This window comes from Poecilia formosa, unplaced genomic scaffold (assembly GCF_000485575.1).
Source record: "Poecilia formosa unplaced genomic scaffold, Poecilia_formosa-5.1.2 Scaffold40, whole genome shotgun sequence".
NCBI classification, from domain to species: domain Eukaryota; kingdom Metazoa; phylum Chordata; class Actinopteri; order Cyprinodontiformes; family Poeciliidae; genus Poecilia; species Poecilia formosa.
In genome coordinates, this window is record NW_006799979.1 from 1,287,124 (window position 1) to 1,338,885 (window position 51,762).

At 38.6% G+C, this 51,762-nt stretch overlaps 4 protein-coding genes across 7 annotated transcripts in view; 2 read left to right on the top strand and 2 right to left on the bottom strand.

Annotated features, from left to right (window-relative positions):
* Positions 1–8,512, bottom strand: part of LOC103137397 (myelin and lymphocyte protein-like) — a 16,841-nt gene extending 8,329 nt beyond the window's left edge. Inside the window, exons 1-4 of one of the 2 annotated variants that reach the window (XM_007551116.2) lie at positions 8,282–8,501; positions 2,099–2,263; positions 1,838–1,978; positions 225–651 (exon numbers count right to left, since the gene is read on the bottom strand). In XM_007551116.2, coding sequence (XP_007551178.1) covers positions 577–651; positions 1,838–1,978; positions 2,099–2,263; positions 8,282–8,368 — 468 coding nt within the window. In that variant the 5' untranslated portion in view covers positions 8,369–8,501 and the 3' untranslated portion in view covers positions 225–576. Of the gene's footprint in view, positions 1–224; positions 652–1,837; positions 1,979–2,098; positions 2,264–8,281 lie in introns of those variants that run through there. The other variant, XM_007551117.2, reaches the window with a different exon arrangement.
* A 6,895-nt stretch (positions 8,513–15,407) lies between these two features.
* Positions 15,408–24,257, bottom strand: nphp1 (nephronophthisis 1). Of its 2 annotated transcripts, XM_016671026.1 has the most exons (21): positions 23,916–24,257; positions 23,634–23,695; positions 23,427–23,487; positions 22,959–23,092; positions 22,457–22,649; positions 21,816–21,917; positions 21,460–21,629; positions 21,251–21,293; positions 21,032–21,119; positions 20,507–20,601; positions 20,230–20,358; positions 20,069–20,143; positions 19,851–19,961; positions 19,270–19,352; positions 19,025–19,101; positions 18,827–18,926; positions 16,888–17,000; positions 16,687–16,760; positions 16,534–16,578; positions 16,362–16,414; positions 16,162–16,275 (listed from the first exon to the last, which is right to left on the bottom strand). In XM_016671026.1, exons 1-21 carry the CDS (start codon positions 23,979–23,981, stop codon positions 16,257–16,259), a joined length of 1,893 nt encoding a protein of 630 aa, XP_016526512.1. In that variant the 5' UTR covers positions 23,982–24,257; the 3' UTR covers positions 16,162–16,256. The 2 variants fall into 2 exon arrangements, with proteins under 2 accessions (XP_007551182.1, XP_016526512.1); XM_007551120.2 differs by lacking the exon at positions 16,362–16,414 and having other exon boundaries at positions 15,408–16,275; positions 23,916–24,255.
* Positions 24,258–24,662: 405 nt separating this feature from the next.
* LOC103137398 (C-factor) lies at positions 24,663–28,076 on the top strand. Its single transcript, XM_007551119.2, has 4 exons — positions 24,663–25,066; positions 26,514–26,691; positions 26,833–26,927; positions 27,156–28,076. The coding sequence occupies exons 1-4, from the start codon at positions 24,740–24,742 to the stop codon at positions 27,345–27,347; spliced, it is 792 nt and encodes a 263-aa protein (XP_007551181.1). The 5' UTR covers positions 24,663–24,739; the 3' UTR covers positions 27,348–28,076.
* A 3,284-nt stretch (positions 28,077–31,360) lies between these two features.
* On the top strand, positions 31,361–50,740 carry pank1a (pantothenate kinase 1a). Of its 2 annotated transcripts, none has more exons than XM_007551121.2 (8): positions 31,361–32,215; positions 41,387–41,533; positions 41,717–41,922; positions 42,966–43,219; positions 46,226–46,402; positions 46,866–46,989; positions 48,386–48,511; positions 49,614–50,740. In XM_007551121.2, the coding sequence occupies exons 1-8, from the start codon at positions 31,939–31,941 to the stop codon at positions 49,671–49,673; spliced, it is 1,371 nt and encodes a 456-aa protein (XP_007551183.1). In that variant the 5' UTR covers positions 31,361–31,938; the 3' UTR covers positions 49,674–50,740. The 2 variants fall into 2 exon arrangements, with proteins under 2 accessions (XP_007551183.1, XP_007551184.1); XM_007551122.2 differs by lacking the exon at positions 31,361–32,215 and adding an exon at positions 32,648–32,893.
* Positions 50,741–51,762: the final 1,022 nt, after the last annotated feature.

The following is a 51,762-nucleotide window of genomic DNA, read 5'->3' on the forward strand; positions in this document are numbered from 1 at the left end:
GTAATTCATTAGAATTTTACTTGATTTTCATGTGGTTCTGTTTACCTCTGTGTCGTATATTTTGTGTGTTACCTGTGCAGTTATTGAAATAATAAAGGAAATACCTGAAAAGTAACTTTCGTGAATTCATAAGGAAAAAAAAACAAACAAAAAACAAGCAATGTCGAAACATCTGGAGTGAATTATAAAATTGTACCTGGCTTTGTTTTAAAGGTTTCTGTTGGTTGAGTGGACTCTAAAGCAGCTGCTTTGTGAAGGTCAAATGACTACCATGAAATGAAAACACTGAAATCTTTTTTTCCTATTTGTTAAACAACTCAGACTGTCTGAATGAATGTATTTTTCTAAAAAGACATTTTTTTAAGCACTTCTATCAGCAGTATCACTCAGACCTAATAGTTGCTTATCGTGTCAAAACAGCGACTTATATTGTGCATAATGGGTTTCATCACTTTAGTTTTTTTTTTTTTCGCCATTTGTTCTAACGAAACAGGAAAAACAAAAATGTGTCACATATGCCATTATTTTTCTGCGTCTCTCCTTGTGTTTGACGTCTGGAGGGGTTCAGGTTGCGCTTCAGGCTCTCTTCCATCGGATGGCAGAGAAAATGGCGTGGAGGAAGTAGAGGAGAGTAGCCACATGGGACATCACCTAAAAATGATCCAAACAGAAGCGTTAAAGTGCCTGGATGCCAAAAGGAAGCAGAGAGGCGTACATTAGGGGTAGCTTTATTTATGAAACAAAAGTCCAAATTCAAAATGTAAAAATAACTCAGAGGATTTTACATTTTGGACTGAAATGTGCAATCTTGTAATTCTGATCTGGAGAATAATCCCCCTGATGCCTGCAGTAGTTGTATGATCAACAGTGGATTTGAAGAATGTAAACAAAATAAACCACTGAACAACAATAAATCATTTCAAAATGTTCCTGGGTTGTTGGGTTTTTTTTGTCTTTTGGATTTTTATCAAATGTTCTGTACATTTCACCTGGAAAACAAACAAATCTGTCGGTAAGAAATTGAAAAATACAAAACATGGAACAATCAAGGTTGCTGAAGTATGCACACTTTCCAACTAATATTTTGTCCAAACAATTTTTGATTCAGTATCTGCATTCCACAGTCTTCTGTGATCGCGATCTATCGCTCTCCCACATCTTGCTTTGGCGGTACTTGTCCACTTTACCCTGCAAATCTCCTCCAAATCAATCAAATTGTGACGACAAAACGTGTTTCCGTACTGATGTACCAACGCTTGCTGGAACATTCCCTTGTTTTTCACCTGCTGAAGCCATTTTTTTGTACGTCAGAGTTTTAGAGCCACACTAAAAAAATAAATAAATTAAAAAAAATAGTGAAAATATAGTCATACAATTAAAATAATAAAGTCATAATACTACGAGAATAAACTCATATGAGAATAAAATCATAATATTCTCAGAATAAAGTCATAACATTACAAGCATAGAGCCATACGGGAATTAACAGAACAAAGTCATGATATTGTGACTTTATTCTTGTAATTTTATTATTTTTCTAGCATGGCCCTAATCCTCCATAATAATTTTGGACACTTGGATCGATGAGTGAAAATAAAATCACTCCTCATCTTCAGCAGACAGCAAAACTAGCTGGTACTGATAAACGTCCCAGTCCCTCCTGAAGAAAAACTGGACAAAACTATTTTTACAGCATGTGAAGACATTGCACTCACAAAAGTCCAGGTTAATAATCCAACATTCAACGCAACAAGTAAAGTTCCTTGGTACAAAATTTTTAAGATGTAGGTCCTCCTGTTAAAAGTAGATTATCTTTAGTTAGGTGTGTTTTGCGTACCACTGCAGAAATGTCAAGTCGGTAGATCTTCAGTAGGGTTATGTCAATGACTGAAGCAGTCTTATACACAATGGTGATGTAGGCTAACACCACCGACGCACTGAGGTAGAAAACCGCCGCCACAAAATGAAAACCAGCATCCTGCAAGACAAAAGAAGGAAGACTGTCAACACTGAATGACTGTCAGGAAATGAGTAGTTTTCTATTTATGTGTGTGTGTGTGTGTGTGTGTGTGCGTGCGTGTGTGTGTGTGTGTCTAACCAGGCCGGGCCAAAAGCTGCTCTGATTGCCTCCACAGGCGAAGATGAGAAGCCACAGAGTCGTCCCGACGAAGCAGAAGATGGACACGAACATGACCCAGCCCAGAGGATTGTCTGGGAAGACTCGGGTCGAGGCCACCAGGATCCACACCAAACCCCCAATGACCTGCGAGGAGAGAGGAGGGCAGGTTTAAAACTACAAATTTGATTTCTATTTAACATCCTCAAAAAAAAATTAAAAAAAAATAAAAAAAAACTATTTCACTCAACAAAATAATTAATTGATTAAATAATTAGGAACTAAATCACTTTTTAAATCACTTTTTTATTTTTTAAATCACTTTTTATTTTTTACTTTGCATTTGTACAAAACGTCTGCCGCCAACCTGTGACCCTTACAGACTGTCATTTACTCTCATTTCTGACAGTAAAATGCTGTAAATTATCTGATTTGTTTAGATGAGTTAAATCAGCTTCATAAGCTAAAACTGCCTGGTGGCATAATTAAATTTACCATTGGGTGTAGCTCAGAGTTCAGATTTTGAGAATTATTGGTATACATCTTAAAATATATTTCTTGAAGCCTTAGTATAGATATTTAAACTGATGTACATGATAAAGTGGGAAAAAAAACTGTAATTTCATAGTACATTGATGTACGAGGCTCATTTTTAGTCCCTAACTGAATCTAAATTTTTAAAAAAGTGGCTAAATCATAAAATCTCACAAAAAGCATTTGTACTTTTTTTTTTTAATCAACATATTTCCTATATTATTCATGACTGAAAGGCAATATTCTGGGCTATGAAAAACACACGCCAGCTTTTACATTCAGTTTTTTTTCTCTCCTCCTTTGACAAACATTGGGCTTAAAAGAACCTTTACACAGAAACATGAGGCTGAAGCAAATGTACGTCCATCAAAGCTTTTCCTATCCTTCTGTAAACATTTAGTTTTCTCTCCCTCTCTGCATTATCAAAAGGTATTTTTGTTATAAAGTTTAGCATATTAAGAGATATTAAAAACCACTCTGTGTCTCTTGGAAGGGGATTGGTGACTCTTTTGTTTAAAATTTTCCGCAGCGTTTCAGTGTAGATGGATTGTTAATAATATTGTTGAGTAGTGAAACTGTATGTGAGCCTCTGTGGAACTGATTTGTTAAAAAAAAAAAAAGTATGAATATTGATAATGCTTAATTTATCAGCATTATTTATATTTCCTTCAGTCAGAGCCGTAGCTGAGAGGTTAGACAGATTAAAGGGATGACATTGTTCTAAGGCACATGTGTCAAACTCAAGGCCCGGGGGCCAAATTTGGCCCGCTGCAGCTTTTTATGTGGCCCTCTGGAGTCAAAATTACACAGATTAGTCCTTCCAGTTCGTCACAAATCCGCAACATTCACACAAAATCAACAGATCTCCAAATTATTTCTGATTTTACTGCAAATCATTCTCAAAATTGGTCAAAAACATTGAGTTTAAGTGATTGCTGCCTCAGCCTTTCTTGATGTCAAATTACTGTCTGTTATTGATTTTTAAAAAGTCACACTCAGCATCTTACATTAACATAAATATTGTAAAAATTATTTACAAATATTTCTAAATTGACTGTGATTGCAAAATACCACAAGATCAATTCTGGATGGACTGATCAGAGTAAAAAGATGGTTATTACTATTTCACTTTAAGAAACACTGACTGAATGCTGAATCAAACAGCGGTTTATAGATATTTTAATAGTTTAGTGGGTTTTATTAATAGATTCTGGCACAACCGGCCCTTTAAAAACATTCCGATTTTTCCATTTGGCCCAAAATGAAAATGAGTTTGACGCCCCTGTTGGAAGGTATCAGTCAGGAGAAGGTTGCCAGTAAGAAGAAAATCTGTTGAAATATGAAAAACACATAAACACAAATAAAGCTGGCTACGAGAGAGTAAACATGGAAAAACTGGACATTTCTCCAAAGTTGACAAAAAGAAGAGATATAAAGTTGAAGCTGCCATGGAATAAATCAACAACATATAATACGTCTCCAGCAGCTACTTGTGTTTTCCAGTACACAAGAAACTCAACTTCTCCATATGGGTGGGATAAAAAGTGGGAATTTCAAGACAGAATTCCCCTTTTTGTCCCCAAAGAAAACAACCCTTACTTGGTTAAAATCCCCCAAACCTTTTGGAAAAAATATTTTACAGTCTGGTAAAACTTAACTTCAATTCTTGGGCCATAAGTCCAAATGGAATTATTGGGACTAAATCAAGACAACGTCACTACAAAGTGTAACTTTTCTTCTTGTTTAGGTGGATAAAGTTAAGAGACGTCCTCACAATCTCAAAGATGTGAGGAATATTTGCAAGGTAGCATGGACAAATGATAATAATTCACAAAAACCAGTCAGTTAACAGGGATGTGTTGACTTGTGAGAGCCAGTATCTCAGAACACTGACTTTAAAGAAATGTCCAACAGGAAACGTTTCTCCATCCATCCTCCGTCCTTGTCGTAATTAAGAAACTCCACTATAAAGAAAAAGCCACACATTGTTTGCTGCAAAGCCCCTCTAGAAACTCAATAAAACCGTTGTGCAAACATTGTTGTTTCAGAGGCTGGAGAAGCTAATCACACGTTTCTTTCAAACCAAGCAGCCAACCTGCAGTTTGCCCGACAGGAATGCGCCATTCCCTAAATCAAACAATCAATCTGTAAACATTTCTCAAGCATCGTACGTTCCTTCAGTTCCATGAAAGCAGATTTTCCTCTTTGAAGTTACCGTTCCCTGTTGGGTGGTGGATACGTCTCAATGTCTTTGTGTGAGTGACAAAAGATATTTCTGCTGTGAAGCGCTGTAAACGACATAGTTTGGCTCTTAAGACCAATTTATTCAAAGAACATGAACATATTTGCAGAAACTTTACATTTTTTGCTAATGACATGTCTAATAGCGACAGACAGATATAAAAAAAAAAAAACAAATTTTAAAAAAATATCTGACACCAAGAAAAGCAAAACAGTCTTTTAAACAATTCAGTACAGAAACGAGAGACAGAACAAATTTGTTCTGGACAAACACGACAGCCGTTCCATATAGAGGCATCGGCACAAAACTTTTGTTTCTTCTCTCTGTCGGCTGTATCCATTGCCAAAAGGAACGTTTGCACAGCTTGGTAAATTTCTGAGGAAAAAGACAACTATCCTTCTGAGAAGCCTTGAAATGTTTGCAGTTTGATTCCACTGAAACCAAGCAGGACGTCATACTTCGCTGATTGATCCTGTCAGGATATGGAGGGTTTTTATTTTCCTAATAATACTATCTAGTTTCAGGATTGCAGCTTCTTTTTGGAGGAAGTGTCTGATACGGGGAAACAATCTTGCATAAATCTGTTTATATCTCCAAACGACTGAATGAAAAGGTTTCCACTTCATCTGTGTAAAGAGGCTAACCCTTTTTGAAACGCTGTAGAGTAAACTGTGCCTCTTAACATTTCTTAAAAAGTGAGACGACCAGCCCGGTGAATCACTCCACAGATGTTTCAGTCAGAAATGTATTTTTGTCTCAAAATACTTCACCTAAATCCTTACCATCAGGGGAACTGTTTAACTTAGTTATATCAGTCGTTTTCCTCAGACTGACTCGTCAGAGAATACCTGGTGACTAAACTGATTCTGTCTTGTGAAAAGTTTGACAGAAATTCCTTGAGGGAAATCGAAAGTCCTTCTCCTCAGACTCTTTATGGTGACTTTCTTGTTTGAAACTTTTTGTTTAATTATTTTGTGCACATCTTTTGTTAAAATACACCTCTTTATGACCTCATCTTTTCTGGGGAAAAAAAAGGTATAAAAAGCAACATTGTTTTTGCATCTTCTTGCTAAATTACCTTCAGGTATCATCCGGATCAGAACAGTAAATTTTGCTTACTGATATGAATCAAAAATGCAACAGGATTTGCAAACCAAATGTGAAAAAGACAATTTTCTCTTTCGAGTGTATGAATGTTTTGACTGTTGACAGATGACCCAATTTTCGCCTGGCAGTTCTCCCTGTTAAAGGGAAGTTTTCCTTCCCACTGTCACCACAAGTATGAAGGTCTGCTTCAAAACTAACAACCAGATGCAAACAACTGTCCACTGATCCCACATGATCACTCAGGAGGAAGCAGATGATGTAAAATTTATTGTGAATCATATAAATAGAGCGAATCAAATAAAATCAGTGTTTTAAATTACGACATATTCAGCTCTGGGGGAAAAAAAGTGAAGAGACCACCTCACTGAAAACCTCCTAGTTATTCCACCAAGTATTGATTTCTGAACTCTTTCTGAATTAAAACATTAGCATTGTTGTTTCTAAATGAACATTGAACTTGTTTTCTTTGCATTATTTGAGGCCGGGGAGCGCTGCATCTTTTTCCTTATTTTGACCCATGCCTCATTATCTGCAAATAAATACTAAATCTTTGTTTGGAGGCATGTTGTCAGCAGTTCATAGAGCAGAAGAACAATGTTTATTTTATTCAAACATATACCTACGAAGAGTAAAATCAGAGAAACTAATAATGTTAAGTGTTCTCTTATTGTTTTCCAGAGCTGTATGAATATATATATGCACATATGTAGAATGTTGCCTGGTGATATATCTATCAAATATTGCTATCATAAAATGTGAAAATGTTTAAACAAAGACATTTTTTGTACAAATAGAACTGCATTGATCAAAACAAACTGACTTTCACATCACTGTGCTTTAATAAACTTTATTTATTAATGACCACTTCAGCTCTCTGTTTTAGGGCAAAGGGGCTCGGTTCCCCTCGGTCCGCCCGGCCCGCTTTAAAAGTGTCACTGTTTAACCCTTGTGCGTGCGAAGACTGAGGCAAACGTAGAGGACTATGGCAAATGATGCAAGTTTTATGTGTGTGGGGTCGGTTGGACCCCGTTTCTACATACAAGGGTTAAATAAACAGCATCAGTACATTTCCATTGCTGAGCAGCAGATCATGTAAACGGTCGGGTCACAAAACCAACCAAGTGACCCGATGGCTGGTTTAGATTTACACCTTGTTCTGCAACTATATCTGCGTAGTGCAGGTGTTTTTCCACCTGTGTTGTAAAGATTTAATCTTCCATGTTTCCTTGTACAAAACAAAAAAAAACAGGGAAAGAGAGAAAGAGAGAGAGAGAGAGAAGTCAACAATCCAGGTGTCATCCACACCCTCAGTAAGAGAAATGGGAAAGCTGCAGCAGCCGATAAAGAATTTGACTTTGCAATCCTCATTAAAAGTGATAAAAACGTTACAAACCTTTTATGTTATTATTTTATTTAACATTTACATATGCAGTTTAGCACAATAGTGTTGTAAAAACTTTGTCCAAATTTCTTACGACCCGCTTACAACTTCTATCTTTTGCTCTTTTTGTTATTTGCAAACCTGAAGTCTTGCCTATTGAATATCGAAGCTAAAAGTCGCTTAAAATAGCAAATATACATATTACTGTTTAATTCATTTCAGCATCACCACTCACAACGACCTCAAATTTAAACATCAAAGTCAAATCTGCAAGGTTATACTTTTACGGTAGTTAGTGCAGGACCTGAGTTTGATTTTCCTATAATTTGCACAGGCGTACACCCAAAAAACATGGCCGCCTCCTTCATGTTCTGATCTACATGTTATTGTTTAGCTGTGGAAAATAATAATGGTTGCTGTTTTTTGTTTTTGTTTTTTCTTTCTGTTGCCAAGGTTGTCAGAAACAATAGGTCATTCAGGCCAAGCTGCTAGCATAAACTCAGACCATAGCCATGTTATCCAAGTAACATATGCTACCACTTACCAACAATTATTAACAAAAAAACAACTCCAGTTTAAGTTGATTTGAGATGCTTATTTAGTTTTGGGTTTAGCTTAACAAAAGAAAGTTCTCATTTTCTCACTACTGGATGCAGATGTTAAAGAACCAGCCCAACATCACATTGATTGTTGTCTAAATGGAGATGATTCTGTTGAGAAAAGCTTAAGGGAAAAAAAACAGGATCAAAGTGATCAAAGTTGAATCAGCACTAATAAAAGACAATGTCCTGGCAGATAAAGGAGTGGTCTGAGTCAGGAGTGTTAAACGCTGAACGCAATATAATAAAGTTAAAAACCCGACTCTGTTAAGAATCAGCCGCTGACCCAAAATGACACTTACCCACTCAGGGATGAAGAAGAGGTCAGGAACGCTGATGAAGATTCTGGCACCGGTGGGCAGAACATCACCAGAGGTGGTGGAAGCCATAGTCCAAATTTGAACGCGTGCGTGTGTGTGTGTGTGTGTGTCTGGGGTTTTCCTCCAGAATGTGATGCACAAACTGTTAGTTTTCTGCTCTTTGAAGGGCGTTTTTCTCTCCTGCTCTGTCTTCCTGCTGCACCTCCCTCCGCCTCTCCTCCCCTCCACCTACGCATCCATTCCCCAACGACCTGTTTGACAGGTGCTTTTCTGGCTTTGTTTGTGCAGCATTAGGACACTCTCAGAGTGCACTGTGTGAGTGTGTGTGTGTGTGTGTGTGTGTGTGTGTGTGTGTGTGTGTAAGTGCTTTGGTGTGCAGTTTTCATGTGTTTGCCCTCATCTTTCTTCCAGTGCCTGTTGACATGCCGCTATAAAAGGCAACGACCACGTTTAACATGAATACAAAAATAGAGGAGTGTAGAGCAAGTGAAGCTGTTTTCATTCATTAGTTTGGATACTTGGAATTAGTGATATGGCAAAAAAAAACAAAAACAAAAAACAACTTTTGCTTACATTATTTCTATTTAAGAGTGTCATTTCCCCGTCACCAATTTGTTTCTTCTTGTTTCATTTTTACCAGTCTTTTTGGCAGGTATGTTCAGGGTCGTTATCTATTTAAAACACAAATTTGTGTTCAAGTTTTAACGTGCAGGATGTTACCAATAGATGTTACTTTAACATTTCCTCATCCTGTTGTTTTAATCAGAAAGCCGTCTGTGTTCTGAAGTGCACCAGTCCCTCCTGCAGCGAGAAACATGATGCCTCCACCCAGGGGCGCAGTAAAGGGGTGAAAAGTGATGACAATTCTTGGGGCCCAGACCAGCAGGGGGCCCTCCACAATTTAATTATTTGTATTTTGTTCATAGAAATAAAATTTAAAAAAAAAAATCAGGGTCCTGTCAAATACAAAATGAATCATATTGTATTTTCAAAGATTGTTTTTAGCAGTAAAAATTTAATGTTCCCCCTCCCAGACCAAAAAACACATATCCGATTTTGCCCTGAACCCCCCCTGGATCTGCATGAAATGGTTAGTTCCTGCTTGGAGCGCTTGACTGTGACGCTGTTCAGCTGCAGTCAGTAGAAGCTGCGGCTGAATACATGGAGATTTTTTTTATTAAAGTTATATACTGCAGCTTGAATAAAATGCAACTACATAACATTTTTGAGAAGTCTGGATTGCTTCATGTATATTTTGCACGTTGCTTTTGATTGTTGCTCATGGGGAGAGACATTTCAGTAATCTAAAACCAATAGAAAAAAATTTAAGCAACTGGATGTGGACTGTTGGATGTAAAATTCATGAGCAGTAAATATTGTGCTAATTATCAGTATTGGACCACAGAAAGCAAGGCGGTTGCAAGCCTTTAAAATTGTGATGCTTTTTATGGGTCAAATAGACTCAAAAAATTGTAACAGCAGCTGCGCAGGGGGGCCCAATCTAATTTTTTGTCAGGGGCCCAATATTTCTGGTGGCGCCCCTGCCCCCTAACCTGGGCTTGCATCACAATTCTCTAATCTTAAATGATTCTGGGTCGGGAGAAAATCAAAATTCTGCTGAAAAATGGCATAATCTGGACGTGTCACACTATAGGATAGATGTAGATCGCTTTTTCTGTGTTTCGTCTATGAAGGCTTTTTATTCTGGTCAGTTTGAGAAAACATGAAGCAATTTTTAGAGAGATTTACAAATCACAAAACTTTTCATCTTGAAAAGTAAATCTTTGGCATCCTGGGTTTCTGTGCAGTATGAGAGGCACAGAAAGCAGAAATGCTAATTCCTAAAGCCAAATATTTTAATCTGCCATTGAAACTCAGTGATGCAACAACATTGTATCGGTAACGAAGCTGTGACTTTCTTGTTAATTAACGTAGAAATCCAACAAAGTATCAAGTTACTTTAACCACAGAGCAAACGTCTCTGAATACTTTCCATCGTAAAGTTTGAGTCTCAATATTTTCTCTTCTGTTTTGTGTGAAAACTCACAGCAGACTTGTTGCGAGACAAGAAAGCGACTGCCACTCAAACTTTTCCCCCTTTCATCATTTCATATTCATATTTTCTCAAAGCTTTGAATGGATGCACCTGATCACAGCCGCTCCCTATCGTGATAAACACAGTAAGAAATAAAATCTCTTCCAGTGTTATGGCATGCTGATTGGAAAAACACTGAATCACCAATGATTCAACCAATGAACCAATGAAACCGAGAAGCCACTTGTGGGTTTGGCACAGTGGCCTTTTCCAAGAAACTCCTCACAATTTTTTCTAAATACTCTACTTCAGCTTTGTTTATAATAGGTTTCTTTTTTCCTACGTTATTTGACTGACCTTTGAACTCAATGACAGCTTGTTTGCAGAGGGCCTTACTAAGTTGCGCTGCAGTTAAACTTGTATTTTTATTAGCTTTGCAATGAAAAAAGAAAGACATTAGTCACTGAGAACCTCAGTGAGTGACCAAGATGTGGTTGATCGGTTTGGCTTTGGTAGGACAAAGTGTGAATACAACTGTTGGGACTGCCTGGGCCTGCAACATAATGCATATTCTGCACAGTGTGTCAGAATGTATGAGTCCAGGCTGTCAGCATATTCATTTATATTCATGTGAAAATAATTATGACACCCCAGGACAGCTGAGAGTCTGCTTATTTGGACATATGAACAGTCAATGTCGATTTTAATGCACAAGAGAGAAATTCAGAAAATACAAAGAAAAAAAAATAGATACCATATTTGTGCATTCTGTCTAAGTCTTTCATTTAGAGAAACCTGCTCTGCTCTGCGGTGCTGACACTTCCTGCACCCACCTGTTCATCTGTTGTCCTGCTAAAGTCACTCAGGTTTGTTTAGAGACCCTCCTGTGTTGCCGTACAGGTTAAAGTCAGGACAGAAATGGAGTAACAGTTCCTGCTAACAACGTTCAGTCACACTGACGCGACCACAGAAACCAGGCAGTCATTGAGCAGCAACTGCAGACATACATATAAAAAAAAAAAAAATTCAGTAAATTATGGTTAATCATAACATTCTGTTTCCACATTCAGGATGGTTTAAAAGAAGTCTTTTTTGCTTCAAACATAATTTAGAAACTATAAACTGATTGTGCTTCAATGGAAGGATAATTCATCAGCAGCTTTGTTGTATCCAAACGTCCATCGTTGTGTCTTTTTAAAAGCAAAATTTCCTGCTGAGCTCACCAGTCTGACTCTCATGTTTCCACTCAGGTTTGAGCCGTTCCACTGATGACCGCGGTACAAGAACCGTGTAGCGCGCTTCTTTCAACTTTCAACCCTGCACTGGAGGGACGCGTTTGGGCCAAAGTAGGTAATTATGTAACACAGATGGCTTAACGTTGCCAGCCCTGGTAAATCACTTAATACAATTCAAAAGAAGTGCATCAAAACATGAATCCATAGAGAAAAATGAAGTTCTTGGCAACCTCAAAATGTAAAACCCGTCTCACATATTACAACAAATGACACACAATACACATTTCTAGGTTCTTCCTCCATTTTCTGGTGGTTTAAACGCTGCATACTGTCGTCGTGTGTCCTAATAAACTCAGTATGATTATATTTTTCACCATCTGTGAAAGAAATCTCCACATGGATCTCTACGCTATTCTGGATTACTGTTGATTTAATCCACTATGTGTTTCAAATGATATGATTCAACACATTGTATTTACACATTGAAAGAGGCTGTGTTAAAAGGCACACCTTGCACCGGCTCTTTGCATTTAGCTCTGGTTATAACCCTCCCGCCCACAACCCCCCCCACACACACACACACACACACACACACACACACTCACACACCTCCATGGGAACTTTGCCAGCTCCGGGAAAATACAATGGATATTTGTCAGGGTCAGGTGTCGCTCAGCAGTGTAATACTCACCAACGGGGAACGACAAAGAATGCATTGTGTATCAAGGCCTCATTGAAAACGTTCCTCGTCAAAACGTCGCGCATTCCATCGGTTAAAAATGAAGGAAAGCATAATAACTTCAAGGTATTTCCACTGTGATCTCTGGCATAAAGATTCACGGATTAGAAAAGGCGGCACAAACCAAACATTAACATGATGGTTCAAAGCCTTTGTGTTTGTACAACTTTGCTCTGGTGAATTTCTGCAAACTGCAGGGGAACGATTCTGTAGCTAACCTTTGACCTCTGCGAAAGAAACACTATTGGCTATCTCAGATCAACAGTCTCGACTCCTGTTTGAGTGTTCCATCAACGTCTCATACAAATAACATTCCTATGGCGTTTGCTTGTCAAATTTAAGAGTACAATTTGAATATATTAAAAGTACTTTTCATCAATCATTTCTGTACTAAAAATACTTTTTTTTATTCTGATGTAGTAATCTTGAATCTTTAATACTATGTTTTCATCAGCTTTAAGTGGAAAATGATCATAATTAACTGTAATACAAACTCCAGCGTTTGCATATAACATTTCATATGCCTTTATGCAGCTTGGGAAAGCCCTAAAGATTTATAAAGTCTCGCTCGTCCTTGGGTGCAATTTGCAGACGCCTGAAGGTGATACGTTGGTTTATTCACACTATTCAGGATGGAGACGGGTTCTGTGTCCCGGAGTTGCATTTGTTTTGGAGTGAAATGTGCAAACTAACCCCGGAAAAAAGGGGAAAAATGTCCTTGTGAAAATTTTGACCGAAGCTTGTAAGACGGTGAAATGACTAACAGTAAAACTGGGCCTACGCCAATATGGGTTGAAAGACCACTCAGCGAAAAAGAAGCCATTACTCCCCCCCAAAAAAAGAGAGAGAAAAAGGGAAGAAAGGCCTTCATTTTTGGAGACGTGTCCTGTGGTCTGATGAAAATTAAAATGAGTGTTTTGGAAATAATGACCGTTGTTACATTTGGAGATGAAGAACACCATAGTGAAGCACAAAGGGAAAGGAGAAACCTGTCAAATTGATAGCATCATGGGAAAACAACATTATGAGAAACTTTGAAGTGCATCAGTCGGCACGTTGAAGCTTGGACACCAGCGGTTGTTTCAAGTAGACACTAGTCCAGAAGGACAAAAAGTCTATGTTTGGATGTTTTCATCACAAAGTCCTCTATCCAACAGAAACTTTGTGGGCAGAACTGAAAAGGTGTGCCAACAAGGCAACCCTACAAACCTGACTCTGTAACACCAGCTCTGACAGGAGGAACGGGTCAAAATGGCTCCTTCCATCTCTCTTAAACTGTGATTTATTCCAACAGCATACCTTAATTGAATAAATATGATTAAAAATGTATTTATTAGCTCTCCTGGTTTGGTTGAAAGTGTTCACCTCCCTGTTCCCCAGGTTCCCCCCCCACCCTCCAGACATTTTGCCTCCTCCTCAATGACAATGGTTGTCCTGAGGCACAAAGGCAGAACTGGGTGAGAGCGTCTCAATGTTTCCAGCTGACAATAGCAATCAGACTTCTTGTCCTCTCAAAGTACCACTCCTCTCACAAGAAGTAAACATTGAATAATATGCAGAGGGATAACTTTTCAAAATTTCACCCAGTTTTGTTTTCTGGTAGTCGTTTTAAAAGGTTTAGTGGGACTGCTGAATTAACCTGACCAGTGATTCCACAGGATGTTCTGAAGAATCTTTATTTTGTCCTTTTTTAAGCTCGATCCGGTCGCAAAGGGAGCCAAACTTTCGCCACAGCAACAACGGCGGAATGTGGAAATACGGGATGTGAAATGTGATTCATCTGCAAACACTGAAACTGATAAAGACTCTATTCTAAGTGCATCTGTGCATCAGAATAGCATCTGTACAGAAGAACCTCTCCAACAACAACTCAGAGGTGCGTTCATGGACACGCGGACGTCTGAGCTGCCCTTCAGATTAACTGGACCTTTCCTTTAAATTCAGTGTTAATTGTGCTCATTTTAAGATCAGAAACACGTAAATCGCTAACATAATACACAGAATCAATGGTTGTGATGCTAACTTTTTGTATTTTTCAGCTCATTTTTTTGAGAAATGTGCTGTCAAATAAATGCAAATATTGCATCATTTTTATTTTGGTGTACCGTTTCAATAAATAACATATCGCCAATGTCCGAGCAAGAATGAAACATTTATAAGACGTTCAATAATCTTTACTGTATATGATTTATATTTATTCCAACATTAAACAACATATTTTCTGCAGCATTTAAATGTCGCTTCGTATGTGTGAGCATCTGAGCTCACACTGAACCAGCCTCCCACTGCTCCTCTGCTTTTATACCCGGCTAAAAAAAAACCACGCAAGCTAATTGTTAACTCTAAACAGTGTTCTGCTGTCCTGTAACTCTACACCACACACACACACACACACACACACACACACACGCACACACATGACTGATGTTGAACTAATGGGTGGAGAAGACTGGAGCTTCTCAGTGACCCGTCAGAGGACACAGCTAAAAGAGCAGCTCAGGTAAATGTTGGAACAAAACCAACAACTGATACCAACTAATGTTTTATTATTAAAAAGTTATTCAAAAATAAACAATACAATATGTACTTTTTACTGTAAAGTGCTTTTGTTAACTTCTAGGCAACACAATTACATTGTAATGTGTGTAAGGATGGATACTGGCATAAAAACCACTAAACTGGCTGAAAAATCTTTGAAGAACATCTGTTAATTTATATTATTACCTGGGTTTGGAAAAAAAAAATGCTTATCGTGAAAATTTATAAACGTTAAAGCAAAAGCATTGCAAACATGAACTGTTTTCTGTTCTTTTTTTATAATATTGAATATTATTAGATATATCACCATTATTATCATTTTACAACATCTAGTATTGGCATATTTACATTTTTTTGGGAACAAATTGAAGTACGTTTTACAATAGCCTGGCAGTAGAAATCCCAGAAAAATTTCACAGGATTGGCCAGACAACAGCAGCAAAAATATTAGAGGGGCACAGCTAAAAAAAACAAAAACATGACATAACTTTATTTACTTATTTATTTAGAGGAGTTTATATATGTTTCCATTGAAGAATATGAAATGGACAAAAATTTTTCAAAAGGGGCCCCTTACCTGTCTTTCCTTGGGGACATCACTGTAGCTGGGGGCGCTGAAGTTTTGTGGGTTCAAAAAAAAAAAAAAACTTTTTCTCTATCTAATACATGTTTTGTGAACACTGTACATTCTTTTCCCTTGAATAAACCTTTAAACCCATATTGGGTGAGGCGTTTTTTATCTTTATTGAATTTTCTTGTATTGTAAACAATAGGTAACTATTTACAACTATGATGTCATAACCCTGCCTCCGCCCTGGTAAGATTTAACCAGATGCTTCACAAGTATTTTTTATGCATTACCTCACCATACGGGTTGTCATGGCATTTTGGATAAAAAATTTTTGGAGTAAGATATTTCTAGCAATTTCCACTAGTTTATAAAGAATATTTGGGACAACTACACAGATTGTTTTAGAACAAATTATTTTTATTTGGACAGTGCCTAAAAAAAACCCATCAAAGTGTTCATAACCATCAGTCCACTTGTGTTAACATGGGTAAAAGCTGGCTTCCGCCCAGAAAAGCTGCATCCTCCTAAATCCAGCCCAGCCAATCACAGGAGGTTTCAGTCCTGGAGGCGATGTCATCGCTACCGAGTCGCGGAAAGGAGATCAAAGGTCAACTCCTCGACATCGAAAGCAAGATGTGAATGAGAGGAGTCAAAAAAGATTCCCGCAGCTGCTGATTGGCCGGTGGTTTGCTGGGAGTTTTTCAGAGTCTCCAGGGTGTTGTAGATGACCCTGGCCCGCTGTTCCTCTGAGGGCGGGTCGGCCCAGCGATAGCAGGGCAGAGAGGGCGAGTGCAGCAGGAAGTACACAGACGACATGTAGACTTTACTAAACTCCTGCTTCAGGTACGACAGGTCTCTCTGCAAACAGAGAATCACACTTTGCTTTATTGCAAAATGCAATATGGTGCAGATTAATTTTCTACATCATTCTTCTGCTTCCTCACTTAAATCTACTGCACCCCCTGCAGGCTGTTCCTGCGATTGCACACACAGAGTCCTTACATAAAAAAAAACAACCAACCAACCAAACAAGAATTTATGATGCAGCAACCTAACCAAGCTTTTCACCCGCATCAAATATTCTGACAACATAAGTTAACAGGAATGTATGCGAACCTTCTGCGTTCTGCTCATACTGGTCTCAGCTTCCAGCCAGGCACTCTGAGAAAAATAAATATAAATCAAACCAGTGTCTGATGTTTGTGCTTTGACAAAAAAACTGAACCTAATTTGGTGACAGTAAACAAGCGTGACCACAGTTTCCCTCACCCTGAGGGCATCTAGCAGGTCTGTCTGGTCCAGCAGCTCTGGGAAAGTTGAAAGTATTGGACTGCATATAAGATCTACGTCAGAGACAAAAAGGTAAAAGACGGTGTCACTTTGAGCTGTGGCCACATTGAAGGCATTCTATTTCATTTTGTGTGTGTGTTTTTTTTTATTTATGTCGGATTAAAGTTGTCAGAATCTTGCCTGCGTTCTGCATGGTGGGTCTGTCCATGAGCAGCGTGTCGGCCAGCAGCTGGCGGTGCAGGACCAGCAGGTGGACGCAGCTCAGACAGTGCAGCAGAGTGTCTGGGAGGAGACTGAATGGGAACATGAACGTGTCACTCATCTACACCAGCAACTGGAAATATATCAATATAGGGAGAAGAAAACCAAACATTTGGATGTTTTGTTGATAAAATGAAATGTGACACATTCTCCACTGTGTTCACAATTGCTAGAAAAACTGTATTGAGGATCCAACTGTGTAATTGAAAAAAAACACTACAGCGCTCTTAGCCCGTCTGACATGTTAATAAACCGCAAACTAAACTAAATGTTTTGCTTTCTGTTAAGACTGGACAATAAATCAATAACATTATACATCGCGACAGACACGTGATCAATATCAACAGATAATACATCTGATCGATGTTCAGAATATTCACTGAACTCCAATCCAGAACCGCACAGCATTCTGGGAGATGTAGGCAGAGGAAAGGCTTTAGATGGCTGTTATGGCCCTGGGCCTTATAAGCTGGGCTGCAGGTGTTTTTGTTGTCTGCCTTTGTGCTCCTCCTCTTTACAGGGATCTCCGCTGACCTGTTGGTTTGGAGCACGGAGTATTTAAACCCGGCCGTCTCCACCTTCTGGGTCCACTCGGCCGCTTGTGGTGTTCTGATGTCAGGACTCAACTCCCTTCCTCTTGCACATTTAAGTTTGTCTTTGTTTTTGCTCCTCAACACCTCCATATGCACTCATTACACTCACAACAAGCATTTGAATTACGCCACTGATACTGACTTTCACACTCCGTTGTAGTTTTTGTTAATACCTATTCCTTGTTCTGCACCTTAACCACTGCATGGTCTCCCGTTTTTGTTACGACCTTGAGCCAGTCGTAACAATGGCCAATTTAAGCAAGGTCGGTGGCATCGGCTGACTCGCTCACTTTTTGGTTACCTAGCAACAGACTGTTGCGTAACTTGTAAAAACAACGATTCGAGCGGAAACTGTGGATGAGACAGGAAAGGTCATGCTTCTGGTTTGGCAGCATTTCAGATATTTAAAACAGAAAACTTATGAATAATTATTGATGTTGACAATTATTGATATTGGCTGATAGGAAACGCTTATACGATGTTAGGTTTTTCAACCATATCATCCAGCTCTACTTTCTATTGACAACGTCTATGTGTGCGCGTCTATGTGTTTTTGGGTAACTATTAGTGTGCACAACTAAAAACCATTACATCAACTGGATTTTCCATCATTGTTTAAAGAGATAGCAATGAGTCCATATAAAAACTGATCCTAAGATGTTAATAAATAAATCTGACAATTATTTTTGCTAATTCTAAATGGTAACTGTGGCGGTGAAGGTGGTAGGGCTACTGATGGATATTCATTTTTTTACACTGCCGTTATACCTTCTCGCTAAACATTTTTATAGCCCGAAATCTGTTCCACGCATGGAAAAATACATTCCCTACAGCTTCTTTTCCTGACTAGTTGAGCTTGAGTGTTTCTGCCAAGACAGAAAAAAAAAAGAGAAAAATGTTGCATAGCAAAGTGTGCCAAGCTTTTAGGGGCATTGCATGGTAGACCTGGTGACTGTTGCCAAAAAAGTCTTAAAATAAATTATAAGTGAAGTGTCTGAGTCCAGTTTTGTGAATATTATACCACAGAACATGTTTCAGGAGAAAGTAATCTATTTTAAAGTTAGTCTGAAATAATATTAAGTGTGAAACATTTTGGTATGTAAAATGGATCTGCTGTCACTTTAATCGCCCACACGTGTAAATCCAAGCAGAGCCAGGAATGTGTCTGACTGAAACTTGGAGTGATTTATTGATCACATAATCCTCTGCATGTGTTCAAACTTGGCACCTGGCTCTTCTCGCTGTTTTCCCCCATTCCCCCCTACCTGAGTTGCGTTCTGGTCCGACTGCTTGCCGATTTCAACTTAACAATCAGTTTGGGCTGCCGTCGGGCCTGGAGCATCTGCTGAAAAACGCCACCCGGAGCTAGGAAGCCGAGAAAAGATACAAAATAGACTCTTTTCTGTTTGTTTGTTTGGACATCATCTGTTACCATTTTAAAAAGTTTGGCTTCTTTTCCTTACATCTTCTCGAAACGGGTGCTTCCAACATGACATTCTTCTCGTAGGGCGTTCCGCCATTTATTGGCAGTTCATAGGTTCTATGCAGGAGATTGGACAACATATTGAATTCAATTAAGGTTGGATTTCCTCAGTAGGAAATCATGGAAAAAATGTGCTTATTTTTCCGGCTTTTAACTACTTTTACATTGAGGTACAAACAAGTTCTGTATATTTTCTTTTATTCATCGACATCTCTTCTCATTTACCTGTTTTGGAGTGGATTTCCGCTGTCATCAGTTAGTTTGAGGAAAGTCCAACCACAGCTCAGGTCTCCTCTCTCACCTGTCGACTTAAAATCACACATCACATCTTACAGGTGACCTATTATGCTTCCTTGAACAGGCTAAGATAGGTCTATGAGATATACAAAACAGAATATTTTTTTTTCATAAAATCCTTCTTAGATAATAAGAATGATTTTTAGTCTCTTGTCAGAATGAGCTGTTTTAGAGTCTTGTGTCATTTTAAATCCAAATAAGCTGATACTGGCCACTGGCGTTGAGTGTAAGCCCCTAAACTCAACGCTTACACTCATACATGAAAATGGCTCCACACAGCTGTGTAATATACAACCGGACGGCTTTGAAAAGCAGAACTGGAGCCTCCTTCGGAACCAACAAGAATGTAGAGGCAGTGCTTGCTGATTTGTGACGTTACATTCAGAAGGTTTTTGAAACGGCTCATTTTCCAGACACCAAAAAACACTTAGTTTGTTTTAAGAAGCAGTACAGACAAAAACTGAAGTAAATTTTACATGACATAATACATGTCTCACATGAACACTTACGTTTCGCAAAAAAGTGACTCCAAGTTCAAAAAGAACTCCAATGTTCGGAGACAAAGAGTTGCAGCGAAGGAAGCAGTCTCCGTCCAGGATAGTTGGCAAGATGCTGGTCATCTGACAAACGTAAAATGCAGAAATGAGTAAACATCTTTACCTCTACAGAGGTAAACATGATCTCAGTGTTCAATGTTTATGATGTGGCAGCCTGAGTCCTCCCAAACCCTCGGAGAGAAGTTCCATGTCTTTGGGTTCTTTGAGGTGTACGACGCCCTCACCGTGTGGATGTTACTCAACACCTGGAAAATACGTTACGGTCTAGTTTAAGTAAATTACATACAGAGAGGATAACTATGTTGTATGTAACAGAGAAAAGGCCTGATACCTGCGTTCCATCAAAGGCACACATACGGATGTGTCTGCTGAGGACCTGAACTCCGACCCCAGGAGTGGGAATCATCTTGCAGCTCCACAAATTAAAACAAACACAGTTCCTGACCTGGCGAGCGCGGACCTGCACAAGTTAACAAAAGTAACCCTGTTCTTGTCAGAATGGGTCATAACTGGGTAAATACTGCAAACTCCAGAAAGAAACATAGTTAAATTAGACACTATGAAGGTTGCACAGTAATAAAAACATGCATGCACGGAGAAGCGCTCACCCTGCCGGTGTCTGGGTCTAAGAAGAGATCTTTAAAGGACAGCTGTGATTGGCTGAGCTCAGGTTGAATATAGTGACTTCCTCTGTATCGCTCCCCTTTAACAAGACAAGACAAAAACCTTGACTTTTTCACCTTTTAATCAAACAATATATAAAATAAGTGGTTTCCCCACGGAGAGTTATATTTACTAACAATGTTTACTAACAATTTTTAAGCACGTGTACAAAATGGTTTCTTTACAGGTTTGAAGGGATTATATGATCACATGTGGCTGCAAATGGGGGACAAATTGGCCGAATTGATCCAGAGCCACGTTTTTGACAAGCAGCTTCTTGCAGAATCATCCAAGTTTAATCAATCTGTTCATTGTTGTTTTAACAGAACAGTTCTGGGGTTTAACATTTTACAAAATCCAAATGAGTTCTCATGTAACCCAGAGTTTTGCAGCTCGATAAGGACAGCGGTCGTGCATACAGAGAGAGAGAGAGAGAGACAAAGAGAGAGTAACACTTGATGTATAATGACCTTCTTCTGCCAGGAGTTTACTGAGAGTTGATGGCCTGAATCCTGAAGGAATGGCTCCCATTGCTGACAGCACATCTGTTGTATCAATCTGTCACAAGCACATACAATTAATGTCGTGTAATTAACAAAAATATTTGAAGTTTTTATTTGGAGACAGCAATATTACCAATAGCATCAGAAGGTAGAGAATATATATTTATGGCAGATACACAGTTTTACCTCCGTCAGAGCCTTTCTGACAGTTGACCAGTTAGACGCTTTGCTGTGAAAGATAAATGAACGCAAAACAAATAAACAAACAGGACTGCTAAGATTACTTTTACATTATCTCATAGTAATTTGAAAAACATCCAGAATCAGGATGTTTTTCAAATCCTGATTTGAAAAATCACTGACAATTTAACCTGGGTAAATATATGATGTCATACCTTTTGTTGCCATCGTCGGCCTCATCTTCAACTTCATCTTCCTCTTCCTCCTGTTCCGACTGCTGGACTTCATCATCTTCGTCATCGTCTTCATCCTCATCCTCATCTTCATCAGAATCCTCATCTTCATCAGAATCCTCGTCATGCTCATCGTTAACACCAACGCCAACCTAATAAAAATCAAAATGCAAAAAAAAAGCAAAGACTTTTGCAAAAAAAAAAAAAAAAAAAGCATAAAAAACGTACAACACCGGCAGGTTATATTTTAATTTTATTGGTAAAATTTTGAATTAAGATTTTCAGTAAAGTGCAGGTGAAATTTAAACAGCTGTGGTTTTCCGTATTTCTGCAGTTACCTTCAGATAGGTTTTAGGAACAACTCCTTTGTTCCCTTTGTTGTCCTGAGCCAGCCACCATCCATCTGCTGTCTTTTTAATTATCTTCAACACTTCTCCTTTCTGAAAAGGTAAGAACGTTTCAAGAAACGAGCCTTAGCTTTAGCGATGAAATCACAGAAAAAGGCTTTCAAATACTCAACAACTTATGATCAAGACAACATTGGGGGGGAAAAAAGAGCCACAAAGCAGACAGAATCCACTTATTTCTATTATGTGTCATTTATCCCAGAAGCACTGCACATAGATTGTGTTAAGACACCAACACTGGACATTAGATTAAAATAATGTTCCCTTTTAAAAGTATTCACACCCCTTAAACTTGTTTATACTTTGTCAATGTACAGTCAAAACCGTCAATGTATTTTATAGGAATTTTATGTAATTGATCGGCACAAATCAGCTTGATGGAGATGAAAAGGCAACACAGAAGCCTTTAGTGCCCTCTTCTGTTTTATCTTTCTACTGCATGTTGTAATTGAATTCTTAGTTAAGGCTGGAAGAATTTGACAATAGGATATTGAAATAATTTTACCTCACTAGCTACCAAAACTTTATGCATTATCGCCTGCACAGCTATCGACAGACATACAGCCGTTTACCCGAACAGACAGATCTCCTTCCTGCTCTGCTTTGAAATCGCTGAGGACCTTGTAGATTTGAGGGGCTGACTGAGAGGGCGGCTTTTCAGGCGTACTCCCATCCCCTTCATCTTTACCATCACTGTCTTCCTCAGAATCATCGTCGCTGTCGTCGTCGTCACTATTGTTGTCAGTATCTTTTGTTGAAGCATTGCTACAAGTACAAAACAAAAACGGAAAAAAATAATGTCAGAATTGAGGATTATTTATGTAGCGCGTTTTATTGACATAATCACAGAGAGAATTCTGGTAAAACAAAGCATACTCATAAATGTGAATGAATAAAATTTAGAAAAAAAAATTCCAACACATCATACTGTACATGTCAAACAAATCAGACAAAACATAAGAAAAATATGTATACAAGATGTAAACTATGAATCTAATGTTGAGCGTTTTTATTTTGTCTATTAATACGTCTTGTATTTTATTATTTACTTGAAGCATACATAGTGGAGCTTACCCAGCTTGAGTGCTGGGGCCTGGTGGTGAAAGCTCCAGAGACAGGGTGACCAGACGCTCCAAGATGTTTCCCAGACGTCTCTCCTCTTCTAGTTTCCTCTGATCATAGTTTCCCACTGGAGCCAGCTCATCAGCCTGAAAAACAAAATCAATAAAGTCAAGTTAGTGACAACTTGAACAACAAAGTTAGTTTGGCAGATGCACCATAAAATTATAGAGGAATTTTCTGATAAAGTATCATAATATATAGCATTATGAAAGTCTATTATTTTCATTTATTTAGTGCTGTAGCACATTACGTTTCTTGCAAATGTATTACTGAAACTGTGTCAGAAACAATATTCGTCTTTCTGGAAGATGAATATCTTTAAGAAATAAGGTATATTAATATTTAAGTAGATATATAATATCGGCTATAATGGGGAGTTTCCCAAATATCATTTAATATGTCTAATAGCAAGACACATACCTTTGTCAAATTCTGTAGAGCCTTTAGAGTCTTTTCTGCAGAAACTTGCAACTCGTAGCATCTGTTCATGATATTCAGATTTAAACCAAATAAATAAATGTGCTAAAAACCAAACAGAGACTAGATGAAAAGAATTAAATAACATTTAAAATTAAATGAAGATAAAAGCAGAAATATGGCTGCCACCAGTCCTTTATAACTGCCCACCTATGCAGTGCCTCCTCTTTGGATCCATTTTGGCTCTTCACACTCTTTTCCAGACTGTCAAGCTGTTTCACAGCAAAACAATGAAACTCTATGCGTAATCAAGTCTCAATTGTACAAAAAAATACATGTTCCATATCTGTTTAAATCTGCGTTAACATTGTATTTGGCTATGGCTTCAGTAATAAAAACTCTACGCTTCAGTTGAGGTTCGTTAATAAAAATCATAATTCATCGTTTGAAGAGTAAACTGTAACAAAGTTAAGGCGTCTTTCTCTAACAAACCTGTCTTTTGACTTCGTCCACTTCTCTTTGTGCGAGTTGCAGCGGTCCTCGCCTTTTCGGAGGCATTTAAGAGCTCTTTGGTTCACAAACACTTTTTGTTAGCCGAACGCTTAGCTACTAACTGCTATTACGCTTCCACTGGTCGCTAGGCAACTGACTTCTTCTTTGGATGTTGTTGCGGTGGTTCGCTTATATCTGGGTTTCTTCCCTTTCTCTTTTATTCATTAGGCATTTGTCACATATATATTTTTTACATATGTTTCGGTCTTTGGTTCTTAGTGCATAATTACAAATTCTATCAGACTACCTTTTAGCTCAAAAATTATAACTGGCCGTTACCGCCATCTACTGGGCTAAACTTGTCATTGTCGTATGTGTATCCACCAAAGGTGAAAACTTATATTTCACAAATTTATTTATTTGCGACTTTTTATTTGTTTTCTTATTTATTTTTTACTCCATTAATTATCTCTTGTTGTATTATGTATACTTCATAATGGGCACGTGCAATAAATTGTATAAGTGGTTTTAAAAGTGGCTTGTAGAGGGCGTAACTTTCTTGTTGTGAAACATGTTGCCTTCAAGTACACCTTGTTTTTTTTCTTACCGTCTTTAAGAAATAACTTTCCACAAAGTTTAAACAAGTCAACGACGGAACCTCAAAAATATACCATAACTTAAAATATATTTGCTAAAAGTGACAGGTATTTAAACCTCCTAGATCTTCTTCAGACTCTTAGGTGTCATAAATACGAGGCGTTTAGTGATTTTGAAGGCAGCAAAACGATACTTTTTACGTCACATGTGCTGGTGAAACGCTTGCCATGGCTGCTCCCGTCGCTCTCATTCAAGGTGCCAGCAGAGGACTGGGGCTTGAATTCTGCAAACACATATTAAAAAACAAAAGCCTCGCTGCTGTCGTAGCGACATGCCGAAACCCGGACAGAGCGGCGGAGCTGTGGGGCCTAGCGGGACAACACCGGGGCAGACTCACGGTCCTCAAGCTGGACGTGAACCTGGAAGAGGACATCCGCGAAGCAGCTGAGCGCGTGAAGGAGAACTTCGGTCGGGTGGATCTCCTCGTGAACTCTGCGGCGATGCTTCACCCCACCGGGAAAGGAGAAACTAGTCTGAGGGATGTTTCTACGCAGGTACAGCGTGATTTGACAAACTTTTTTTGTTGTTGTTTTTGCAGAGATTGGAGTCAAAACTTTCTCTAGAAATGATGTCAAACATTTTTAAAGATATTTTAAGTGGCAACTTAACTTTAGTTTGCGAGGTTCCTTTGATTCTGAACACACGGATTCATATGAACAATAACATTACCTTTTGACTGATAAGTTGTTTATTACATTGGCTTGATTGGACGTTGTGGTTTGGACACCACTTTAACTTAAATTTATTTGCATGTTACAGCCACAAACCTCGGAGCGTTTTATTAGAATTTTATGTTAAAGTCCATCAGAAAGAATATGAAAAAGAAGCCTCCCTTGATTCAACACACTATAGATCCACATCAGCTACAACTGTAAGTTTTTTGGAGTGGGTCTCTATCAATTTTGCACATCTAGACACAACATTTGTTCGATTATTTGCAGAACAGTTCAAGTTTAGTCAAATTTGATAGAGGGCATGGATCAAAAATAAATTTCCAAGTGTTTCCTCTTCCTTCAGCTTGCAGATCTTTGCATGACTACCTTTTGCCCTGTCAACAGATTCTCCTGAGCTGTGGATTTCTGCAGCTCCTCCAGAGGTACTATTTATCTCTTGACTCTTTCTATGATCAACGTTGACCTTGCTTTGGATTACAGTTTAAATAGACAACTACATATTTGTGAGTAGACCTTCTGTAAGCCCCTTTCAGATCATAGTCTTAGAATTAACATGCAACCTCCTATGGTGGATCACACCACGCTAATCAATCTGTATAGATCACAGGCCATGTGTTCTCAGATGACTGTGTGTGCATTGCGGACTTCTACTGCTTTTGAAGCTGTATTTTCTTTTTATCATGTCACTATCACACGTTTTTTTCTAAATCCAACGCTTGCAGATCGTAGTAGCTCCACATTTAACTACCTCCAGAAGTGGTTTTGCGGCCTAATATTGGTGGGATGACTCCTACTCCCATTTCTTGTTGGAACCTTACAGTCGATCATGGGGGGTATAAAGTACATGCGTCAGTCATGGAATGAAAGTATTATCTGTATAGTCTTCTATTTTTGGATGATGGATTGAACGGCCGTCCATGAAATGTTCACGACTACTGCAGAAGACCTGTATTCATAATGAGAAAACATTTCACGCAGAGTCTGGACAGATGGATGTTTATTAAATAGGTGACTTCTGAAGGCAGTTGGTTGCACATAACTTTATTTAGGGGCAGCAGAGTAAAGGAGGTTAAATACAATATTTCTTTTTTTTGTCTGAAAACTATGTGTCCCAATAAACTGAGGTTGCTGGCTGTAATGTGACTAAATAGGAAGAAAGTTGCGTTGCAAGAATACTTTTGTAAGACATTGCAATAACTGTCTGGATTTTTAAAGCATTTTTGCATTCATAAGATGCACATCACAGCTCAGTTTTTACCTTTTTTAGGGCATCATATCCACCTTGACGACCAATACGGTGGGACCCCTGGTAATGGCCAAATATTTTAGCCCTCTCCTTCAGAAGGGCGGCGGCGCCTTCGGTCAGCAGCCTCCAGAGAAAGCGAAGCAGCACAGCGGCATCATCGTCAACATCACAGCTAAAGTTGGGTCCATTGGAGACAACGGTATCTTTAGTGTGACATGTGGTTCACAATGCCCTTCTTTGTGCTTCACATAACATGTAGACTTAAGCAGAGAATAAAGCCAAGAGTAAAATCTTATGTAATGTGCTTCTTCTTCTCCCAATCCCCTCTGCCACGCCCCAGGTCTTGGTGGCTGGTACAGCTACAGAATGTCTAAAGCAGCTCTCAACATGGCTACCAGGAATTTATCCATAGAACTTGGCCGCAGTCGACCCAAGGTAAACGTTCGCTTGTACTCAACTTTGTATTTTGGGGAACTACTCTTTTTATCCAGTTGAATAGGAAACTCATGTATGGTCATTATGTTTTTTTTTTGTTAATTTATAAATTAATTTATAAATTTGATTTCTGTCTGAACTTTTGTCCCGATAACAATCCAAGTACAAGCAAAAACTATGGACGAAAGTATTTCTAAGCACCTCCAGTTTCTTTTCCGCTGCTTCCAGGTGGTGTGTGTGTCTTTACATCCGGGAACAGTTAACACAGACCTTTCCAGGCCTTATCACCGGAATGTGCCAAACGACAAGCTGTTCAGTGCTGAACACTCTGTGAACTGTCTGATGGGCATCATTAATTCACTGAGCATCGAAAAGACCGGGAAGGCGTACAGCTGGGACGGGACCGAGCTTCCTTGGTAGAACCAAAAAAGTCCGCGAAGGCATACATGTGATTTCAGCCTCTTTGTGCAAACTGTCTGAGCAGGTCATGCTGCAATAAACATGAATTTTACCATTGACTCAATGAAAACAAACCGGGTGTTTTTTAACATAATAATCAAGTCACAGAGAAACCTTCCTTTCTACCTCAACACCAAAGTGCATAAATTGGAATAACTCCTTAAAGACAATGTATGGCCCTAAGTTATAAGACTGTTTTAACAACATGTTCACAAATAAAAGTTGTGAAATACTTGGTGTGTATGATCTGAACTTACAGATGTGCAAGTAAACTTTTAATCACTGTATCCATCTCTGAGTTGGATTTTGATGTCGGGCTGGTTAAGACTCCTCCGCCTCTCCAATTTGGATGTCTGTCTTCAAGGTGTTTATCTGTATTGGTTTTTTGGTAATTAAGAACTTGGCTATTTCTATCAGCTTGGACCAGATTCTTCCCATTTGAAGAAAAACAACCCCAAAACATTTTTAAGTATGAGGTTGGAGTTTTCAGTGCTGCATGGTGTTTGCTTCATTCATGTGTCCTCCTTGGCTTGACTTTCAGCTCACAAAAAGGATCTTCACCAAACAGTGCAAATCTAGCTCCTCCAGGGGCAGGGTGTTCTCACTTTTTCCTTATGAAGAACACATTTATCTTCTGTTAAAGTTATTTTTTTGTTGTTTAAGTACAATTAAATCACTTTCTTTCTCTGACCTAATTCTGTTCTATTTTCCCCACACAAGTGTTGAAAATGAAATCTGTTGAAATCTGTCTGCAAATACTGAAGATGAGGAAACATGTTTAGAAAAGAATTAAGCTTGCTTTATCTGGGCCCTGGACACAAATGTAGTCCAGTTTTCCAAGAGAATCAAAGCAGCTTCTCCAAACGGACAACGATCTGCTGTCTTGTTGGGCCTTGCAAACATTTTAAATATGCTGCGAGTGCAACACAGGCTGAAAATATCTCAGAAAGAAAAGTGAGTTCAGTTTCAGGAAATATGACAGTAATATTATTGTAGAAAGCAGTCATAACGAGTTTACTCCAAGTCAGCAGAGCCTGGTTGCATATAAGGATTCTAAATGTACAATTTCAAACCACTATCAAAGTGTGGCTTAATTTTAATAGTGCAATAAAAGGCTTGTAAACAGCCTGACTGTGTGTAACTAATCTGTAATGTGATTTGTGAATTGAGTTACTAAAATGAACATTTTCAACAAATATTTTAACTTACTGGCATGCACCTCATTGTCTGGGTTATGAATAAACTCACCTTTTAATGGTTTTATGTACATTAACATAATTCCTATGAAGTCTGGTTTGCATTTTGTGCACTTAAAAGACAATAACATAGCACAGTGAAATTTCTAAATTCATAAGGGAGTAAATACACCTAAGTGTATTTACCACACTTAGGTTATGTAGTAAATTTGTTTTCACATTTTTTCCCCGTCAATGAATAACACAAGCACTCCTTAACCAGAAGAGGGCAGCATTTGGTATAAACAGGTCTCACCTTCCATCTTTTTTTCTCTCACTACTCTTATCAAGTTTGGATTGAAGGGCCCACTGCTTACTTTTGATTATCTCCATATAATATTGTTACTTAATTATAATCTAATTGGGACTATCTATTTGAGAATATCACTTTAATGTGTGTCAATACAGTCTGTTTCTAGAGGTGAATTTTTATGGTACATTGTGGGGCATAACTGACATTTATATGGCACATGGTTTTCAAAAATGTTTTAAAAATAAAAATCTAACATGCTTGTATTTGTAGAAACACATTTTTCTGCAGTTCAATTTAAACCATTCAAATTAAATAAAAAAAAACTGGTTCTTTTATTAAACAATTAGTAAACAAAGCAACTATTATGAATAGCACCTTTATTAGTTCATTGATGATTGATAAAACTGTTTAAACAACAATTACAGCGAAGTAAAATAGCTAATTATAGATAATCATAGCTGCAGGTTTTGGGGAGCACTTAGCTTTACACATCGAGACAAAATTGTTCGTACATTTTCTTTACAAGATTGGTCAGTCTCAGTCAGATTGGATCAGAGGTTGCGCTAGACCTTTCTGGTGTCTGTCATTTTGACTGACAGAAAATTCTGTCATAATTTATTTTTACCAGTTAATGTTTTATAATGATGCCATACGCCATTCAGTTGCATTTAATTTTCATTTGATTTAATTAATATTGGACAAGCTGAACAGATCCCATCACACATAAAACAAATCACATCTAACTTTTTCTCTGCTGTGACAAAACCACTGACTGTGGCCCAATAACTACAAGTGAACGACTACACTTCAATTATGAACAATACTGTGGTCTGAACGCACATTCCCATGACTACCTCATGACAAACTAAATAGAGTATCCATGTCAGCCAACATGGATTTACTCCATATGCCATTCTCTACATTATAACCATAGCATTGCAGCTAATTTTAGCTTACATGATATTGTTGGATACTGAATGGAGTAAGTCAATGTTAGTCAACATGCTAGTGATACCCTACATGCTACTGCCTACATTTTAGATACCCTTGGCATTAGGGTTAGGGTTAATTTGCAGCATCAGAACACCTGATTTGGGTCCAACAATGTGCACACTTTTACAGGCCTGCATTCCAATTTCTTCAGAAATGTTCTAGTTTGATTTCATGGCACATTTGAGTAAGCAGAGTAACTTCTTCCATTTTTAGGTTTTGTGTAATATCTTCTTGCTCCATTTTGTTGCTTGATGCAAATGTGGGGGGAGTCAAGTACTAAGGTAGAAATGGAGCAAGGCAACGCCGTCTACACATTTAGTTGCTGCGCTTGTTACAGTCTAATGAACTTTTGCACATGTTTTTCTTTCCTCAACAGGATAAACTTCCTACACATTTATTTAGACTATCAATAGATCAACATAAAATAGCATTCTTGCTTAGTTTTCTGTGTTCAGTATGTCTTGCCACTCTACAGACTGGAATATCAAGTGTCACATCAGCCAAAGTTTTGAATGGCCTTCTTAACTATGCGAGCTGCAAAAGCATCCTGTCCATAACTCTTCAAGGCGCTCTCAGCTCTCAAACACTGAGATGGTTTTAATTGAGTTTTCAGGTAAGGCATGATACTCAGGATTTTTAAAAAAAATGAATCGATTGAATTAGTTTGTCTCCACGATATACTCGGTGTGTAAAATTGAAAATGTCTGCATCTGCATCAAGTCTTCAAGGGTGCGAATAGTAATCCGTCAAAATGACACAGGGCCTTAAGATTTTATTTCCGTTTTCAAAACAATCTGATCAAATACGGGAATTATTCTCTTATTGCAGCACCTGGACTGGATAAAAAGTATATGTGAACATTGACTTCAAGTCTCAGAAGACAGAAGAATGTACTATTGGACAGGTTTTAAGTCTCTTGCAGTGTTTTACTTCAAGCACTGCTTTGTATTTGGCCTCACTTTTTTTGATCACTAATGTTTTCTAACACAATTTGGAAGCGTTCTTATAACAGCAGTGGAGATTTAATTACACACAGGTTGACTTAATAGGGGCTTTCTAAGGGCCCTATTGCTGAATGTTTATGGTATTTTTTTCTGGACAATTCATTTTTGCATTTGAATTTTATTTAGGAGTAACATGTAAGGGGGCTAAAATAGATATGCATGCCAAACGTTTCAAACTTTTCTTCTATGACATTATAATATGGCATTATTTAAAACAGGTGAATATATCAAGCCTTTTCTCAAGTATCAATAGAAGAAGTGTCTTTTTCATTGATTGTCTTCCTTTATCCAGCTGACATTGTTGTTCGACCTTTGCATGACGACTGGAGGTGCAAGTTACTTAATGTGCCCTTTGATATAGTCTCTAACAAAACCGTGTTCTCCTTAGGTAATTAACTCTCGACAGAATATGTTTATGGGTTTTTTATAGGCTGCTTTTTCGGGGTTACTTTAGTTCAAATTTTGACTGCTCTTAGATTGGCAGCGTGGAATCAACACATCACGCGTGCAAAGGACTGCGGGGAATGAGGTTGACAGCGGACAGCAAGGCTCATAAATAAAGCGCCCACAGCTGTAGGCTAGTGTTTATAGGCTCTGCTTTTAATCTACCTGCGAGGAACGCGATACGGACGAGCCCATTCTCGTATTCACAATCGTATATTAGTCACTGATTTTTTTTACAGCAGAAAAACCGGTCGAGGGAGGTGGACGGGTGCGATACTCTGCTGCGTAGCAGTCTAGCCACACATTCTCTTTTATACGTACACAAATACACACGGGCTACTGCCGCGCTTGCCAGGATCTCAATGAGGGGGAATGACCGAGAGTGACCTCAAAGGACACGCTATGTTTTAGCGAGTCTTTCCATTTTAAAACCCAGACGGCTTTTCAGTAAAAATGAGGGCAAACATTTTGTTTGGTGTTTTAGCGTAAGTACGGCATCGCTGTTCGCGTGGCGGTCTCACAAGCCTGCCAGCGGGGCTAGTGTTAGCCAGCTAAGCTAAACTAGCTAAATCCTACACCGGCTGTTTCCCGCGGATGCTAGGCTAGGTTAGGCTAGTGCTGCCATGGATAAAGCGAAGTCATTGGTGGACAAGAAGGGAGCGTCGGGACCTTTTCATGTCAACAACGTTCAGAGTCCAAGAGGGTTGAACGGCCTCGTCGTGGTAGCCGCTAACGGCAGCTGCTCCACCAGCAATGCATTCGGCTTAAGCACAGGACCCAGCAGCAGCACGTTTGAAATGCATCACCTGCAGCGTGGGGAGGAGAAGGACTGCAACGGGTCCCCGGCAAAGAGAAGCCGGTTGCGAAGGAGGACGGAGTCGGTGAAACGGAACAGACCTCGTAAGTTACTGTGAATGGAATATGTTACAGTCAGTCATTTACTGTCACTGCTCTGAAAGATAAGTGTGCTGATTGTGTCACTCTAGCTGGCTGCAGTGGATTTGTAAATTGCGCCGTCTCGCAATCATAGCAAATCTTTCTGTGAGCTCCCATTACGCCGTCATTGATGGTGTTTTTTTTTTTTCTGTATACTATAACAGCTATTTAATAACTGAGGAATCATGTTGACATTTCCTCGCTTTGCTGCTCAGTCCTACAGCCTACCGTCGTCAGGGAGACCTCCTTTTGTATTCATCAACCCTCAGGTTGCATTTGGAGAATTGTGATTGGTCGGTTTCAGGTGGCGAAGAAGCGCCTGATAAGTGAGCCTGGCCAATCAACGCTCGAATCTTGTCTACAAGGGGAAGGGTGAATGGATAGGAATCCACCCCTATGCTTACCAAGTGTTTCGGAAGATGTGAAGATCATCCTAGTAAAGTTCACAGGTCTAGCGTAGAATGCTGAAAGGAGTTGTTTTCTTTTCTCCGTGAAGTCTTCATAAATACCTAGAACAGATAGCTGCGTTTTAATTTCTTCTTTTTGTAAGCCGCTCCTGTATAGTATTCAGAAAGTCTTGTGTGTGCCTTCTTGGGCATATATTTTGCCTAACAATGAAGCTTATAACGGAGAAGAAACCTGGTAAGTGTGAGTTAGTTTCTGCTTCATTATCTTGAGAAAACTATTAAGAACTGCTTATCAGTGAACTTAAGCTTTACCTGTTTTTTTTTTTTTTTTAGGTGTGGCATGTTTTATACCTACTGTTAGAAAACTGCAGGGATAAAACCCGCAGTTAAATACTACTGTTAAATACTTTAAATATTTAAGAAATATTTCTTTTAACTGCAGTTTGCTGCACGTTGCACTTCTTTGGCAAGACCCTTAGGGTTTGTTGTGGTTAAAACTGGTTATCTGGGTTCAACTTAATCTTACTCTGTGGACATCACGGCAGAGATGCTCACGCTCTGCAAAGATACAGAGATACTGCGGTAATACAAGTCTCTTAGTCAGCCACACCGCATTCCTTACATCTTTAAGTAATTGTGTTGGCTAGGAATGGTAATAGAAATAAAAATAGCATTGTGATTTTTCTTTTTTTTTTGTTCTTTTTGCTTTTAAAGAAATGTTTTCATTAGATCACCTTGGTTCTTATAAGTTTAGCTGCTTTCTGTTGTAATAATGACATGTTGTCACCATCCTTATCAAAACCTTGATAATCATTGCTGTAAAAGGGTCAGTTTTGCATCTCTTATATTAAGTAAGCACAAATAAAAGAAAACAAATTGTTCTTCCATTTTAAATAAACGTCTTGTGTTTTTTTTTAAAACTCAAGACAAGTCCAGTTGAATTCCTCATCTGCAAATCATAGCGTTTATTTTGTGATTACGCAATTACATGAGCGGCCATTGTAATGACTTGAACTCTACCTCCCTCATATTTTTCCTTCTTTTCTTTTCTATTATAAGCCACACCTGTGCAGTTTTGTGAGAATAACTTGCATTCTTGTAATAAGCATGTAATTGGGCTTATTGTGTTTATTCTAATTGATGGACAAAGTAGAGGGAATTTGCAATGTTAGGATATGTAGACAGATTATAGTTCCATCCTACTAATACCTGCAAAGACTTTCAGCAGGGTTATCCCTGATTACGAAGTTAAAGTCGCCCCTGTAATCATTAAGAGGTCCGGGCAGAGATTGTCTGTTTTATGGCTGACTTATCCTTGGAAAGAGTCCAGTCATCCCGATAAACCCGGATAAAATGTCTAAGCTTTTCCCCAGAAAGTGCTGACTCCGGAATGCGTTTCCCTCTGGGAATGGATTTTTCACTTTTGTTTCCTCATTTGTGGCTTAGTTGGTTTAACGCTGGGTAACCCAGTCTGACGTATTTCTTGTTTGGACCAGAAGCAAATGTTTATACTCGGGGATGTCAGATGTGAAACCTACTGGGATATTTAAGCAAGTTGACTTCAGTAAAAAATGTACAACTTGATCAGAGATGTAAAATATGTGAATGAAAAGTGGTATAAAGTAATTGGACACAAATGCAGCTTCTTCAGTGTAAGATATGTCTGGCACTTTAATGTTAAATATCAATTGTTAGTTTTGACAGTTCCACATAATACTGGAGTATACCTTTTATAATTAAAACTCACTTCATCCTTAATACCTTTGGATAGATTTTTTTTTTTTTATTACTCCATCATGACCATCACTGATCTTAACAAGAAGTGACTTTTCACCGTCATTGGTTTAAAAGTTTCTGAGTCCAAACTGTTCACTCTTATGAATCCAACATTGTTCAGTGACAAACCTGGAGCTTCACATCATCCTGATCAGTGTGATAAATATAATTTTATTTATTTTTTTTGCTAGTATTGGGAAAACGCGGAACAAGCAAAAATGTGTATGAATGCACATATATATATATTTTTAAATTATTAAACAATGGGCAGATGACAAACAACTGATGGCAGTGGGTTTCCATGACGCCCAGGAGCAGGTTTTGTTGAAGGAGTGAACCAAAAGTCACCCAAAACAAAGTAAGACTGATGAGTCAGAGTTTTGGAAACATTTTTAGCTCATTATTATGACTTTGTTAAAGATAATGTTTCAAAGTGATGGATGCAAGCAGTGGAAATAAACCGTGCTTTGCCTATCAGTGAAAAGATGGGGTGTGGCTGAACGGGCAAATGTAATTGGTCGGACTCTGGGAAAACAAAACCAGGAGGTCTGTGACACAGCTGAGCTGTTAAGTTAAAAGGCTCGTAGGTATTTAAAAGGAGGCACAATTGAAACTCCAAGAATGGGGCTGGGTTTATTCAGGATGTTGACTTTTAGTGATTAAAAAGAACAGACTTGCTGTCATTATGTGTTATGGCACACCCTGCCTCTAGCTAACTTTACAGCTTGTGCATGTGAGTTTGTTTGATAACATACTGGTGTAAAAAGATATAGATGTTTATGGGAACAAAAAGGAACACTCCCGCCTGCTAAAGATATATTATAGACCTGGTTTCTCAGCAAATCTCAGGTGGGGTGTAGTTAAATTAAGAATAGGGAGATTATGAAAATTGGAATGGAGGAAAAGTGTTCGATCTTTGACACACCTGACAAACAACCCAAACTGCATTGAAACCTACATAAAACTGGTTCTTTTCAACCAAAACACATTCCCACATTCTTGGGTTATTTCAGGTTAGTTCTGGTGTAATTTCAGCAGTTTAAGGTACAAAGCAGACCCAATAAAAGCTGAATTATGAGTTAATTTTGTCAGATTGCAACAGAAAATATCTCTAATTCTTCATCTGCTTACAAATTGTGACGTTTATTGAAAATCTACAGCTGCAGTGTAGTAGGTAATTATAGATTTAGTATAGTCATATGTCAGTAAAAGCATGGTTTTATTTTGATTTTTTAAAGGATGCAAAGTTCAATCTGCTTCAACCTGCTACCTTTTGTTTTGTGCAGTAGATTTTATAATGATTTGACTGAACTGCCTCCAGAAGATGTGGATTTAAAATAATAAAAAAAGACAATCTTTATACCCTTGGTTTGTTGTTGTGAAGAGAAAAATTAGTCATACTTTAGTTGTAATGGTTTAAATTAACTAATTTACTCTGATTCAATGACATGTACCTGCTTTTTTTAAAATAGCTTGTCCTTTGAACTATGTAATTGTTTTGTATTTGTTGAAAAAAGGCTTTTAATCTCAATGTTTTTTTTTTTTTTTTTTTATTCAATTAAAATCAAAACTGGAAAAATTAAACAGAACATACTTGGTTCTTAAAGTTGTTTCTTAAATATTTTAAGACAATGTCTCACTTTATAAATTAAAGGTTTACTTATGGAGTCTAACGGTTGTAGCTTTAAAAAAGCGGTGGTGCTGTAAGCTTTAAATGGTAGCATTGCTGCAAAAATCAGAGTGTCACTTGGTTGTTAAAAAAAATCACACTATCAAGGCAGTAATATTAATGTTTGAGGATAAAACTACTTGTTAAGCATATGAAACTTTTTTTTATCGGTGTGCCCACTGTATCAACACAATCTCCTGCAGCCTGGCATGTGTTCCTGTCTTATCTCAGCCTGGGGACAGAACAGGACAGGACAATTAAAGTTTAACAAAACAAAAGCAACACATGTTTTGCTCTCCTGTTGGCATGCGTGCGCTTTATTCCACCATGTGGACATGCGGTGCAGAGCAGGTGTGTGTTCGGCCAGAGGCCTTTCACCTACATAGACTCGAATCACCCCCTTCTCCCTGGCCCTTCTCCTTGTCACAGTGACTTTTGGCTGCGCACACACGCAGCACGGTGTGCATTTGTGGCCATTTTGAATAGAGTTCCTTGGTGAGATGGTCCACCAGGGGTGTTTCAGGTCACGTAGGAGAGGAGAAAAATAGGTTCTGATCAAAATGTTTAGCATTTTTGGAAGGAAGTTTGTGTATTTGTTTTACTGGGTATTTGTGTGCTTTAATCAAATACTACCTGGTAGGAGACATTAAGGATTTTTCAGTGGTTTTCTTTTGAGATTATATTTTTCTGCCAAGGTTATAATCTTTGCCACAGAAATTGTCCTTGTGTTTTTCTGCTTGTCTGTGGCTGTTTCATCAATCAGGCTGTTGTCAATCTTTAACTGTTTTCATTATGTCACCATGTACTGATGTCAATAGAACGGTTGCTTTACTGATTCAAAGTTTTGGGCATATTTCCAAAAGAGCAACTCTTGCATCACTATTGCCTTGAATTAACCTTTCCATCTTTTCCTAATCTCTCCCCTGCTGCGCAACAATACAGAACACAAGTAGTGAAGAATTTTAACAAAAATTAAAAAAAAAAACAGAAAACAAAACAAAAAAAACAAAATATCTCCTAGTACTTGTCTCTTTTCCTACTACTGTAAGAAAACATATCTAGTTTTTAAATTAGGCTTCAGGAAACCATTTGCATAAATAAGTTTGATTCTCACTAAACTGCATACAGTAACTGCATAAAGTCATATTACAACGTGATGCTATTATGAAACTCTTGAAGAAATTTGTAAAAAAAAAATTAAAAAGATAAAAATAAAAACATTCTGACAATACAAATATCATTAATTGTAATTTATTGTTTTTGCGATAAATCACAATTTTTAGAAAGTTTTCACAATAACGATAAACAATCCGATAAATGTCCATCTGTAGTTTGGGACACAATATCTTGCAGTAACCACTCATTTCTGTTTTCTGTTGAAGCCAATATGCATAAATATGAAATGAATTCATCTTTGTTGCTTGCCGTCTATGTGATGCACCAAACCGGAATATATATGCAACACAGATTTCCAAACACTTCACCTCTGAGACCTGGTGTCAAAAGGTTACGAGTCCGATCACCGGAGATGTGTAAAAATGCACAAAAATGTTACGGTTTCACTGATAACCGGCTCCGTGTAAACGGAACCTGTGAACTGTAACTTTTGAAAGCCTCAGTTTGCCTTATTTTGAATAACCATACCATCCCTAATATAGTTTTTATTTGCCTGCAAAACAGGAAAATGAAAGAAGCTTTCCAGAGTAGAACTGGTAATTTGGCCTAAGATGTAGATTGATCATATTTAGTCATTGATTTGAGGAAGTATTTCTTTTACTCCTCCACAGAGATGTTGTCATCCTCCTTGCTGTTGGTTTTGCTGAAGCAATTCAGTGTCACAATGCATTTTAAGACGTTTCCTGTGCAACCACAGGGAACCTGACGAAGCTCCAGACCAAAGGACTTCCTGCTAAAACTCGATTTAGAATCCTTTTAAAGTTACTTCACGTAGGACATCATATGTTGTTATCCAATCACGTTAAAATAATAATCATAGTTTCACAATTTCTTCTGTCTGTTGCAGAGATTTTCATATCAAAATGAAACCGAGAACCTTTTGAAAACAATTTTTCATGCTTTCTTTTTTTTGGAAATCAGAACATGCGTTTACTCTGCAAGCAAATTAAAGCAAACCAAAGTGTGGAACAAAATAATTTTTTTTGCAGCAATCCCTGGTCTAAATTATCCTGAAAGTGAACTTTGCCCCTGTAATCCAGACGGTCAGCCTGTTCCCTTGTTGTGAAATCGTCATATCTCTTGATCATCAAGTCAGAAACTCAGCTGCACGGATTAAATCACATGCAGGCTTTAAGCACTTCACGCATGCAGCACACTGCTAGTTTAGTAATCAGTGTTGCAAATCTGGTTTATTTTCCTTTAAAGCCAAGTTATGGATCATCTGTGCAGCAAAAGTTCCAAAAGGTTGTATTTATCTTCCCAGTATGTCTTATTTTCTCTCTTGTTTTATAATTAAATACAAGTATTCAGGATTATTTGAGATTATTTTTAGTTGTGTATTTGGTGTACAATCAGTACTTGCTCCTATTTTAACTCGGAGATATTGATTATTGTCTGACTTTAAATTAAGCAGTTTGTATATTGATATAACTTCGGACCAATAACCTCTGCTGTCGAAAGATGCTTGGTGACTTGCATCAGTTTTACCTTGACCTGCTCTAAATGCAACTCTATGTGCAGCTTTACTCGTACTGTCACTGCAGATGAATAAAACCAGACATTTTACGGTTTTTTTAGTTGTTGTTGTGACGGATTTTACTGCACAGCGTTTCAGCGCGAGGAGGTTTGTTTACATGTGGAGCTCTGTGGTTTTCATTGTCCTGTCAGCTCAGTGTGTTGGCTCGCCACCATGCACAAAACAAATTGCTTCATCACATTCCTGTGTTGAAAACCTCCTCTTACCACGATATACACTTAAGTGGTAAAATGCCCTCTGAAAGAGTTATGTTGTTGTTTAGAAAGCCGGTTTCCGTGAAACTGTATTAGTTCTATCAAGTGTCAGGTTCTGCCCTGTTTCCTTACCCCTGTGCAGCACAGCTAGAATAAAATGTTAATATTTTGAGGCCTAATAAAAGGAGATCCTTTACTGTTTGACCTTCAGTAACCTTTGTCGTGTCACCCTGACTGCTGTAGCACCATCATTTCCAAACTTGTGTCAACTAGAACTTTGGTATTTGTTCAGCTGCCTGAGCAAACAGAAGTGGGTCAGAGCTGGTGACTGCTAAAAATAGAGGATACACAACCAGAAACGCATGGTTATTAAGAAATCTGTAATTTATTATTAGCTTTAGTACTTTGTAATTCTTTCTTTTTTTAATAATCCAACTGTTTTTTTGTTTGTTTTTTTTTATGTTTTTTTTGTTTTTTGTTTTTTTTGCTTGTTGTGATCTTGATGTTTTGAAAATACTCTGCATCCGGTGGAGATATTTCTAAAATTCTTCATAAACGAATTCCTAATATTTTTGTTCAACTGATTCCTACTTGGTTTTTGTGCCTGAAATCCCCAAAAAAAGCAACATTATTTAAAACTTAAAAGCATTTAAAGGAAAAGAAAACATTTCTAGCGCTGCCAAAAACATAACGTTAATGATGTATGTAATGAGATCATCAATAACAGAAATGTGTTATTTCCGACTTGAAGTTAAATCAAAGTACAGGTAAAACACTTGCTCATGTTAGTGGAGGCGTTCTTATACTTATTGCACAGAGTGATATTACTGTTTGAAAAAAAAAAAAAAATGTAGGCCGCAGCCAGCTGACCATCAGTGTGCAGCAGCAGGCAGGTGAAGGACTGCACTACATTAATTTGAGCTCCATAATGACCGACCACGTTCTCAGTCAGCTTTATTAGACTGTAATTGGGGCAGTTTACTTTTATTTCAGTGATGAGATGTACTCATTTATTTCTTTATAAAAAATGCTTTTTGTATATATACATGGCTCCAAACAGAAAAAGTGACGGTTAAAATGGTTTTAGCTCCGTGGCGCTCTGGACTCGTCCTGCAGGATCCGATCCAACGAGACCTTACTTTAATTGTGAGAGTCAAGCAGGCGGGTGGGGGGGGGAAGCAGAGAAGTATGGGAAGATGGATGGTATGCATAAAACCGCCTGAGAGGTTGAGGGGAAGAGAAAATAGAAAGGCTGAAGACTGTATGAGAGACGATGGGGGAAGGGAGGGTTACCTGTTTCCATGGGAACATTGGCTCTCAGCGAGCTGTGGCGATGTGCTTTATTTAATTAATTTATTTATTTACCAGCTTTCGTTCTGAAAGATTATGTCTTCTTCCAGTCAGATTCAATCTTGGACTAAACTCGCCACGAAAAAGAAAATGGTGTTATCAATGTTGGCGCCGTATGTAGCGCTATCATGCAGCCGCAGTCGGAGACAGGACTGAGATGGGATTTCTTTTTTTTTTTTCTCCCGTTATGACACGAACAGTAATTATGGTCAGCAATTATGCTTTTTAGAGCAGTAATCTATGATCCAAAGTAGAGATGTAAAGGTCAGGATTTCTTTTTCTTTCTGACACCAGTTTTGACCCATTTTAGTTGCTTTTTAAGAAAAAAAGAGCCTGAAATCCCAGCACTCTCTCTCTCTATGAATCACAGAATATCTGTACAGTAAAATGCTCCACATTTCTGTACAAATTTGAGATGACTTTAACATTGAATAGACGGTGTTCAGTTAAGTATTTAACTAAAAAAACGTAACTTCAACCAGCATATTTTGAACTGCATACGATGACATGTAAATTTGCTGAAGAGACACATTATGTAAGGTCTCTATTTAGTTTAAATTTCATATGGAAAACTTTAAGAAAAAAACTCAAAATGTCGTGGCATTTTTTTCATATTTCATTTTGTTCAGGCTTATAATTTAAATTCAAATTTCAATTCCTGAGAATACGTGACCTTTTTTTTTTTATCCCAAAGCAGATTCTGCCACTTTAACTTTCAGTCATTAAATAAATACGGAGGCCCATGTCTTTAACATTCTGAGAGAAATTGGTCTATGTGTGGTGAGTATTGATAAAGGGAAGCAGTAGTCTGTTTCAAGTGTCGACTGGAGGCTGTAATGAAATCTCACGGACAAAGTTGAGATTGTCAAATGCTGTGGGAGCCATTTGATTTTTCATGTTTTCACTGGTTTTGCTCCAACCACAATAACAGAATTAATCCTTTCCTGGTAACAGTCTTCACAGTCGTTCAGATCTGTAGCTTCTCATCTAAAAGTTAAGAAGCTAATCCCATGTTTCCCTCTGCAGCTTTCCCCTGGTTTGGAATGGACATCGGTGGCACCTTGGTTAAGCTGGTGTACTTTGAGCCAGTCGACATCACTGCAGAAGAAGAACAAGAAGAAGTTGAAAACCTCAAATCTATCCGCCGCTACCTCACCTCAAACGTGGCCTATGGTGCGTAAGCTTACACACGCAGTCCTGTGTAATAAATGATCTCATGATACAAAAGTCAGGTCCAGGACACTGTCCAAGGCCTTGTTTTACTTTCTGTCAAAGAAAATGTTTTCATTTGCAAGCTAGCTCAGAATTGTTGTTTAGCAAAACTGTTTTTTTTTTTTGTTTTTTTTGTGCCCTCAGGTAAAACAGGTGTCCGCGACGTCCACCTGGAACTGAGGAACCTGACCATGTGTGGCCGGACAGGCAACCTGCACTTTATCCGCTTCCCGACCCAGGCCATGCCCCGGTTCATCCAGATGGGACGAGACAAGAACTTCTCCAGCCTGCACACGACGCTGTGCGCCACGGGAGGCGGCGCCTACAAGTTTGAGAACGACTTCAGAGCCGTGAGTCTGGCGTACAACGCTTGTAGAGCTCATTATTTGCCACCCCACTGTTGGACTTTTCGAATATGGCCACGTTGGCCTCAGCTACATGTTGTATATATCAAATTTACATTTGTACAGTCTACTTTTAGCATCTGTCCACACAGCAGATGTAGGTCATACATTAGCGAGCTCATATCGCCTTTTTCAGAAATTATGTGAATGTGGTATCTGTGTTTCTCTGAACCTGAAAAACTGACCCAAATAGATATTTTAAAATTCCTTTTTTTTTTTCTTTTTTTTATTCTACAGCAAATATTTAAGTGTTTATTTTATCCTGACCTGCTAAATGTCTCTTTGGATTCTGGAAAAGTATGAAATTTGATTTAAAGGGGCAGTATCATTTAAAGTCGACTTTTTTGAGCTTTTTGAGTCATGTTATAATGTTTTTCCCTCATCAACACCTTTGATTGTTTCATTCATTTTTGAGAAATCCCTTAGTCTCCCATGGCAACCACACAGCTTTTCAAAATGCCAGTTTCCAAGTTTCCACCTCACAAAGCAACCCTTCCCCATGACTCCCGCACTCAGCTCCTTCAGACTAGCCAGCAGCGATTGGCAAACACCGGCTGAAACTGGGCGTCTGCTGAGCTCATAATACCAGCTGCTTCTCTGTGAAACGCTGGTGAAAACATTGTTAAAGGGTTAACAAGAGGAGCGATGCTGTGACGACTTTCAGAAAGAGCAAGAGCTTCTTAAAGAGACAGAGGCCCAATATCAAGGCGTCAAATTTCTTTTAAGTCATATTTGATATATGTAACATTTTATAACAATTTAAGGCAACACTGTTTATATACTATATACTTGGAATCACATAATACTTCCCCTTTAAATTGAATAAAATATGTGGTGAAAAAAGTGATTATTCTGCACTTGCGTCCTCTTGTTTGTCTGCTCATCCATCAGACTGCAGTTTTTCTGAAATCTGTCCAGAATCCCTGACTGTAGTGGTGTTTAACGCAGCTTGTTGCATTCGTCCTAACCCACCTCTGTCTGTGACCCAGATGGCTGACCTGGAGCTGCTGAAGCTGGATGAGCTGGACTGCCTCATCCGTGGCCTGCTGTTTATCGACCGGGTCGGTTTCAACGGACACCCGGAGTGCTACTACTTCCAGAACCCTTCGGATCCCCACAGCTGCGTGAAAAAGCCCTGCAACCTGGGCAACCACTTCCCAATGCTGCTGGTCAACATCGGCTCCGGGGTCTCCATACTGGCGGTCTACTCAGAGAACAACTACAAACGGGTAACCGGGACAAGGTGAGGAGGACCTGCATCGCTTAATTTAAGCAAATACTGAAAAAAGAAAAAGCAACAAAAAAAACGGATGTGAAAATGTAAAAAAGTCGCAGATGACTGTAGGCTCACATCAGAGTATCAAAATGTTTTTAAAGCCTGACGTAGTCAAAGTTGTGCTGCCCTAAAGTTAATAAAAAGCAATTTGCAAATGTTGATTTCAAATTGAAGATGACGTTTGGGTGGTCTTGGGTCATTTTAACAATATTAACAGACAAATAAAACAACAATTAGTGAAGAAAAGGTATTGAGAAGCAGTTTAATTAGTGACAATGAGAGCAGAGAAATTCCAGAGGCCACAAGGACAAACTTCTCTCTGCCCAAAACATTTCATACTTTGCAAAAACTCAAGAGCAGAACTTAAGTACAAACCCTGTTTAGGTCTCTCCTCCTGAAACACTCCACCTTCACATTTCTCTGACACCACACAAGAAACAAAATGGTCAAAAACAAGCTGCAAGGATTCCTGAAGCAGGGAACAGAATGTCGTCGTCTAGTTCTTGCATAGCCTGAGAGGCTTTGTTCTTGCAGAGTATGTTCAAAGGTTATCTCTCAAAGGAAATTTCCAAAAATGCCTTGCATGTTGAACCCGTTTCTCTACTATTTTGTTCCATTTTAACTGGAACCTTTAATCAGCTCAGGTAACATATTCACATTTAAAATGCACAATAATCCTTTATCGCTTTACCTTACATGAACAGTAGATTACTGTACATTTCCAACAAATAAATGCTGTTTAAGAGTACACAAGCTCCACTTTCAATTTATAATATTGGTTTTATTATTTGGTATTATAGCAATAAAACCACTAATGAAGCTGTTTACTGTTGATTAGTTATTTGCTGCACTAAGCCAAAGTGAGGTTTGGTCCTCACCTTGCAAATCTTTTCCACTTAATAAGTGAAGCAGGTGTGATTAGACCGATCCTAAAAAGGTCAGTGAGACAGTGACGCAAATACAAAAGGCATGTTGTTGTTATGTCAGAAGTAGCTTCCGTGTTGATCCATGCTCCTGATTAGCTGTCAAATGTTTGTTCAGCTGATAAACAAATTCAGAAAACTACCGGCAACAAATATGTGTTTGTTGATGCCGTATGTCTATCCGGGGTTGTCACATTGACAACAGGAACATCCCAGTAATTCAGGATGTGATTAAATGTATGATGAAGATTGATTACAGATGGAGTAACGCATATTTCATGTGTGCATTTCTGCTACAAGACCAATTACAAAAAGGCCGTTTAGTACAGAAATACGACATGGCAGCCATTTTATAGCTTACATGTGCAAACTGACTTGGTAGTTTTCCAACAGACGGTCATTGACACCATTGAGCAAGGATGGTCAGCCATAAAAAAGTGCATTGCTAAAGAAACGGCGTGTCCAGAGTGAAGAGTTGAGGGAAAGGAGCATTTATGGTGCAAGAGGGACAAATGCAACAAGGATGACGGCAGCCTGGAGGAGCCTGAGAAGCAAAGGTCATTGGAAAGTTTGACAGGGTGTCCGTGCAAGTCTTAAATTCATCCATCTAAAATGAAGGCCTTAAAATATCTATAGTTTATTTTGAAAAAGTAAGTTGGCCTTTAAAATTTACAGGTCTTCAGTTTTGCAGGTCTACTTAATCTCATCTATGTATTCTATGTATTTTTTTCCCCACAGGATTTTTCTGTCAGGCAAAAGTTTAAGTTGCATCTTCATTGCGTTTCTTAACACATTTCTAACATAACCCCTGTTAGCTAGCTTTTTTTTTTTTTTTTGCGTCAATCATGGTTAAGTGGGAATTTTTCACAAGTTGGTTGGACGAAATTTGTGCGTTTCTGTGGCGATATAAAGCCCATTGTTAAAGGTCTTAAATTTAAGTTGACAAAACTTGCAGAAACTCCTGGTTCAAGGGAGATTCAAAGCGTTAAAGCGACCACACAACGGCTAATACAGGACGAATGAATTGTATGTTCCTCGTTTTAAGCTCGTCATGTTTACATTTCGTTTGGTAACTGAAGTCCCAGAGTCTGGAAGAAGAGCAGGGAGGCACAGAGACTGAGCAGCTCGAGGTCCTGTGGGACGGTTTCCCCAACGCTGATTATTTGAGGAGCTGGGTCATCAGGTGATGTTGGTCCACTGGGTTTTATCAAGTTCAAAGACGGCACAGTGGTTTACGAGGAAATTTACAGAGCAATTTGTGGTTCCCTCTGCTGATATGTTTTATGGAGATGCTGATTTCATTTTTCCCTGCCAAAAAGCACCAACACCTGCTGTAATGAGCGTTGTCGAGAGCAGTGCGAGAGGTTCCGGTACCAACAACGCGAATGACCAAAATGTCTTTATCAAATCAACCTAATTTGTATAAATACAGATGTGTTTCTGCAGATGTTTCCATGGTGACTTCCTGGTGTTTCGCATGATCAGAATGAGGACAATTTCGAGAAGACGTCTCGTGTTGTTGTGTGTTAACCTACTTTCACTCCTTAAAATGCCTGCCTGAGGGCAGTGGCTTTCTGATACAAGGCTGCATTCTGGTCCAGGCTTTGGTTATAGTTCTGACTTAAAATCACTTCTTAAAGCTTCTTCAACTCTAGGTAGATCAGGCATTTATTTCAAAACTCACAACAATCAGTTCTTGATTTAATTTTATTGATGCTAAAAGGCGATCGGAGACAGATCTGAGAAAATTTTGCAGAGCAGGAAATCAAAAGGAGACGTTGCTCATCTGTAACAAAATATTTTCCCAGTGCATTCCTTCCGTTCCATTTGTAGTGGATTAATTGCTCAATCCCATCCTCTTTCACTTTTTCAGCTGGCATCTTCTAAATGCATAGATGTCATTCTAATTTCAAGCCACTTGCGTCATCAGTCAAAGGCTTTGATTGATTGATTGATTCTTCTTGCCTTCAGCTCTTACCTGACCTGCATTTCTTTTCTGTTGTCGTCTTCCTGGAACCCTCCTCCTCCTTCTCCTCTCTCGCGCTTTCAGCCTGGGAGGTGGAACGTTCCTCGGCCTCTGCTGCCTCCTGACGGGCTGCGAGACGTTCGAGGAGGCGCTGGAAATGGCCAGCAAGGGCGACTCCACAAACGTGGACAAGCTGGTGAAAGACATCTACGGCGGGGACTACGAGCGCTTCGGCCTGCAGGGCTCGGCCGTCGCCTCCAGGTGAGCGCGACGTCGCCGTCACAGGGGGTTTCAGATGGAGGATGCCGAGCTTTTCTGGCATGAATTCACATCATTTGTGATATATATTACAAAAAATTGGTTTGATTCACTTCTTTAAATCTTAATAAACTTCAATGAAGTCACCTATAAGCTTGATGTTTGACTAATTAGGTGATTTGATGTGCGTCATTAACCTTCTTGTAAAGTGAATTTCGCATCCCTCTGTCATAGCGCACTGACAGCGGGATGTGAAAACATTACAGGAAGACTTTTGTCAGAGCGGCACAAACGACATAAACTTGTATGTCAAATTTCTCATGAGTGCCTGGAATGTTGTGACGTGCATTACAAAACATCTCGTTTTATTTAGTTTGACCTGCAGCTAAGTGGTGGGGGGGGGGGTGAGAGATAACCGGTTGGTGCTCAGCGTAGCTTGATGTTTGTCTTTCTGCTTGTTTTACAGTTTTGGTCACATGATGTGCAAAGAGAAGCGAGACAGCATCAGTAAGGAAGACCTGGCCAGAGCCACACTAATCACCATCACCAATAACATAGGATCTATAGCACGCATGTGTGCTGTCAACGAGGTATTTACATTCACACGAGCACACAGATGCTAAGTCTCATGTTTAAGCAAATTACAGGAGATTCTGTAATTTGTAATAACCCATTGCTAAATGGGTTATTTAGCAAACCCATTTGCTAAATAACCCCATTTGCTAAATAAACCCATTTAGCAAACACTCACAGACAACCTAACTTGAAACTGCCCCCACAAAAACAAACAAAAAACATCCTAATATATACAACATGAAATGAATATATTAGTGTCTTGTCTTGCTTATTGTTGTTTTTGTTCATCCAGATGAGAAGTTGTTTTTACAAAACAGACAAAACGTGTCGGACTTTGAACTCACCTCATGGCAAATAAACAGTAGTTTACATGCAGTACCTTGCGGACCACAAGGGGGCGCCTACGGACCACCAGTGGTCCTGAGACCAGAGTTTGTTTCCAGGAGAGTCAGTGCAACCGCCTGACAAAAAAAAATAAATAAATGAAATGAATAAAACAACAAAGCTGGGTGTTTTCAGGGTAATGATTTAACAAAACGGAACCATGTTCCTTGCCAATGCAGCTTCAGCTATTTTAACAAACACAAAACAATATCTACTTTAATTTTTGTTTTTAAAAATTATTTAGCTAGACAATAATTAATTCCCCAGCATGTTTTAATCATAAGAAATCACAAGCGGAGAGAATGTGATATTTTTTACTCGTGTAGCCACAAGAATCAAACATTAGTGCTCATATGAACATAATACAGTCGGTGGGCTGTGCTGATCTGTATCTCTTGTATCTCAGGGGAAAGCTGGGTGAAAAGTGGTGGGTTTAAGTGTCTCATGCGCAGCAGGGACCAATCAGGAGTGTTTCTGCGTGCTGTGAGCTTCTTTACAGTGTTGCCTTGTGGCATGGCGATCAAGCAGCATTGTACAGGGCTATCACTGCATGCAGATCTGCAGCAAGGACAGATAAAAGCAGCCAGGGTTATTTTCTTATTATTGTTTTTACAATTGTTCTTTGGAATAGATCTAGATTTCAATAAATGTAAACATTAAAATTTGGGCCTTCATTCTCAGGATTGTATGACCCGTTAAATATAGTGAATATTTTCCCCCCCCTCTGTCTTTAGAGAGGATGATTGTTTTTTTTTTGTTTTTTTTTCCCTCAGATTTTGTAATCCATATGGATCAGTTGGGCTCGTTTTGTAATATTATCAGTTCATTAGCACCACCTGCTGACTGATGAGGGTTACTGCAAATGTTTCTGAACTTTGGCAACAAAAACATTTATATAATTCACTTTGGCTTCTGTTCATATAAATCTTCATTTAAAAATGTAACAGCATTAACTTATTCTTGCTATTTTTGACACTTTTAACAAGGCAGTATATATATTAAATTCCACATCTGTATTTGTTTCAGAAAATTGAGCGGGTTGTGTTTGTTGGGAACTTCCTTCGGATCAACACCGTGTCCACAAAGCTGCTAGCCTACGCCATGGACTTCTGGTCAAAAGGGCAGCTACGAGCCCTCTTTCTGGAGCATGAGGTGAGCAACAATAATCAGAATTTTTAGATTTTCTTAAAGTAGCTTAATACAGCTGAAGTATGCCAAGTGGAATATTGTGTGTTAAATGTATGATTTAAAAAAAAAACAAAAAAAACTTTAATGCTGTCTTGGGGGAAAAAAAAGGAGAAAACAAAATTCAATTTGTATGTAAAAGTCTTAAATTCACTGTCATGCAAACACATAAAGGATCAGCAGTGTCTTTTGTAATAAGTCTGACAACACTTTAGAGGAAGCCTCTCATTCATTGAAGTCAATTAAGACGACCAAATGCTCCCGGTTAAACCGATTTAAAGCTAAGAAGCTTGCCTTCATCTGCGTTAACTTGGCGGTTTCCTACTGGCTAAAATGGGATTTAACCAAACAGTTTTATCGTTCTCACCACCATAAGCACTAAATGATTATTACAACACATAAACAACAACGCCTAAAGAGGAGACATGGCGATGAATGATATTTCAGTGATGCGTTGATGTCAAAAACGCAGTGCGTAAAATGTTCTGAAGTTGTACATCATCATTAATTGTGATGAATTATCAAAATAATCTTCATCTAATTGAGTAATCGATTAATCATTAACTGACGTATGCAGACTTAAATGGGGAAATAGCTGAAAGAACACATTCATAGCAGCAAATAAACCAAAGTTTTACAAAAATATAAACATTCCCCATTTAAAATAATGAAAAAAAACCAATAAACTTTCTATAAATATGTTCTACCAAAAAGTCCTCAAGTGGCGTAGTTTAGTCTCAACCAGTTCAAATTCTGTAAAAGAAAAAAAAAAAAAGTTTCTTTGCATCTTTTAAAAACACACCAATATTATATAAAAAAGGCGTAAATGACAAAAGTTCAGAAAGCCAATTTTTATTTTTATGATTAATCGATTAAATAGTCAGAAAAATCGATGGGTTTTCAATAACTAAAACAGTCGTTGGTTGCAGCTCCAGTTTGCTCGAACTCGCCGTCTTCTTCTACTCTTCCATTTGACAAATCTGCAGCTTCATGTTTGGTTGTGCTTCTGCTGCCGTTTACCCTCAGCTTGTGTGAAAGGTTCCCTAAAGCGTCCCTCGTTTTGCTCCAGGGTTACTTTGGAGCGGTCGGAGCGCTTATGGAGCTGCTGAAGACGTCGGAGGACCTGTGAAGGGAGTTTGCCGGCCTCTCCCGTTGGCACCGCGACGCCCTCGACTCTAAATGCTGTGACGTCATTGTTAGCAGATGACACTACTGAGAGGTCCCAATCAGAGACCTCTAAAGGAACACTAAGAGAGACTCAAGACGCTGAGAAAAAGCCATTTTAATAATTTAACTCTTGTAAATAATGATAGCCTCTAACGATTGTTCCCAGAGCTCCTTCTATCATAGAGTTTTAATATTGTGATCTTTTAATTTATGGTTTCCTGTTGGTTCCTGCAGTCAGGAACCACAGAGACAGAGTATTTTAGTAACCTGGGCTTTTACTGGGACGGGGGTGGGGGGGGTTGTGTTTGTGGGTCTAGCTACTGTAGCATTACATCCTGGGGGACAGAAGTACATCAGGTGACTGTTTTTGCAGCTTCTGTTCAGAAGAGGATGTCTGCACACAAAAGAAGCCACTCTTCACCGAGCAACCTTTTTTTTTTCTTTTTTTTTTTTTCCTTTTTCCTTTCAACCACACGTGGCTCAAGGAAGTAGGTTTCCTCACCTGTTTTGTTGCTCAAAGAGTCGCCCACCTTGCTTCTGTCTTCGAAGGAGTGCACTGAAGCCAAATCCTGTTGAGATTCGTCTGCAACCTTCTCGTCTAACGGAAAGCAGATAAGCTGTTTTTTTTTTCTTCTGTGTCGTTCTGCCCTGCTGCACATGGCCTTTGCTTTGTTTGTCCTTTCTCCGTCTGCCTACTTGACAGCAAAACTGCAACTGTCGTATTGCCAAGCACGCGTTACCCAGCCTCATGAGTTCAGTCCTAGGTGACGGGACCAAAGATTTGTTTTCTTCCAGATGATTTGAACGCGTTATTTTGAGTTTTCTTGTTTTCCTCAACCTCTGTCTTCTCTTCCTTTTGTCGTTTTTTTTTTTTTTTTTGGTTAAAGGAAGTCTTCCTGTTGATTTAGACTTACTCATTAGGGATCCATCACTTGCAACAGTAATGGAAACAGTAAGGAACAAAATGTTTTCTACACTTGATCTTAGGAAGGATTTCTGGTCTAGTTTCTAGTTCACTTGAAATAAGTTGAAACTAACTTACGAATAACTTTTCAGCACGATATAGGAGCTTCTTTTAAGTCAATAATTTGTTAATATTAATGGAAAAAGTACTAGTTACAAGTGAAATAATCTGCCAGTGGAACAGGACATTTTAGCTTACATGTGTAAAATGTCTTGTCCCACTTATAGCTAGTACGTTTTCGTCAATATTAAAGAATTTATCGGCTTAAAACATCCTTTTTTTTTTTTTTGCTAAAAAGTTACTTGTAAGTTTTTCAAAGGTACTACCATATTTGCACTAGAAATTAGATACACTAAATCTTATCAAGTATTTTTTTAACATACATCCCACTTTCAGAGGAGAGGAGAAAATGGTGAAAATTAATCTCAATTGATGGTTTTAATTTAAATTGTTGAAATTGTATCCTTCCCCACTCAACCAGTTTCAGGTATTGAAATATAATATGAGGTATTGAACTTTAACACTTGAATATTATGGTTTTCACAATGTTAATGTAAAAGAAATAAAAAATCCAGTTATGGTATTTTAATATAGACTAAAGCAAAAAGTTGGAATAAAACTGTTATATTTAGTGCCAGGGAGTGCTGATTGCACATATTGTCATTTTTTTAGCAAGTCAAACAAACTGATATCAGCTGGGTAATTAAGTTGAGCCGGCCTGCAGCTGGGCTCGTCATGCAGGCCAGTGTTTACCGCGATTAGCCTGATGACTTTAGTTTCCACACAATGACGGCTTTTACTTTTGCTATTTCTGTTTTTGTAGCCAGAGATATCATCCAAAAATATATGTATATATTTTTGTTACCACGTAAAACCTTTAATGCAGTGGTTCCCAAACTTTTTCTTCTGCGCCCCCCCAGTGGTTTCCAAACATTTTCTGCGACCTCCCGCCCCCCTATGGATTACAAATGGCTGTCTGGTTGAAACGACGCGTGTGGGGGGGGTGGGGGGTGGGGGCATCGACTTTTTTGGGGGCAAAATGAATGTACGTAGCTGAAAATAGACACCAACATCGGTAGCCTACAAG

What these genes read in the sequence shown, in the direction of transcription:
- pank1a (XM_007551121.2), top strand. Translation starts at nt 31,939, where the DNA reads ATGGATAAAGCGAAGTCATTGGTGGACAAGAAGGGAGCGTCGGGACCT. An exon ending in CACCTCAAACGTGGCCTATG is followed by an intron (nt 41,534 to 41,716) that starts GTGCGTAAGCTT and finishes TTGTGCCCTCAG; the next exon opens with GTAAAACAGGTGTCCGCGAC. An exon ending in CCCTCTTTCTGGAGCATGAG is followed by an intron (nt 48,512 to 49,613) that starts GTGAGCAACAAT and finishes GTTTTGCTCCAG; the next exon opens with GGTTACTTTGGAGCGGTCGG.
- nphp1 (XM_007551120.2), bottom strand. Translation starts at nt 23,981, where the DNA reads ATGCCTCCGAAAAGGCGAGGACCGCTGCAACTCGCACAAAGAGAAGTG. An exon ending in AAGGAGATCTGTCTGTTCGG is followed by an intron (nt 21,918 to 22,456) that starts GTAAACGGCTGT and finishes TTACCTTTTCAG; the next exon opens with AAAGGAGAAGTGTTGAAGAT. An exon ending in TAGACCCAGACACCGGCAGG is followed by an intron (nt 20,359 to 20,506) that starts GTGAGCGCTTCT and finishes TAACTTGTGCAG; the next exon opens with GTCCGCGCTCGCCAGGTCAG.
- LOC103137398 (XM_007551119.2), top strand. Translation starts at nt 24,740, where the DNA reads ATGGCTGCTCCCGTCGCTCTCATTCAAGGTGCCAGCAGAGGACTGGGG. An exon ending in TGGGTCCATTGGAGACAACG is followed by an intron (nt 26,692 to 26,832) that starts GTATCTTTAGTG and finishes GCCACGCCCCAG; the next exon opens with GTCTTGGTGGCTGGTACAGC. An exon ending in TTGGCCGCAGTCGACCCAAG is followed by an intron (nt 26,928 to 27,155) that starts GTAAACGTTCGC and finishes CGCTGCTTCCAG; the next exon opens with GTGGTGTGTGTGTCTTTACA.